A 72,089-nucleotide genomic window follows, 5' to 3' on the forward strand; every position below is an offset into this window, starting at 1 on the left:
ATTAGCTACTATTTACATAAAAAGAAAAAGAAAACATACTCAAACCCTTAAGAAGGTTGTCATGTCATCCATCATCAGGAAGAGCCACCCTGTTCACACAAACTCCACCTTTGGAAAGAACCGTGACATTAAGAAAACCAAAGGTTTATTTATCACAAAAACTTGTAAAATAAGAAGCTAACCGAAAAAGAAGCTACTAAATAAAATAAGAAGCTATGTTGTTAAGGAAAATTGCAAAAGAAGTTATGAAGTAAAATGCGAAAAATAAGACCACCCCCTCAAATGAAAGCTAGCAATGTCAGCAATGCTAAATAACCAAAAATAAGATCAAAAAGGGGTTTGAGAGTAAAGAAAACTCCCATGGGTCCTCTGTCTGCATGGGGTCCTGTGGTTGTGTCCCTGGATCACTTGGCTCGGGGTCCTATGGCTGGCCTGAGGCACCCCCTCAGGATCCTCCAGCTCAATCTCCATATCATCAACCTGGGGCATCATTATCCTCCTCTTGGGGTCTCCCTCAGTCTACCGCTCTGGTATCTGCTCTGTCTGAGTTGTTGGAATCTGGTCCTGTAATAAGAGCACCAATGGTAAGTCGCCAGCTGACTTCATCTTCTCCACCTCTCCCCTTAATTGCTTCACCGACTACTTTGAGGCCCGAGTCTTTTTCAGCTTCTTTGTCTGCTTGCTCAACTCCTTAATTATTTTTATTGAACTGCAAGGGCATCCATGATAAGCTTTTGGTTGTCCAGGAGCTTCTTCTGGTTGTCCAGAAGCTTCTTGAGAGACTCCTTCACTAAAGCTGGCACCTAGGGCTGTGCGGTAACTAACAGGGCTGCCACTGAACTAGATAGTATATACAGCTTAAAAGTTAATGCCTGCATCCAGTTGTTGATGCTGGAGATTATTTGGTTCAACCTATGAGCAGTCAATGGATATGCTGATGAGGAAGGCATGGAAGTAGATGGTCCGGGGGCAGGATCCGATATGGTAGTGGGAGGCTGTGAAGTAGTGACTACCACTGCTGGCTCTTCAGACTGGCTAGTAGAAGTAGTAGCTTTGCCCTTGGATTTGGGGTTACGGGGACCCTGAAGGCTGTACCATGAGAAGGGCTTCTTGGGCTTCACCTTGATATCATAATCCCCTTTCTCTACCTCCTGATCTTCCAAGTACATGGTGAGGAAGTTCGGAAAGGGGTAAGATCTATCACCCTCATTGACCACTCTAGTGATCACCCTAGACATGATATTCCTGATATTGATTGGGAATCCCGCCATGATAGCCGCCACTACAATCGCCCGGGAAAGCGGCATGTCACTATCGTGAGTAGTGGGGTCTGGTTTGCTACACACAAATGTCTCCCAACCTTTTGCCTCGAAGTTCAGGGTATTCCTGTAGATAGGAATCCCCGTTGCCAACCAAGCTGGAGTAGTATCCGGGAGAGCTAGTAGTGATGCCAACCACGGGCGGGCTGCCTCATTCATAGCCACTTTCTCTAAGTACAATGACTCATCTTCGTCATTGAATCTAAGATAATCATTCATAGTCTGCCCATCAAACTTGACCTTCAGGTTCCGCACCTTAGTCACAAATGTGGCATTTTAGATTTGGAGGTATTAGCATAGAATTCCTTAAATAGGTGCTCATTAGCATCCGACACCTTGCTAGTGAAGTATTCCCACCCCACTCTTTCATTGAAGTGTTGCTGCACATTGGGGTTGTGGGGCAGAAGATCCCGCTCTATGAACTGACGCTCATGTATGAGTGACTTTTGAGGCCACGACTTCCTGAATTTGTGATATGCCAGCTCACAGACAAACCTCTATTGCCACACCTCCGGGTTTCTTGTCCTTTCCATACGTCTGGTCTAGGTATCACCCTCTCTCCTGTCATCCGGTACCTCAGCATCTACATCTATGGGATAATATCCAGGTGACGAAGCTGTAGGTGAGGCAGAAGTTGAGGAGTCAATACTCTCCGCTGAGCCATCAGATGGCTCAGAAGAAACATGAGCAATAGGAAATGCTGGGGGGTAGGGACGTCTGTCAATCTAAATCTCCCCGAAAAGTCTGGTACATGTGTGGGCACCGAGTCACCCTCCGAGGCCTCCCGGGAGGGGACATAGTCACTTCCCTCTAAGTGGGATGCAGCTATATTTGCAGCTCTAATGTTTTTCCTCATTTTCCCAATTGATTTTTGTATTGATGGGGTTAACTTAATTTTTCCTCGTCCCCTACCCTGGGAGGACTCTGCTTTCCTCTTTTGTTTCTCACCGCCACCTCTTGATTTAACCATTGTCTTCAAACATAATCAGTAAAAAATTGTTAGTAATAGTGCTAGAAGAAGCAGTGAAGAAAAGCATAAGAATAGTTGACAGTGCTTGAAAAAGTTGTAGACCGATGACAGCGGATAAAGAAGCGCGGCCGCGGAATAAGTACCGCTGACCGCAGAAAATGTTGCGCGGCTGCGGAGGTATGGGGATCAGACTACCCACCCTTTAATTCTATGGTACAGCTAAGCGCGAAAAACTGCGCGCGGCCACGGAGGTTGCACCATTGATCGCATAAAAACAACCATGATCACGGACCCATCTTATTTACTTCTCTAAACTTGCGCACCGCTGACCGCGAGAAATGCAGCGGGGCCATTGAGGTTGGGCCGCTGTCAGTGGAAGCTGTCACCGATGACCGCGGTCATCAATACTTCCAAACCCAGTTTTATCTCATGAACGTTGACCGCGGAAAATACCACCGCGACTGCAGAATTAAAAAATCAACTGAGCAATTCCTAGGGTTTCTATTTTTCTTGCCATTAGCGGATATCATCTACGCTCTTAACCCCCCAAGCTTTTAATTAATCAACCCTAACTATTTAAGCCTAATTTAATCAACATTAAAGAACCCTAAGTTTATATTAAAAAGAAAAGAAGAAGATGAAGTAAAAACTAACAAATAAAGAGAAACAAGTACAAAATTAAAGAATAATGAAGGAGTGAAATTACTAGATGTATAATTAGTGATGAAAAATGGACCTTAATTGTGTGTTTGTGCAGATTATAGGGCTTAGATGAACAGTGCAATTATAGCTTGAGAGTGAAAAGATCGAAAAGTGTAAAAGGCTTCATGATCTCATATTTATAGAAAACACCTCGGGACCCACAATATTTACTTGGCGCGGCCTTGGAAAAAAACGCGGTCCGCGCTTTTGACATTAAAGGTATCAAATATTAATGGATCATTATATTTTTTATGTTTGAATTTCTGGGGGAACATAATACCTTATCTCAGTAGTAAAAGAGAGCTAACAGAAAGCAGTTGTCGGAAATCCACTATGGGTTTTACACCAAAAATTGAAAAGGGTATGCAACAGATTGAGTGTATGGTCGAGGCAAACTTTTGGAGATATCTATGAAGAACCCAAACAATTGGGGAAACAAATATTAGGGTTTGAATAAGTCTTGGTGTTGGATTGTTCACCAGAAAAGAAAATAGAATTGAATAAAGTTAAAACGAAGTATTTTCAATATTTAGTTATAAGATTATCCGATCAGGCAGAAATCTAAGTCAAATTGGTGAGGGGAGGGGATAAAAATACAGCATATTCCCAAAATATCATAATGTGAAGGAGGAAAAGATTAAAAATCCAAAGAATACAAGATGGAAATAAAATTTGGAGAAAAGAAAGCCATGGCATTTGCAGATGTAGCAATTCAGTACTTTTATAAGATGAGTTAACCATAGGAAGGTATAAGAAGATTAATCACTATTGGACTGTTTAAGCACTAAAGTAACATATGTGAACAGTAAAATGCTCATATCATTTCCCGCAATGGAAGACGTAAAGAATAGTATCTTTTCAATTAATCCAGAAAGTACACCGGGCTCGGATGGGTTAAATAATGCCTTTTATAAATAAAAAAAAGTACTAGTCAATAATTATCAAAATGTATATAAAGTTGTAGTAGATTTCTTTAAAGAAGTAAATATCCCTATGTTTTACTTACACACATGTCTAGTTATGATTATTGATCGGCTCCAACCCAATACCACTATAGAATGGCAAGAGTGGTTGATGCAGCTTTTACCCGAAAGGTCTGGATCGAATTCACAGAGAGCTAATATTGGTTTGGAATTGGGTTTCTATCTAATCTAGCTATGTGCGGTGTTCTTAATTACACTTCTAATCATGCTTTGTTTTGGTTACTATTCTACTTTTAATCACTAATGAAGAATGAAAATAAGCTAAGTGTGATATTTTTGTAAAGTTTTCTCAATTGGTATAAAGGCACTAGGGAAGTGACTTAAACCTAGGTGGGTATCTAACATGATCTAAAACTTAGGGCAAACTTGTTATGATTGGGATCATGATATAACCATTGCACATAGTTACTCACTCTATACCTCTCGGTAGTTTGAGTGACTTTGCCCTAGTTGTCTTTCTCAAGCCCAATTGGGTGTTTACACAATGCAAGCAAAATTGGCTCAAGTCGGGTATTATTATCTCTAGGTTTAACCCTTTAATTGAGGCTACCAATCTATTGAATGCACCCCAATTCCTTGTTAGCCTGAATTTCCTAGACTTAGTCTCTCTTTCTCAATAAGAGACTAAGTCACAAAGGCACAAATCAGTATTTGCAACCACTAATTCAACAATTAAAGCATAAGTCAAGCAAAATATCACTAACCCATAAACATTTAAGCCCTAAAATTAAAGATCCATTAAATACCCACACTAGGGTTGGGTCACAACCCTAGATAATGAGTTTAGCTACTCATAATCAAAGAAGAAATCAAAGATCGAGATGAAATATAAGCCATAGAAAGTAATTACAAGATTAAAATCTAAGATTAATTGCTAAAGAAGTTCTAAAATTACTCAAAAAGGCTAAAAACGGTTGTTCGCGTGCTCTACAAATAACAGATGACCTAAAAATTTGAAAAAGAACTATTTATGCACAGCTAAATTTTTCGAACAAATTGCCCCTACGGAGGTTCCGCTGGCAGCAAGAAATGGGCTACTCAGCGCTTGAACTACCATGGCCTAGCAAAAGCAAGCGCGGACCGCGGTTCTTCTCTTCTGAGTTGGTTCTGAACTTGAGTCTGCTGGGAGCGGAAAAACAACCGCCTCGGCGCTCCTTCAACCGCGGCCGCAGGATATGATCGTGGACCGGGCCTCTCAATTTAAGCTCCCAACTAATGGTCTTTGATTCTTTATTCCGCTGAGGGCGACAACTTGATCGCGGCCGCGTCAGAGACACCTCTGCCGCGCAATTTCACTCCGGGCACCGGTAACTTGTTAAGCCCAAAATACAACTCTCTGAACCTTGCCACCGCTTAGAGCGTAATCAAGACCGCCTCAGCGGTTGACCCTCCGCGTCGACATATGTTTCTTCGTTGTCAGTGCCCTTTTGACTCAGCTTTGAACTTCTGTAGGTTTCACTCTTTTATGTGCTGGTTTTGACTTTCTTGTCTCGTTTTGACCAAACACAGCAAACAAGCACAATAAGTTAGCTTTTGGGAATACTTGTACGCACTTTTAATCCAAAACCTAAGCAAATAAGAGCATAAAATAGGTTAGAATCCCTAGTTATCAACTCCCCCAAACTTAAGCTTTTGCTTGTCCTCAAGCAAACAAAGTAATTCCCACCTCCTCAAGATAAAGGAAAATTTCAGTTGTCCTAAAGCAACCCCATCAAGAATCAATTAGGACTAATAATTACCCTCAACTCAAATGCATTATTAACAATACACAACCTTTTTAGCACCATAGCTTTAGTTCGACACAAAAACATCAAGAGTTGACTCAACTCATTAGGGAAACTCTTTCTATTACATTGGTCATTGTGGAACCCAAACTCATACTCTTCAACTCTCCATAAGTAAACCTCACTTTTAGATTGTATCACTCAGAACGAGGATTGTGTAAAACACACTCATCTCTCTCAAAAGAAGGTTACAAGTCCGGCTCTAGGTACCATAAGCTTACCCCTTATGTGAGTCACCACTAATGTAAGCTGACTCAACTCAAGATCATATAGGGCTTTTGTGGGAATGTAATGAAGGATTTTGGTTCAGGGTAGGATATATAGGTCTATGAAGGTTTCAATCTTTCCTTAAGCACTTCATTTTGGCTCACATTTCCTTGACTCTTTGAGTCATTTACTTCTTCCTTAGGGGCTAGAGAGACACACTGTCACTCTTTCTTGTTCATTTCAATCCTTTTTATCCTTTATAATATTTCCAAGCCTTTCATCTTTGCTTTTATTGAATCCCTTCATTTCCTCTACATTGTTCATTTTCTTTTTGACTTTTTGGCTTTTCTTTCTTTTTCTTTTTACATTCACTTTTCTTCATTTTGTACCTTTTATCACTTTTGTATTCCTCATCTCTCCCCCCAAACTTATGGTTTTGCCTTGTGCTAAGGAACGATCGGGTGCCAAGAGAGGATCATTTCAAAACAGATAAAGGTTTGCATCATGGTTATTGAAAGAATAAGGATTATGGCTCAATAGGGATAACTAGGGATATCATTCTTTGTGGGCTATGGATGTTTTCAAGTCTCAATTTGGATCAAGGAGAGCCTATAATCGCTTCTCAAGTCGAGCTACACTTAAGATTTCGCCTAGACAAACATTTAGGGCAAGTTCTAGACCTATTGGTACGGGAATTGGACTTGCAAATCAATACCTCACCACTCAAGCGATAGGATTGCTAAAGAGACAGATTCGAGGGCCCACAATAACCTTGGATAAGATTTAAGCAACACAAATGGTTCCGAGAAACCAATCGATGATTATTTAGTCAACACAAGAGTCTCAAGGTCACAACTATCACTATCCTATACACACCAATTTGTTTTTAACCATAAGGTCAAAGGTAAATGTGTTAGGCCCAAGTGAAGCTTTGCCTGAGGTACTATTGTTCATTAGCTACTATTTACATATAAACAAAAAGAAAACAGACTCAAACCCTTAAGAAGGTTGTCATGCCATCCATCATTAGGAAGAGCCACCCTGTTCACACAAACTCCACCTTTGGAAAGAACCATGGCATTAAGAAAACCAAAGGCTTATTTATCACAAAAACATGGGTCCTCTGTCTGCATGGGGTCCTGTGGTTGTGTCCCTGGATCACCTGGCTCGGGGTCCTATGGCTGGCCTAAGGCACCCCCCTCAGTATCCTCCAGCTCAATCTCCATATCATCAACCTGAGGCATCATTATCCTCCTCCTGGGGTCAACCTCAGTCTCCCGCTCTGGTATCTGCTCTGTCTGAGTTGTTGGAATCTGGTCCTGTAATAAGAGCTCCAATTGTAAGTCGCCAGCTGACTTCATCTTCTCCACCTCTCCCCTTAATTGCTTCACCGACTACTTTGAGGCCCGAGTCTTTTTCAGTTTCTTTGTCTGCTTTCTCAACTCCTTAATTGTTTTTATTGAACTGCAAGGGCATCCATGATAAGCTTTTGGTTGTCCAGGAGCTTATTCTGGTTGTCCAAAAGCTCCTTGAGAGACTCCTCCACTAAAGCTGGCACCTAGGGCTGTGCGGTAACTAATAGGGTTGCCACTGAACTAGATAGTATATACAGCTTAGAAGTTAATGCATGCATCCAGTTGTTGATGCTGGAGATTATTTGGTTCAACCTATGAGTAGTCAACGGATATGCTGATGAGGAAGGCATGGAAGTAGATGGTCCGGGGGCAGGATCCGATATGGTAGTGGGAGGCTGTGAAGTAGTGACTACCACTGCTGGCTCTTCAGACTGGCCAGTAGAAGTAGTAGCTTTGCCCTTGGATTCGGGGTTACGGGGACCCTGAAGGCTGTACCATGATAAGGGCTTCTTGGGCTTCACCTTGATATCATAATCCCCTTTCTCTACCTCCTGATCTTCCAAGTACATGGTGAGGAAGTTCGGAAAGGGGTAAGATCTATCACCCTCATTGACCACTCTAGTGATCACCCTAGACATGATATTCCTGATATTGATTGGGAATCCCGCCATGATAGCCGCCACTACAATCGCCCGGGAAAGCGGCATGTCACTATCGTGAGTAGTGGGGTCTGGTTTGCTACACACAAATGTCTCCCAACCTTTTGCCTCGAAGTTCAGGGTGTTCCTGTAGATAGGAATCCCCGTTGCCAACCAAGCTGGAGTAGTATCCGGGAGAGCTAGTAGTGATGCCAACCACGGGCGGGCTGCCTCATTCATAGCCACTTTCTCTAAGTACAATGACTCATCTTCGTCATTGAATCTAAGATAATCATTCAGAGTCTTCCCATCAAACTTGACCTTCAGGTTCCGCACCTTAGTCACAAATATGCCATTTTAGATGTGGAGGTATTGGCATAGAATTCCTTAACTAGGTGCTCATTAGCATCCGACACCTTGCTAGTAAAGTATTCCCACCCCACTCTTTCATTGAAGTGTTGCTGCACATTGGGGTTGTGGGGCAGAAGATCCCACTCTATGAACTGACGCTCATGTATGAGTGACTTTTGAGGCCATCACTTCCTGAATTTGTGATATGCCAGCTCATAGACAAACCTCTGTTGCCACACCTCCGGGTTTCTTGTCCTTTCCATACCTCTGGTCTAGATATCACCCCCTCTCCTGTCATCCGGTACCTCAGCATCTACATCTATGGGATAATGTCCAGGTGACGAAGCTGTAGGTGAGGCAGAAGTTGAGGAGTCAATACTCTCCGCTGAGCCATCAGATGGCTCAGAAGAAACATGAGCAGTAGGAAATGTTGGGGGTAGGGACGTCTATCAATCTAAATCTCCCCGGAAAGTCTGGTACATGTGTGGGCACCGAGTCACCCTCCGAGGCCTCCCGAGAGGGGACATAGTCATTTCCCTCTGAGTGGGATACAGCTCTTTTGCAGCTCTTATGTTTTTCCTCATTTCCCCAATTGATTTTTGTATTGATGGGGTTAACTTAATTTGTCCTCGTCCCCTACCCCGGGAGGACTCTGCTTTCCTCTTTTGTTTCTCACCGCCACCTCTAGATTTAACCATTGTCTGCAAACATAATCAGTAAAAAATTGTTAGTAATAGTGCTAGAAGAAGCAGTGAAGAAAAGCATAAGAATAGTTGACAGTGCTTGAAAAAGTTGTAGACCGATGACAGCGGATAAAGAAGCGCGGCCGCAGAATAAGTACCGCTGACCGCAGAAAATGTTGCGCGGTTGCGGAGGTATGGGGTCAGACTACCCATCCTCTGATTCTATGGTACCGCTAAGCGCGAAAAACTGGGCGCAGCCACGGAGGTTGCACCACTGATCACAGAAAAACAACCACGATCACGGACCCATCTTATTTATTCTCTGAACTTGCGCACTGCTGACCGCGAGAAATGCAGCGGGGCCACTAAGGTTGGGCCGCTGTCAATGGAAGTTGTCATCGCTGACCGCGGTCATCAATACTTCCAAACCCAGTTTTATCTCATGAACGCTGACCGCGGAAAATACCACCGCGACTGCAGAATTAAAAAATCAACTGAGCAGTTCCTAGGGTTTCTATTTTTCTTGCCATTAGCGAATATCATCAACGCTCTTAACCCCAACTAGCTATTAATTAATCAACCCTAACTATTTAAGCCTAATTTAATCAACATTAAAGAACCCTAAGTTTAAATTAAAAAGAAAAGAAGAAGATGAAGTAAAAACTAACAAATAAAGATAAACAAGTACAAAATTAAAGAATAATGAAGGAGTGAAATTACTAGATGTATAATGAGTGTTGAAAAATGGACCTTAATTGTGTGTTTGTGCAGATTAGGGCTTAGATGAACAGTGCAGTTATAGCTTGAGAGTGAAAAGATCGAAAAGAGTAAAAGGCTTCATGATCTCATATTTATAGAAAACACCTCGGGACCCACAATATTTACTTGGCGCGGCCGCGGAAAAGAACCGCGGTCCGCGCTTTTGACGAACAAAAGGGCTGCCTTATTGAGACTACCACTGAGAACGGAAAATGGTACGTAGCCACGGAAAGGAATCGCTCACCGCGAAAAATGCACCGGGGAAGCGAATGAAACTTCAGAGAAGTCTCATTTTGGACTTTTCAATCCCGCGTCCACCGCCAATTTCCGCCTCCATGATATGGACACCACTGACCGCAGAAAAATGGAGCACTGTCAGTGGTCTAACTACAGACTGTGTCAAATTTTTCCAGCTTTTTCCTGCACTGCATCAAACATTGCCACACACATCTCGCAACTAGTTAGTCAAAAACAAATCCTACACTAAGAAGAAAAACACATGGGTTGCCTCCCAAGAAGCGTCTGATTTAACGTTGCAGCACGACGCAGGTTACCATCAATCATTTGAGATGGATCATTACCACCACGTGGCTGTCATCAAACTTGCCAATATAGTGATTCACTTTGTGCCCATTAACTCTGAAGATTTCACCATTTTTGTTTTTCATATCAAGAGCACCAAACAGAGTTACAAGCACCAACTCAAAAGGTCTACTCCATTTTGACTTGAGCTTTCCCGGGAACAGTCGTAATCGGGAGTTGAATAAGAGAACCAAGTCACCTTCCTTGAATTCCTTACTACGGGCATACTTGTCATGTAAGTACTTTATCTTGTCCTTATATAAGGACGAGCTGTAATATGCATGAAACCAGAACTCATCAAGCTTATTGAATTGCTCTACCCGGAGATTTGCTGCAACACCCATTCAAGATTTAACTTTCTCAAAGCCTATATGGCCTTGCGCTCTAACTCAAATGGTATATGGCAAGCCTTCCCAAACACCAACCAGTATAGAGACATACCAATCAGAGTCTTGTAAGCAGTTCTGTTAGCCCACAAAGCATCATCCAGTTTCTTTGACCAATCAATCCTATTTGCATTGACAGACTTTGACAATATGCTCTTAATCTCCCTGTTGGAGACCTCAACTTACCCACTAGCCTGAGGATGGTAAGGGGTTGAAACCTTGTGATTGATACCATACTTTGCAAGCAAAGTGTCAAATGTCTTATTGCAGAAATGAGAGCCCCCATCACTGATGGTTGCTCTAGGAGTGCCACACCGAGTAAAGATATTCTTCTTTAGAAAAGCCACCACACTTCGGGCCTCGTTGTTGAGTTAAGCCACAGCCTCAACCCATTTGGAAACATAATCAACGACTACTAGAATGTATGTGTTGCCACATGAACTCACAAAAGGTTCCATGAATTCAATGCCCCACACGTCAAATATGTCAACCTCAAGAATAGTGGTGAGAGGCATTTCATCCTTCTTTGAAATTCCACCTGCTCTCTGACACTCATCACATCTCTTCACAAGCTCACCCGCATCCTTGTACAATATAGGCAAATAAAAGCTACAGGTAAGCACCATTGAAGTTGTCCTCTCCTCACCATGATGACCACCGTAGGAAGAGGAATGACATGCATCCAGAATACTCATTTGCTCCTCTTCCGGAACACATCTCTGGATCACACCATCATTACAGATTTTGAACAAGTAAGGCTCATCCCAATAGAAGTCCAAGCTATCCTGTTTAAGCTTCTTCCTTTGGTTAGAAGAGAGCTCACACGGAACAATACCGGTCACAAGAAAGTTGGCAATATCCGTGAACCAAGGCATGCTATTCACAGATATAGAGAGGAGTTTCTCATCTAGGAATGAATCATTAATTTCGAGGCCATCACGGGGCCACCCCTCCTCCTCCAAGCGAGACAAGTGGTCCGCCACTTGGTTTTCACTCCCTTTTCGATCAACAATCTCAAGGTCAAACTCTTGAAGCAACAGAACCCATCTTATTAGCCAAGCCTTAGAATCCATCTTTGTCATCAAGTAGTGGAGTGCTGCTTGGTTAGTATGAACTAACACCTTGGCACCCATGAGATAAGGCCTAAACTTCTCCATTGCAAACACAATTGCTAGCAACTCTTTTTCTGTCACCGTATAATTCACTTGAGCATCATTCATTGTTTTGCTTGCATAATACACTGGGTGAAACATCTTATTTACTCTTTGACCCAAGATCGCTTCTACTACAATATCACTTGCATCACACATGAGCTCAAAAGGTAAGCTCTAATTGGGTGCGGTAATAATGGGAGTGGTTGTCAATTTGTACTTGAGAAGTTAAAAAGTTTTCATGCCTTCCTCATTAAACACAAACTTAGCATCCTTTTCCAATAATTTGCACAAAGGATTCACTACCTTATAGAAGTCTTTGATGAATCTTCAGTAGAACCTCGCATGCCCAAGAAAACTCCTAACCCCCTTGACTGAAGTAGGAGGAGGAAGATTTGAAATCACTTCAATTTTCTCCTTGTCCACCTCTATTCTGTTCTTTGAGATCTTATGGCCAAGGACAATGCCCTCCTCGACCATAAAGTGGCATTTTTCCCAGTTAAACACAAGATTTGTCTCTTCACACCGGGCTAGAACTTTGTCAAGATTCTTCAAACCCTCATCAAAGGAGTCACCCACAACACTAAAATCATCCATGAACACTTCCAAGAATTCCTTCACCATGTCGGTAAATATAGTCATCATACACCGCAAAAAGGTAGCCGGTGCATTACACAAACCAAATGGCATCCTAGAAAATTCAAAGGTGCCACACAAACCAAATGGCATCCTATAAAAGGTAGTCGGTGGTTTTCAAAGGTGCCAAAAAATAGTAGAAGGCACGCCCAGCAAGTCTATCTAGCATCTGGTCAAGAAAGGGCAAAGGAAAGTGATCTTTGCGGGTCACTTTATTCAGCTTACGGTAGTCCATGCATACCCTCCATCTGGTGACAGTCCTGGTGGGAATCAACTCATTTTGCTCATTGGTAACCACAGTCATATCACCCTTCTTCGGCACATATTGCACCGGCGAAGTCCAAGAACTATCTGATATGGGGTACACAACCCCTGCATTAAGCCACTTGATCACCTTCTTTTTGACAAACTCCTGCATAGCCTCGTTCAACCTCCTTTGATGTCCCACGGAAATCATCTTCAAGTATAATCGTGTTCATGCAAAAGGCGGGGGCTTATTCCTCGAATATTAGTTAAAGTCCATCCAATTACCTTCTTCCTCCTTTGGAGCACCTCCAGTGTTGCATCTACCTACACGTTAGTAAGACAAGACAAAAGAATAACAGGTAAAGTTGAACTAGAGCCCAAGAATTCATACCTGAGGTGTGAGGGCAAAGGCTTCAATTCCAAAACTGGAGGTTTCTCAATTGAGGGCTTTATTGACAGAGTTTTTCTATTCTCAAGATCCAAAGAAAGCTTACGGGGCTCATAAGAATAAGAACCCATTTCATGCAAAGCGTTGACACACTCCACCCTACCTTCATCCTCATTCACATCAAGGTTCAACAATACCGCTTCTAAAGGATCCTCCACATTGACCATGGCACTAGTATCATCAACTATCACCTCCGTGACAAGATCCACAAAAGAGCAAACTTTAGTACTATTCAGATGTCTCATTGATTTGCACACATGAAAGACAAAATTTTTCTCACCCACTCGGAAGGTGAGCTCCCCTGATTCCACATCAACCAATGCCTTCCCAGTTGTTAGGAAATGCCTTCCCAATATTATCGGCACCTCATAGTCGACTTCACAGTTCAGAATCACAAAGTCATCAGGCAGGATAAACTTTTCCACCCGGACAAGAACATCATTAATAATACCAAGCGGCCTCTTCATTGTTCTATCTGCAATTTGCAATCTCATTGAAGTAGCTCTTGATTGACCAATACCCAAAGTTTTGAACACGGAGTAAGGCATCAAGTTTATGTTTGCTCCCAAATCACACAATGCCTTTGCAAGAACCTGCACTCCCAATGGTATATGGAATGGTGAAAGCGTCGGGATCTTCGAGCTTTGGTCGAGTGCACAATTGCACTTACTTGATGAGTCATTTTGATGGTCACAATCCATAGATCTCTTTTTTGTCACCAACTTTTTCATAAACTTGGTGTAACCCGACATTTGCTCAAGAGCTTCCACCAAAGGAACATTGATCGACAATCTTTTTATCATCTCAATAAACTTCTTAAATTGGTTTACATTCTTTTGCTTCGCAAGTCTTTGAGTGTAAGGTGGAGGAGGCCTTGGCAAGATAGCCTTAGCCTTGGGCACTACCATTTTCGGTATGTCTATTACGTATTCCCTAGACGGGTTCATGTCATCTTGAGTCTCCACCTCATTATCATGAATATCAATTCTCACTTCTGCATTGTGTACGGTAAATCCGGGGGGCCAGATTCCCCGACATAGGGCTATCTCGCGGTCATGACCTTCTAAGTTTGTAGATAAGGTCAAGACTCACCCTCAGGGTTCGCTTCAAACTGATCTGGAAAGTGTTGCATTTCGACTAATATAACAGGCTGTAACAAGCAAGGGGGAAGTTCCCGCATCACACGACTCGACCTGACAAAGGCCGGCCTATCCAGAGCCTGTGCTGAGGCATCACATCAAGCCATCCCATCTCCATACTTTACGTTTTGTCTCCACACGTTTATGATCGAGTCTCTCCTCCTATATAAAGGGGGCTCGCCCTACCTTGTAAAGCAGGTTGCTCCATTTCTCCACAAGTGCAATAATATCTTTCTCTCTCTCTTTTCCTCTAAGTCATTTGTTCTTATTGGCCTGAGCCCACCTCGCATCTATTGTTTTCTTATGTGTTCTGCCCATCTAGCTATACATTGGCCATAAAGAGCCTTACTTAATCCTATTTCTGCTTGTTATACCTTCCCCCACTGTCCTCGATAGCTCGATCTCGGCTCAAGCCTCGGCCCCGAGGCCTCTATCGATTTGCTCCGCGCTTGGGCAACAGGCCCCTTCGGTTTGCTTACTGCTTCGTCTTAACTCGTATCTTATCTTTACACTTAGAATTTCTGGCATCGACTGCCCTAAAACCTAGCTCGGGAATAGATCACATATTTTTAGAATCCCATTTACAAATTTAATTGTTGTTACCATTTTCAAGGTAAACAATTTGGCGCCCACCGTGGTGCTAAAAATAATAGTGATTATTTTCTTGCTAGTTTCATCACCCAAACGCACGTTATCTCTCACGCTTCTTCTTGCCCGAGATCTTCGCTTTCAGGGCAGAACGCCCGGCCCAGCTGGTAAAGATGGAAAATTGAGACCTCAAAAGCCACAGGGAAATGGACACGATCAATCCAAAGTTCGAGGCAACCTCGGGTTCAATTCAAGCGAAATGGAGGGGCCCCCAACATAGCGTCCACATGATTATCGGAGGAACTAGCGACCTCCAAGGACCCTGTGTCCAAACGAACAAAAATATCCGCTACAGAAGAGGGATCAGCCCGAAAATGCTTATCCAAAGAAACCCTCATATTCGTCGAGGAAGACCTCGAGGCCATGGGGGAACCACACAATGACGCGCTGGTGATCTTATTTCTCTTAAACAATACAAGGATAAAGCGCGTGCTTGTGGACCCGGGCAGTTCGGCTAACATAATTAGGTCAAAAGTAGTAGAACAGCTGGGGCTACTCAAGCAAGTCATCCCCATCCCCTAAGTCCTCCACGGTTTCAACATGGTCGGGGAAGAAACGAAAGGAGAAATCCTCCCAATCAACATGTCTGGCATGACCCAGAGCACCGAGTTTTAGGTCATCGATGGCAACATGAGGTACAACGCATTACTTGGCAGACCTTTGATACACAACATAAAGGTAGATCCCTCGACCTTGCACCAAGTAATAAGGTTCCCCACAAGAGATGGCATCACAACATTACACGAAAATCAACGGCCAGCAAGGGAGATGTTCGCGGTCCACCATGAGACGCCGACCCCCACGCACTCGGTCTCAAACGAGGAAAGCAGCGCGCAGACTCTAGGACACGATGAGGAAGATTTCTTCGCCCCCGAACTTTCGTCACCCCTGAAGAATCAGATGTGACCAAGTCGACGATCGAGGAGCTAGAGCAGACTGTTCTGACCAAGAACATCCCATATCGCAAGGTATACCTGGGAACGGGGCTGACCCCCCAAACTCAGGACAAGGTTTATTCAATTTCTTAGTAATAACATCGACTGTTTTGCCTGGTCCCACCTAGACATGACAGGTATCCCTCCAAAAACACCTCTCATCGGCTGAGCGTCGACCCCAAATTCAAACCCGTAAAATAGAAGAGGAGACCACAGTCCGAGGTAAAGCACGCCTTCATCAAAGAGGAGGTAGCAAAACTTCTTAAAATTGGATCCATCAGGTAGGTAAAGTATCCTGAGTGGCTAGCTAACGTAGTAGTAGTACCAAAAGAGGGGAATAAGCTAAGAGTGTGCGTAGATTATAAAGATTTAGATAAAGCATGCCCCAAAGATTCCTTCTCGTTGCCTAATATCGATCGTCCGATCGATTCCACAGCCTGCCACGAGACCCTCACCTTTCTTGATGCCTGCTCGGGGTATAATCAGATCCAGATGAACCTCGAGGATAGGAAAAAAACCTTGTTCATCATGAAATATGGTACATACTGCTATAATGTAATGCCTTTCGGGCTAAAAAACGCATGAGCGACGTACCAATTCCTAGTTAATAAAATGTTTGAGCATCAAATAGGTAAGTCAATGGAAGTATACATTGATGATATGCTAGTTAAAACCCTATGCGCAGAGGACCATCTGACCCATTTGCAGGAAACTTTCAACATCCTCAGAATCTACAACATGAAGCTAAATTCGAAAAGTGCACCTTCGGCGTAGGCTCGGGCAAATTCCTGGGTTTCATGGTCTCAAATAGTGGGATCGAGATCAACCCTGACAAAATAAAGGCCATCAAAGAAATCACAGTAGTAAACAACGTAAAAGGCGTCCAATGACTGACTGGGTGGATCGCGGCCCTGGGCAGATTCATATCAAGGTCGTCAGACAAAAGTCATCACTTCTTTGCCCTATTCAAAAGAAAGAGCAACTTTGAATGAACTCCGGAATGCCAACGCACCCTGAAAGAACTGAAACGGTACCTGTCTAGCCCGTCTTTGCTGCACACGCCCAAGGAGAATGAAATGTTGTATTTGTACCTAGCCGTGTCCGAAATAGCGGTGAGCGATGTATTAGTCTGAGAAGAGCAAGGTACTCAATTTCATGTGTATTATGTAAGTCGAACCTTGAGGGACGCCGAAACCCGGTACCCCCATCTAGAAAAATTGGCACCCGCACTAATAAGCTCTTCGCTCAAGCTAAAGCCTTACTTTCAGTGCCACCGCATTTTCGTCCTATCAACCTATCCCCTCCGGAGCGTACTACACAAACTTGAGTTGTCAGGTCGACTGGCCAAATAGGCCATTGAGCTCGTAGTGTATGATATCAAGTATCAACCTCGGACGGCCATTAAATCCTAGATCCTAGCGAATTTTGTGGCCGATTTTTTGCCATCGCTTGTCCCCGAGGTAGAGAAGGAACTTTTACCAAAGTCAGGCACATCCTTTGAGTTGTGGACCCTGTTCACAAACGGTGCCACGAACATCAGAGGATCCGGACTTGGTATAGTCCTAAAATCGCCCATCGGCGGCATCATGCGACAATCTATAAAAATTGCAATGCTAATTAACAACGAAGTCGAGTATGAGGCTATGATTGCAGGTTTGGAGTTGGCCAAGGGCTTGGGGGCTGAGGTCATCGAGGCAAAATGCGATTCGCTTCTCGTGGTAAGTCAGGTAAACGGGAGCTACGAAGCCCGGGAAGACAGAATGCAGAGGTACCTGGATAAGATCCAAGTCACCTTGCGCCGCTTCAAGGAATGGACCTTAATCCATGTACCCCGAGAGCAGAACAGCGAGGTCGATGCCCTGGCGAACTTGGGATCGTCCGCCGAGGAGGAAGACCTACTCCCCAGGGCTATGGTCCAGTTAATCAAGTCTGTGGTTGAGGAAGGTCACGCGGAAATCAACTTCACCATCCTGATATGGGATTGGAGAAACAGATACACCGCTTATCTGAAGGACGAGAAACTACCCGCTGACCCAAAAGAATCAAGAGCCTTACGAACCAGAGCTGCCTGGTTCTCGCTCGACGAAAATGGGGCCCTGTACAAGAGAATGTTCGATGGCCCCCTAGCAGTATGTCTAGGACCAGGTGACACGGATTATGTGCTTTGAGAGATCCACGAAGGCACCTATGGAAACCACTTCGGGGCAGACTCCCTAGTCAGAAAGGTAATCAGAGCAGGTTACTACTAGGATAGTATGGAGAGGGACGCGAAGGAGTTCGTCCAGAGATGAGACAAGTGTCAAAGATTCGCCCCCATGATTCACAAACCCGGTGAACAACTACATTTCGTCCTATTCCATGGCCATTTATGAAATAGGGAATGGACATCGTTGGCCCTTTGCCAACGGCACCAGGTAAAGCTAGATTCATTCTGTTTATGACTGATTACTTTTCAAAATGGGTAGAAGTGCAGGCCTTCGAAAAAATAAGAGAGAAGGAAGTCATCAACTTTATATGGAAACACATCATATGCCGGTTCAGAACCCCGTCCGAAATAACATACAACAACGGGAGATAATTCATTGGGAGTAAGGTAACACAGTTCCTTGAGGACAACAAAATCAAAAGGATCGTTTCAACGCCATACCATCCGTGCGCGAACGGCCAGACCGAATCCACAAATAAAACCATCATTCAAAACCTGAAGAAGAAATTAGAAAGCACCAAGGGAAAATGGCGAGAAACTCTACCCGAGATACTGTGGGCATATCAGACGACTTCAAAATCAAGCACAGGGGAAACACCTTTCTCTCTAGTATACGACACTGAAGCATTAATACTAGTAGAGGTCGGGGAACCGAGCGCTGGATTTCGGCACGCCAGCGAAGGGTCAAATCACGAGGCCATGGCAACAGCCCTCGAACTGCTCGACGAGAGATAGGAGGCCTCGCTGGTTCGGATGGCCGCCCAGAAGCAGAAAATCGAAAGATACTACAACAGGAGAACGAACCTCCGATACTTTGGCATCGGAGACTTGTTCCTAAGGAAGGTTACTCCCGACACCCGAAATCCCAATAAAGGGAAACTAGGCCAGAATTGGGAAGGGCCGTGTCGTGTCCTCGGGATAGTTGGCAAAGGCTCCTATAAGCTTGGCACCATGGAAGGCGAGCAGCTCCCGAGCAACTGGAACGTGTCGATGCTCAAGCGATATTACTATTGTAAGCACGTGATTTTTACCCTATATGAGAATTACTCCCAAAAAATTCAAAAATAAAATAATTTTCCTTGGTGTGCAATTTTGTGATATTTTGAATAATTATTTGTATTTGTCTGTGCATGTTTATTTGCTAAATTATTAAAAAGTACAAAAATATGTCGCATTTTGCATATAGGATTTGATTCTACAATTTGTTAGTAATTAAGTTTGTTTACAAAAAATAAAAATTTACAAAAATAGGCATCGTTTGCATTTTTAGCATTTAATGTCCAAATATACAATTTTATGCTTAATTATTACTTAATTGTGCGTTTATTGTTATTTGGAATTAAATTGCGCTTTTATAACTTAATTTAGTTCTTAATAATAAGTTAAGTATTTTTATAATTTAGTTTTAGAGAAATAAAAGAAGAAAAGAGAGCGAAAATATAAAGAAAGTCGGAATTGGGCCTCTTCTTCGATTTCAAGCCACAGGCCCAAAAAATGGCCCAATCTTCCCAAACGACCCAGTCCATTTTGAACTGGGTCGACCCAGTCCATAACCCAAAAGACCCAAACCCCCTTTGTCTTTCATTTTTTACAAAACAAAAACAAAACAAAAACAAAAAAGAAGAAGAAAACCCTAAAACTATACTAACCAATCCGCCACCCCTCCTATCTTCTTCTTCTTCCTCAAGCTTCCTCAAGCACACAACCATGGATGCCCTCGACCCCACTCCCTCACGTCCAAACGCCATTAACAAACAGCTCGTCACACTCACACACACATACACAACAAAACACACACGCACACACGCAGCAACCCGTCCATGGATGCTGCTTCTCCTTCTTCCTCGACCTCACCATCGTGAACGTCCACCATTGACGCAGCCAACAACTGCTCCAGCTCCTCCATGCTGCTGTTGTTTCCTCGTCACAGCTGCTGCCCATAAATCGACCTTCGAACGGACCCAACTGCTGCTGCGTCAAGCTCGCGTTGTTGCTCCATTGTTTCTCATAGCTGCTGAACGCAGCAGCAAGTAGACGACCACTGCTTCTTTTACTCCATTGATGCTGCGTCGACCAGCTGTTTCTTCTTCGCTACATCTAGTTGTCGATGACGAACAGCCCGTCATATGGGTCTGAACTGTCCGTCATATGGGTCTGTACTTCCCCGTCGTCGTGTTGCTGCTCGAGCAGCGTTTCTGCCGCGTCAACTACTGTTGCTGCTTCGGCGCGGCTTCATTTGTTCATGTTCGTCATCGTTTGGTCGAGCTTTGGTCCAGGTTTGTCGAAACAGTCCGTACATATTTCGTTCATTCCGGTTAGTAGATATTTGATTTTTTGGTTTTGTTCATGTATTTTGATTGAATTAATTTTCAGATTTCAAATGGAAAGTTAATTAGTGGTTTTTCATGTTTATTTCATGTTTGTTTTATTGTTTAGGTAAAAATTTGTTAGTTTAATGTTTGTTAGAGTCAAATTGAAAATTAATTAATTATTTTTTCAATTTGTTTCATGTTGTTATGTATTTTCCAGAAAATTATTAATGTTGTTTGAGTCATTTAACCTGTCACGTTTGTTGTGTTAAAATAGATTTAATTCATGTTCATACTTTGTTTGGTTGATCTTGAATCCGAAATTTGTATAGTTTGATTTCTTGTTTATCACCTATGATTATTTCTTGAATTTGTCTCATAATCTTATTTAAAGTTTAATATAGGAATTGTTTGTTGTAATGTTGTTAGAGTTGATTTTAAGTTCAATATTATTGAATTTAGAAATCTAAATATACTTGTTTGATTGTTGTTGTTGAATCTGAAAATAGATTTGTTTGTTGCTAAAAATATTGTTCAATCAAATTTTAGTTGTTCTTTGTTGTTCAATTTGTGTTCATGTGATTTGTTGTTGAAATGTTGAAGAAATCATGTTCATGAGATTTGTTGTTTGAATTTATGTAGAAATTGGTCATATTGGCTATATTTTGGTTGAGTGTGATTAATTGATTTGTTATAATTGATGAGGTATTTTGGTAATTTGTAGTACGTTCAGGGGTAAAATGGTAATTGCAATAAGGTCGGAGGGGTAGTTTGGTAATTGTACATTTTGTAATTTTTTATGTGAAACATGGGGGACAAAATGTAATGGGGTGGGTTTTTGATATAATTGTTTAATTTAATGTGGGACAAGACAAATTTTAGTGTGGGGGAATCTTGTATTTGTTTATGTTAGGCATGGGGGACAAAATATAATGGGGTGGTGTGATATATTTATTTAATGTAATGGGGATGAGTGGGAAGATAATGGGTTTGGTAGAGAAAATTGGTTGATTTTAATTGATTAAAAGATTTATGGGATGTGATATATAGAGGTCTTGAATCTGATTTATGGGACACACACAGATAGAGAGAAGAAGAGAATAACAGAGAGGAACGAATCTGAAGAAAAAAAGAACAGATAGACAGAACAGAATAACACAAACAGAGAAAAAAAAGAGCTGAATATTTAAGAGAGAGAAGAATTCCGAAAAATATTCAAACCTTCAAATAAAAAAAACAAAAAAAAATATTCTGCTTTCTTTCATTGTTTGAAATCAGCATTAATTGTTGTTGTTTCATAAAAGTTGGAAGCATTTGTTTTGGGATTACTACTCCACCGGTCTGTTACTGGGTTGTTACTGTTGCTGGGCTGTTGTTGCTGTGTTGTACTGTTATTACTGCTGCTGATTCTCATCTTCATTTTCTTTTGCTTCCAATATCAGGTACACAACTGAAAAGCTGGTTATTGTAATCCGAATATGAAGCATGAATACGAAAAATGAAGAGTTGAAATTCTGAATTAGCTTTAATTATATTCTGAATTTTATTTGTATGTATAAATTATTTAGCTTGCAAAAAATCAGAATCATGTAGCTATTTAATACATATAGTAGAACATCTGACGATAGCTTAACGATTGAACTATCTATATATTGCCAAAAAATAAATAAATGGCGTAGTAACTCCGTCAAGTAAAAATCAAACGAATAGGCCATCTAGTAGGAACTTGGTAGAAATATTGTTTAGTTAAATAATATTGGTTAATTTCAGCATGTAAATGGTCTAGGATTAAAATTAGATTGCTAGTTTTTTTTTTTAATTTGACAAACTGATAGCATGCCTAGTATAATGTAATTAGGTAATAACATGTGAATAAGACGGCCCAGGTTTAGTTTTATGTCATACACGTTGGGTCTGGGCCTGCAGTGACAACGGACTGTCATGTTTGCATCATTTTCAGATTTTATGAATCATATTCAAAATTCATCTATAACAACTCAAGCGTGTAAATAAATTAAGATATTTTTTCTTTTATTTTGTAGAGACAGATTTCAATAGAAAAATGTAGGTATTTTAGGACAGTCCTTTTAAAAATAAAATGAGACGAGCCTCGCTTAATAAAATGTATAGATTGCGGGGCCCTCATAAAATGTTTAATTAAAATTAATTAGACTTTGGGATGAACCGTTTAGCAAAATTCCACGGCCTTACCCAGAAATAATAACACGCTAATTGCTTTAGGCGCGCATTTTAATAAGCTTACTTTCTTAAATTCGGGTGTGCATTTTATGCGACCCAAATCCAAATCCCAAAACATTGAATAAAAATACGTTCCGGATCGCGGGTGCATTTTATGTGACGCAATCCAAAGACATATTTTAAAATGATGTTCCCATTATTATTTTTTTTAAAAATATAATGATAAAAGCGGTAAAAAGATAAAATTTGCACATGAGCTCATAATTGTATAAAACTCAGATATTTAAGCCAAATATGACAGTTGAGCGACCGTGCTAGAACTACGGAACTCGGGAATGCCTAACACCTTCTCCCGGGTTAACAGAATTCCTTATCCGGATTTCTGGTGCGCAGACTGTAATACAGAGTCATTCTTTTCCTCGATTCGGGATTAAAATTGGTGACTTGGGACACCTTAAATCTCCCAAGTGGCGACTCTGAAATAAATAAACAAATCCCGTTTCGACTGTCCTTTAATTGCAAAAACTCATGTACCCCCGCGGGGGCGGAAGAAGGAGGTGTGACAACTATTAGGGCCTCCGATCATGAAACCCCCACGGGCGCCCCGAGCAAGCATCGCCCTCTCTTCCCTACGAACAGACTTTTATCCCGAAATGGGTTTCTTGCTGATAGGACTTTTCTAACAAGACAACACACCATGCCAAGCAGTCTAAGGAGCCATGCCCATGCAGGCCGAGCTCATTGCAACGAGACAACATGTATTTACAGCATGTATCTATGCCAAGCAATAAAGAATATTTTTTCGGCATTTCGCACTTCGAGAAAGACTATTCCGATGCATTCGCGGCAAAAGCATCTCCATCAAATGGGTCCCGAAATACTCGGAGACTTAATTCGGCAACTTGCATGGCCCCAGGGTCGGAACTCCGGGCTCATCGAGCCCCTAGAAGGCAATTTCGAGCTCACGAGAAGCTGTCTTCAAGCTTAAACAAACTCGATGACTTAGAGGCTGCTATCAATCGCCATACAACAGGCATGACAAAATTGTAGGACCTCAACAAACATGACAAAACTGTAAGACCTCAACGGGCATGGCAAAACTGTAAGACCTCCACAGGCATGACAAAAACTGTAAGACCTCAACATGCATGAAAATCCCGATATTTAGGCTATACATCGCATTTGTAAGAATCCCTAAAGGGCATACCTTATATGTAGACGCCTAAACTATTACTAGGGATCGAAAATGGCTACGGCCAAATGCATACGATCCGGTCGAAACGGCTGATACAACCTAGATAACGCGACTCGGGGATGCCCGACTGTTGCTAAAAAATCGTAGGCCATTACTCCGATATACTTCAGAAAGAACCGGTTAAAACAGGCTTCCCTCCACAAGCAAAAACGAGCTTCGACAAAGTCGGCTCCAAAATGCAAGGGCGTCGATCTACTCGACTTACGAGCTATGAACCTTACAAGGTGCTCGAAACACCGCCGAAAATGACTTGAAATCGAGGTTCCTTTGGAACCGACGACCGATCAGTAAAAAATACTACAAAAGACCTTAATGAGCGGATACAAAGCCCACATGCAAAAAAACAGCATAAGAGCCATTGTCGCCAGCTAAGCAAGCCTACGGGCTACATATTGAAAGGTCTCTACGACCAAACAGCATAAGAGCCATCGTTGCCAGCTAAAGAATATTGACAACTTGAGGATTAAATAAGCTCGAATCGTAACCCGATTCGGAGACCGGATCCAAAATAGTTAACTATGCAAGCCTACGGGCCACAAATTAAAAGGTCTCTATGACCAAACGACATAAGTACCACCGTCGCCAGAAACTCAATAGGGTCGATTACAGCTCGAATCGCAATGCGACTCGGAGACTGGACCCAGAAAATGCAGCATGCCAAAGGGCACGACGTAAGTACCATTATCGCCGCCTGAAGACTGGGCCCAAAAATTGCCAAACGCCCAAGGGCGGGAAATGATAAGACACTATCGCCAACCAAAAATTTAAGGTAATTTGAGGGTCAATTACAGCTTGGATCGCAACGCGACCCGGAGACTGGGCCCGAAAATTGCCAAACGCCCAAGGGCGAGAAATGAGAAGACACTATTGCCAACCAGAAATTTAAGGTAATTCGAGGACCAATTACAGCTTAGATCGCAACGCGACCCGAAGACTAGGCCCGAAAATTATAATATGCCTAAGGGCACGGCATAAATGCCACTATCACCGACCAGGGAATCAAGAAAACTCAAGGGTCGATTATAGCTCGAATCGCGATGCGACTCGAAGACTGGACCCGAAAATCATTGAGCTACAAAAAGCCTAAGGGCACAGCATAAATGCCATATCGACTGGCCTAAGCAGGCCGCAAAATAACACAACGAGTCTAATATTCACTCGCCAAAAAGGGGGGATAAAGCCACAAGGTTCTTCCCTATACATATGCCAAAATAAAAGTGTTGTATACAGATAGGGAGATCAACAGGAAAAAACAACATAGTCTAAATCGATCACCAGATCGGCAGCCTCAAAGGTTGCATCCAGGCGGTCACAGATCCTCTATCGGTCCCTTATCGACAACATCCCCTCTCTCAGGGGACTCACCCCTATTTTTAACACCACTCGAGCTACCTTCCAACGTGCCCTCGATGGTCAACCTTCGAAGGTTCGGCCGAACACGGTCCGCGGCTCGGGGAAAACTGGGTCTGCCCCCTCAAGGGTCCTCTCAACACAAGAATCTTCAGCGACCGCTCCCTCTCCGTTTAAAGATATAAGCACCTCGGCCTCGGCTATAATCCGAAGTAGTACAGCCACCAGCCCGGAACAAAGACTCATGTACTTGCAACTATCCTCCATTGCATCCTGAAGCTGAAGTTCAATCGAGGTGACTCTCCTCCTATGGCTATCCCTTTCCGGGACCACCCCGTCTACACGACGACCGAGCTCAAAGATTTCAGCATCCTTTGCATGAAGCTCCCCCCTCAGTAAAAGCTTCTCCTTCTCAAACTGCAGGAATCAGGGCCCAAGGGGTTAGAAACAATAAAATCCCGCAGAAACTCAAATAGTAATCAAAATGGAGGATGAATAACCTATTCGGTTAAGAAGGCTTTCTCATGTTCTCGGTAGCTCACCTCATCCTGATACTGGGCAAAGGCTTGATTATAAAGTGCTTCGGCCTATAATCACGTGAAAAGGTCAAGAGAATGAAGATCGGAACGGCCCAGAACAACAAATAAAGACAAGTGAAGTTACAGGAGAAGTTACCCGCTCACAAAGCCTTCCCATGTAGCCAAAATAAAGGAGGCGGTGACACCTGAGCTACCTTCTACAACAGTCGTTGGTCTCCCGTGGGCGTCTTCGCCTTCGATCAGTGCTCCCTCCTCGGAAAGACCCCGACGAGGCTCATCTTGCAATTCGGGGGATGGAAGCACTTCCCCCTCTAAAGAATCAACAATAACCCCCGGGCTTGTAGGGTCAGGCAGAATTTCCACCCCTCGCTCATCCCGGTTCTCCAATCGAGGCTCCTCCATATCGCCTGCATAGGGCGTCCCAGCTCAAGAAAGATTCTGGCCACCCGCCGAGTCAAGGCCAGTACCTGATAGCCCATCCATTACCTTGCCACCATAAGGACGGGTCGCGTTAGCATCAAACTCCTATCCAGAAGCATTTGTCCCTTCGGCCCAAGGGGCAACCAATCTCGAAAGACCTTCGAGGGGTACCGAGAAGCTGCTTTCCCCCTCACCTTCATCACAGGAATTTTTTATCGCCTCAGAGGACGGGACTGGTGAATCCACTTTGGACTTCTCCACTTTGGACCTTTTGATCTTCGGTGACTCGGCTGACATGCCCCTTTGCCTTTTCTTCTCCTTTCCAGGCACCAGGACGTCCCCTCCAATGGGCGGCACCTCCCTTGTCAGTAAAATTCCTCCCAGGCCTGCATAGATGTGGAGGTCAAATGCTCAGAAAGGACAGAGCCACTGGAAGCAAGCTACACTAAAAAATGCGGATGCATCAAAGCTCGGAACTCACCATGGTCTTTTACTTCCCACCGGGCCCGAGATAAATCCTGCCATGTGCTATCATTGTACGGGCAGACTGAGTACAAATGGCCAACCCAACTCTGAAGATCCGGCACCTCTCCAGGATAGATCGCTATGGCTGAAAAAACAGAGGGAAAGAAATAATGGAATGAGGGACATAAAGAGAAAACATCAAAGGGAAACAAAGGTGCGGCGTTCCACTTCTCAGGGAACGACATCCCTTCCACCGGGATCAAATCAGACATCCTCACCTGGACGAATCGATTCAACCATTCATCATCCTCAAATTCCTCAGTACATGGAAAAAGGGATCTCGGGGCTCGACAGCGAAGCCTGATTAATCCCCCGCGAAGGAGACGAGGACTATACATCTGGATCAAATGATTTAGAGTGAAGTGCATTCCCTCTACCATGCCCGAGTAATGCCTAATCATATATACCACGCGCCAAAACGAAGGATGAATCTGACCCAAAGTCACCTGGTAACTCCGACAAAATTCAAGAATCACCGGGTTAATCGAGGGCAAAGACGGTCCCGCCGGCCCCAAAGTGAATGGATAGGTGTACATGCTCAAAAAACCAACCCTGTGAGCAGTGATGTCTTCATCCTGAGCAAGAATATCCACAAGCACGGCATCCCACCAGCAACAATCAGCCCTCAGTCTCTCGACATCCGTTATTGAGCAGACATATCGAGTTACCGGCTCGCGGCTCACTGACTTCAAGGAGGGTCTCTCAACCCTAAAATCTGATGTCATGGCAAAAGGCCCTAGGACATATTCCAAGACGTGAGGCGGAGCAGTCACTTCACCTTGGGAGAGGAATGAAGAAGACGAGCTCGCGATCTCCTGAGAAACAATAGTTGAAGTATTCGCCATCCTTGAGAAAGTCCAAGAGAAGAAGAAAGGGAGGGGAGTCATGCTCCTAAAAAGAGAAGCGAAAGGCAAGGGAAAATAAACTTCACTAAAGGGTTCTGGATGCAAGATAAGACTCGAAAGGGGAGAGGCAAATATTTATAAGAACATCGTGGGTACATTAAAGGAGGCCAACCGCCGCGGTCAACGCTGAAATCTGCAATAATGACACGTATTGCACGCCCTGGTGGCCCATAGCCGCTCGCAAAGATGTCGAAGGAAGAAAGAGTTCAGAACCGTTTCTTATCGCTTTGCGTCGCCCTTACTCTAAAAACGCGGTGACTATCTGTGTACGGTAAATTTGGGGGGCCGGATTCCCCGACATAGGGCTATCTCGCGGTCATGACCTTCTAGGCTCGAATATAAGGTCAAGACTCACCCTCGGGGTTCGCCTCAAACTGATCCAGAAAGTGTTGCATTTCGACTAATATAACAGGCTATAACAAGCAAGGGGGAAATTCCTGAATCACAGGACTCGACCTGACAAAGGCCGGCCTATCCAGAGCCTGTGCTGAGGCATCACATCAAGCCATCCCATCTCCGTACTTTATGTTTGGTCTTCACACGTTTATGATCGAGTCTCGCCTCCTATATAAAAGGGGCTCTCCCTACCTTATAAAGCAGGTTGCTCCATTTCTCCACAAGTGCAATAATATATTTCTCTCTCTTTTCTTCTAAGTCATTTGTTCTTATTTCCCGAGGCCACCTCGCATCTATTGTTTTCTTATTTGTTCTGCCCATCTAGCTATACATTGTCCATAAAGAGCCTTACTTAATCATATTTCTGCTTGTTATCCCTTCCCGGACTGTCCTCGATAGCTTGATCTCGGCTCAAGCCTCGACCTCGAGGCCTCCATCGATCTACTCTGCGCTCGGGCAACAGGCCCCTTCGGTTTGCTTACTGCTTCGTCTTAGCTCATATCTTATCTTTACACTTAGAATTTCTAGCATCGACTGCCCTAAAAACTAGCTCAGGAATAGATCACGTATTTTTAGAATCCCATTTATAAATTTAATTGTTGTTACCATTTTCATGGTAAACATGCATTCAAATTCTCTTCACTCACTTGCTCATCAACTATAGGAACATCATCATTTTGCACTTCAACCTCACCACTCATAACTTCATTTTGCTTGGAGGTATTCACATCACCACCTCGACTGCTTCTAGTGATCACCGCCATTGCATGCCTGGTATTGTTCCCACCCTTCGGGTTTACTACCTTATCACTAGGTAGAGCCCCCTTAGGGCGAGTGTTCAAAGATTGCGAAATCTGGCCAAGTTGAACCTCCAAGTTTCGGATTGAAGTATTATGGGATGCCAACTGGGCATCAGAGTCGACATTCTTTTTTATCATTTGTTCAAACATCATATCGATCCTTCCCATCTTATTGTTTGACGAGCTAGGACCTTGGGACAGAAATGGAGGCGGGTTATTTGGTTGTTGATATATCGGAGGTCTTGAAAGCCTTGCCCCCGATTACCTTGATTGCTATTATTCCAACCCCCTTGGTTGTTGTTACCTCCCCAATTGTTGTTGTTGCCTCCAGTTGCCCTGGTTGTTCTGGTTGCCCCAATTCTGATTGTTGTTCTCCCAATTGCTATTTCCCTGTTGGTTTTGATTCCCTTAGTTTCCTTGGGATCTCCACTGTTGTTGTTGGTTAGGAGCATTGCCCCTTTGTCCTTGGTAATTGTTCCCATATTGGACTTCCTCACTTTGTTCATCATACCTATCATCTTGGTTGAAACCACCATTACCCTACTCATATTGATCCGGACTACCTTGACCTTGTTGATCTCTTTGTCGCCTCTTGTTGACCAACATGTTGACACCTTCCAAAGCATTTACTTGTCTCGGTGCTTGAACTTGTTACAATTGAGCTTTTGCCAATTGGTTCATTATTGTAGTTAACTCTACTATTGCCTGGCCATGGTCGTGGAGCTCTTTGTGCAGGTGAACGACAGTGGGATCACCCTGTGGCATATTAGCTCGACTTTGCCAAGCTGAGGAAGTATCTGCCATCTCATCCAAGATCTCACACGCCTTAGTATAAGGTTTGTTTATAAAATTTCCCCCTGCTAGCTGGTTTACTACACACTGATTGGTCGTGTTAATGCCACGGTAGAATGATTGTTGGATCATTGTTTCGGTCATGTCATTGTTCGGACATTCTTTCACCATTGTCTGATATCTCTCCTAGATCTCATGAAGTGGTTCATTAGGTTCCTGTTTGAAGGCCAAAATCTCATCCCTCAATATCGACATATGTCCTGGTGAGAAAAATTTAGCTATAAACTTGTCCGCCAACTCATCCCACGTAGTGATGGAATGGTTGGGAAGCCTTTCGAGCCAGTCCAAAGCTTCCCCTCTAAGTGAAAAAGGGAACAATCTCAATCTCAATGCATCCTCCAATACATTTGTCTGTTTGCTTTCCCAGCAGGTATCCACAAAGCCTTTAAGATGTTTATATGCATTCCGATGGGGAGCGCATGTGAAGTACCCTCGCTGCTCCAATAAAGTCAACATCACATTTGTAATTTGGAAATTGCCTTCCTGGATCCAGGGTGGAACAATTGTACTTGTGTATCCTTCATTTGGAAGCACCCGAGGAGCGACTCTTGGAGGAGCTGGGGGAGGGTCTGGAATGTTTTCATTGTCCTGGCGTCCTTTTCTTTGTCCTTGAGGTACTAGAGGCACCTCATCTTCACCATTATCATCTACCTCCTCCACCGGGAGAACATTTCCAAGAATAACATTGTTAGCCATGTTGTACCTGAATCAATTGGCTCATACAAATTAGTAAAACAGAAGGAAAGAAAAACAAGACACAAAACTAGTCAGATAGATAGCTAAAACAGTTTAGCTCCCCGACAATGGTGCCAAAAAGTGATCGACTCCAACCCTATACCACTATAGAATGACAAGAGTGGTCGATGCAGCTTTTATCCAAAAGATCGGGATCGAATCCACAGAGAGCTAATATTGGTTTGGAATTGGGTTTCTATCTAATCTAGCTATGTGCGATGTTCTTAATTACACTTCTAATCATGCTTTGTTTTGATTATTATTCTACTTTTAATCACTAATGAAGAATGAAAATAAGCTAAATATGATATTTTTGTAAAGTTTTCTCAATTGGTATAAAGGCACTAGGGAAGTGACTTACACCTAGTGGGTATCTAACGGGGTCTAAAACTTAGGGCAAACTTGTTATGATTGAGATCATGATATAACCATTGCACATAGTTACTCACTCTATACCTCTCGGTAGTTTGAGTGACTTTGCCCTAATTGGCTTTCTCAAGCCCAAATGGGTGTTTACACAATGCAAGCAAAATTGGCTCAAGTCGGGTATTACTATCTCTAGGTTTAACCCTTTAATTGGGGCTATCAATCTCTTGAATGCACCCCAATTCCTTGTTAGCCTGAATTTCCTAGACTTAGTCTCTCTTTATCAACAAGAGACTAAGTCACAAAGGCACAAATCAGTATTTGCAACCACCAATTTAACAATTAAAGCATAAATCAAGCTAAATATCATTAACCCATAAACATTTAAGCCCTAAAATTGAAGACCCATTAAATACCCACACTAGGGTTGGGTCACAATCCTAGCTAGTGGGTTTAGCTACTCATAATCAAAGAAGAAATCAAAGATAGAGATGAAATATAAGCCATAGAAAGTAATTACAAGATTAAAATCTAAGATTAATTGCTAAAGAAGTTCTAAAATTACTCAAAAATGCTAAAAACGGCTGTTCATGTGCTCTATTAAATAACAGGTGACCTAAAAATCTGAAAAAGAACTATTTATACATAGCTAAATTTTCCGGATAAAATTGCCCCTACGGAGGTTCCGCTGACGGCGAAAAATGAGCCGCCTCAGCGCTTGGACTACCGCGGCCGCGCAAAAGCAAGCGCGGACTGCAATTCTTCTCTTCTGAGTTGGTTCTAAACTTGAGTCCGCTGGGAGCGGAAAAACAACTACCTCAGCACTCCTTCAACCGCGGCCGTGAGATATGGTTGCGGAACGCGCCTTTCAATTTAAGCTCCCAACTAATGGTCTCTGATTCTTCATTCCGCTGAGGGCGACAACTTGACCGCGACCGCGTCAGATACACCGCTGCCGCGCAATTTCACCACGGGCAGTGGTAACTTGTTAAGCCCAAAATACAACTCTCTGAACCCTGCCACCGCTGAGAGCATAATCAAGACCGCCTCAGCGGTGGACCCTCCGCGTCTATTTCTTTGCTGTCAGCACCCTTTTGACTCAACTTTGAACTTGTGCAGGTTTCACTCCTTTATGAGCTGGTTTTGACTTTCTTGTCTCTTTTTGACCAAACAATGCAAACAAGCATAATAAGTTAGCTTTCGGGAATACTTGTACGCACTTTTAATCCAAAACCTAAGCAAAAGGGAGCATAAAATAAGTTAGAATCCCTAGTTATCAATTATAAAAGTGGATTTCCCACATCAACTAAATAATCTTCGGCTAGTCAGTGTGTGTAATGTCCTAAATAAATTTTTTTAAAAGATCTTTAATGAAAGGTCGACTCGAAATCTTCCTAAAGACATATCCCACAATAAATCAAGGTTCAATAAGAAAGGTTGATCTCCAAAAGAATATTACTAGCACAGAAAATTATTAAAGACAAAGAACCCACAGAAAATCGGCAATGTTGTAATGAAACTTGGTATAACAAAGGCGTATAATAGGATGACATGGCCATACCTGTGTAAGAAATGAGAAGATTGTTAGAAGATTGATCTAATCTAACATTCATACATATCTCAAATAACTGGTATTCATTAATTGTGAATGGGCAAAGCATGGTTTTGTCAAGTCGCAAAATAGTTTGCGACAAAGAGACCGATTATCTCTTCCTTATATGGTTTCAATAATGATGAATGAGATCCGGCAAAGGAGAAGATATGTTGGCTTTCACATGAATAGACATGGACCGCATGTCAACCGCATAGCATTTACAGATGACATATTTCTTTACATCAGTGGAAATTGGAGAACTTTGAAGATGAAAGTGAGAACACTGGCCAAGTATGAGAGAATCTCAGGGCAAAAAGTGAACAAAACCAAGAGTTATGTGATTTTAGTTCTATAAGTGTCTATTAATTTAATTGACAAGGTCACGAAATACACTGGCATGCAACCGAAAAAGTTTCCAGTTAAATATCTAGATTGTCCACTATTGTTGTAAGACGAAAAATAGCTTACTTGTTGGAGCTAATTAACAAGTGCCAATCAAGATTAGAGGATGGAAGACAATCTTCTTGTCACTAGGGGCAAAATAATTCTGATAAAGTATGTATTGTAGGGCGTCCCCACTCATATGATGTCAACAATGCATTCTTCTATAGGAGTATCAAAATCATATAGAGAAGATCTTGATCAGTTTCTTTTGGAGGGAAACAAATGAAAATGTGAGATATTGTTAGACCTTATGGGAGTTCCTATGTTACCCATACCAAGAAGGTGGAGCCCCAATTTAGAAGATACATGACACATATAAGGCTTTCACAATTAAATCTTGGTGGAATATCTGAAAGTGTTACTCATATAGAGGGACTTCATGATAGCAAAGTATGGTAGACGAGCACACCTCCCAGTTACTTAATGGCACACAAGGTAATTACATCACTTAAAAATATTTTACAAGATTAAGTTAGAGGCAGAAAATGAGAATAGTATGAATACCTATAGATGAGACTCTATCTTTTTGGTATGACAACCGGGCAGGAAAGGGTGCTTTAATAAGACACCTAGGGGAAGATCAATACCAAAAGATGTGTCTCTAACTAATTTCTATAAAAGTGAATATTGAAAAATGGAGTCCTTGGACATAGATATACCAAACTCTGTTAAAGATGAGGTCTTGCAGCAAAGTATTCAACTCATGCCACGAGTATCAGATAAAGTGATCCAGACATCAAATGATAGTGGCTCTTTCGGGATAGAAGAAAGAATAGTCCTTAGTGCACTCTAAAATTTGACATAAACAAATACCATTCAAGATGATATTTATAACTTGGAGGGCGATTCACAATATAATACCGACAAATAAGAAAATGTGTCAAATTTGTTTATAACCTGGTGGTTAGATGTCATTGTTGCTCTCCTCCTACTTCTGAACTGTTGATTAGATGTCATTGTTGCTCTCCTCCTACTTCTGAACTGTTGATAATCTATTTGGCTCTAGTAGCTTTGACCAAGCCATTTAAACAAGATTGCTGGTTTGTTTGGTATCAAATCTGGATAGATATTAGGGGCGAATACTACTGCAATAGTGGAGCCACAAAAAGTTAACACAATATCCTCCTATATAGTCAAGATACCTTTCATTATCACATGAGAATTATGGAGGTCAAAATGTGTGGTAAGGTATGGCTCTAAGCCTCTATCATTACACAAATCAATGATACTGATATCCTAAACACTCTTTTGATTAGTAGAGCAAATATTTGGCAAACTATATTTGTAATACTCATAAAAACATATGCAATACCTAGTAGAGCTTCCAATGAATCACAGGTCCTATAAGATAATGAGATGGACCAAGCCACATTCATACTATTATAAGTTGAACACGTATGAGAGCTGTCAAGGGGGACAATTGTGGAGACAAAGGAATAACAAGGGATGTCAATGGCGAATTTCATTCTGCTTTACTCCTTATTTCTTAGACCATGGGCTAGCAACTAGGCTGAGAGTAAGTCCATGCTCTTCGGATTGCGACAATGTGAAATATATGGCAGGAGCAACATTATTGAAGAGGCAAATTCAATAATTCTTGCAACTAGTGCTAATGGATGGGTTATTACTTCATATAGGATGATACAAATTGTGGAGGAAATTAAACAGATTATAGAAAGGAAGAGTCCTAAAAATGTTTCAACGACAAGTAGATGTAAATCACCTGGTTTATTTTTCAGCTTGGCCAGATAAGTTGGACACTGCTTCTTATGATGCCCGGGCTGCTTGTAGTGATAACACTTGCCCTTAGCCTTTTTCACACCAGCAGTCGCGCCACCAACAGAGGGTTTTTGAGCCTTTTTCTTTTTTTTTGCCCGCCTCTCGGCTTAGAAGAAGAACCTGCCTCAAAATTCAATACCACGGGAGGAGCTTGAGACTTGATAATAGTCTCTGCCGACTGCAGCTCATTCAACAATTTCGCAAGGGACAAATCCATTTTGTTCATGTTATAATTCAGGCGAAATTGCTGAAAACTGTCAGGCAAAGTCTGCAGGATCATTTCAACCTACGTGTCCTTATCAATGTTAGCTCCAAGGACCTCCAGTTCATTCAGAAGACTCATCATCTTCAGAACATGGTCCCTGACCGATGAACCTTCAACCATTTTGGTATTCAGAAGGGCTTTCATGGCAGTCTGCTTAGCCGCACGAATCTGATCTCCGAACATTTCTTTGAGATTTTCCAGAATGTCATAAGCAGACTCCATCGACTGATGCTGATGTTGCAGAACATTCGACATGGATGCCAAAATGTAACACCGCGCCATCTCATCAACATGTTGCGCCATCTCAGGTCATCCGAATGGTAGATCAACACATGTTGGGTATACTGATTCGGATTTCCAATCAGACAGAGATTCTAGAAAGTCTACCTCAGGTAATGTGTTTACTCTTGGAGGTGGAGCCATAAGTTGGAGGAGTATCAAGCAAACTTGTGTTGCTGATTCCACCATGGAAGCCGAATATGTGGCAGCCTCTGAGGCAGCCAAAGAGGCAGTTTGGCTCGGTAACTTCCTGAGAGAGTTGGGTGTGGTTCCTTCGATTCAAGCGCCAATTACGCTTTACTGTGATAATAGTGGTGCGGTTGCAAATTCAAAGGAGCCACGAAGCCATAAGAGGGCAAAGCACATTGAGCGTAAATATCATTTAATTCGTGATATAGTGCAGAGAGGGGATGTAGTGGTCACCAAGATTGCGTCAGAGAACAACTTGGCAGATCCGTTTACTAAGAGCTTACCACAGAAGACTTTTGATAAGCATGTAGAAGGAATGAGTGTCAAAATTGTAGACGCATGGTTATTAGTCTAAGTGGGAGATTGTTAGAATATACTATAAGCCATGCATATTGTTATAGTATACTTTATGAACAATTATTTATTTACTTGTTTAAATTCAATAAAGTTTCATTTTAAATAGATCATGTGTTGGTTTGTGCGTCCATTGCTTACATAGTAGATGATTTAGTGTATAGAGTTTAGCTTATACACGGAAGATTAAATCATCGGTTCTTGTAAGACATAAAAGTTAATGTTCACAATCTAATGATGGAATTGGACAAATCATCGGAATGATTGTAGCACAAGATTAAATATAATTTATCTTGATTATGGGAATGGTTTAATTCCAACTTCTTGTGCTAGTACATTTTGTATGTATTGAACGGATCAAGTAGAGATGAGTATTTTATACTGACTTTATAAAATAATTTCTCTAGTCCATTTAATGTACTTATACTCTTAATCCTGATATAATTATTATTAGCTGTGTATGTCACTTGTTGTTTTGATTTATTAAAAGGTGAGATTCTTTCGCGAGTCAATAAGCCTGGTAAATTGGATAACAATGATATACATTGGCGAAGTAATAATTAGTTGATGGAATCTATGTCTCGATTTTGGGATTGATGATACTCCTTTATGAAAGCTTATAAGTTTTCATGTGTAAACCCGGCCGGTGGATTTTGTATCCGACACATGAAATAAGTTAAGTGTAAGTCTAAAGGAAGTAATCAATAAATTAAATAGTCAGTAATTTAATTTGATTGATTAGTATCTGAATCTTAACATGAGGAGTTAAATAAGGTTTTATGGAAGAATTTTGAAATTGAACTAAGGAGTGCAATTACGAATTTTTAGTGGAATAATTCGTAATTTATTATGATGGAAATTAGTTTCAGAATTTCGAAATTAATATCATAATAGGAAGCCTTGTTAATTAAATTCTGTGGTCCCTACTGTGCCTAAATAATAGAAAATAGTGGAAACTGTTACTTAGTGGGAAAGAAAACGTGGAAACCGTCCCTTAGTGGGAGAAGGAAACCTAACAGGTTTTGAAAACGGTTTTGACCTAAAAACGCAGCTATATATATGGATATAAGGGCTGGACGTTTTTTGACATGATTCTGACTGCGGTTTCTACTAGAATTTTGCCCACCCAAAATTCTCTATTTTCGGTTATTGTTTGGGTAACACAGTAGAAGACTGTGGAAATCTGCTGGTGTGTTTTCAACCGAGGAACTGGAGAACGACATAGATTTGTTGTGTTTACGCTTCAAGAGGTAATCCTAAAATCTCCATACATACTAGTTGTTTAGATTACACGTGAATAAGATTCTGTTATTGCTTCTACTGTGGTATATATTCCTACAACTCTGACAGTCCAACATTGCTAAAGCGAGGAAAAAAAGCAGAAGATAGACTAGCGTCACTCAGTCACACTCGTCAACAATAGCTTCTTGTTACCAACTTTGACTAGCTGCCAAGATTGGTTATAGGCTTAATCCAACTAGACAAATGAGAAGTGCTTCTATCAGAATAAGACAACTGTAGGCATCAAAATTTTGCTTTGATCCATGTTGACTGTATAGATTGAATTATTCTTTGTTCAGCAACAAGTAGCATAGACAAAATAATTTAGACGATGATATGCCATGCTTCTCTAACAGTAAGAGGGAGTACGCTACCTCAATATATATTTATTTTCATACCAGTAACAAAAAAAAGTTGAATGCCAAAACATTTATGCAATTTAAAAACTACTTCCAAATAAAATAGCTTCAGAAAGATATGAAATTAGTTGGAAAAATGAAGAAGAAAGGAGAAAAAACTTTCTTCGCCAACTTCACAAGTTACAAGAGCCCAACTAATAAATACAATTTCTCAATTGATTTGATATTAGTGCTTGATCAAAAGTGGAAGACTATTGTGATGATTGACGCTCGAAGGAGGGAGAAGATTCGGAAGAAAAAGGCACCACCTTTGAATAAGAAGATAGCCAAGCTTAAAGATATTTTAGTCCAAAATTCTTTTATTACACTTAAAAAAAAAATCTGTTAAATGTCGAAAGTAAGGACAAAATTTAAATACAAGCACAAAAATATCCTATTTGTGTAAATCACCCGCCTAGAGGTGACTCCCTTTTTGGTCCAAAAGAGAATTTGAGAAGGCCCAAATAAGATATAAATTGAAATTTAACTGAACTGGAATTAGAAAAAATATAATTGTAAATGAATTTTTGAGCAGCAATTAATGCTCGACCAAGCTTTTAAAAAATATTTTTAAGTATTTTTCTCGAAAATACTTTTCAAAAAGTATTTTTAAAGAAAATTTATTTTTTTATTCTTAAAAACTGCATTTGTTTCTATTCAAAACTTTTTTTCTTCCTCTAAAAGTTGGCTCAAATACCTTGTAAAATGGCAGATTGCCTTGTAATAATCGGGTGTGGGCCTTAAGATTTCAGATGGATTCCACAAATTAGTCCAATATCAAGTTTATTTCAAAATGAGCCCAGAAAAAGTGTTCTTCCCTCTTCATCACCAAACCTATCCAGCTGCTGCTCCGCTACTCCTTCTGGTCTCAAGTAACTGAGTTTTTTTTCTCTCTTTCCAAAATCCAAAAATTTGAGCGAAACAAAACGAAAAGAACGTCCCTTTTCAAACGTATGTTTCCTCCAAGGATTGAGAAAATTAGGGTTTTAACTTTGAAAGGAAGCTTTTGATTTTAGTTGCCGCTAATTCCTCCCGCCAGTCACCGTACCACTCACCGACGGGCCTTCTCTGCCGGAGTTCCAAGTTCGTTGTTGCTGGTTTATTCTCGTTCCTGTAAACTGGTACACTAGCTCCTTCAGTCGTTATCCTTCAGTCAAACTATGTTCTAAGAATTTACATTGGCATAATATTTCTAAGAATTTCAGTCTCTCATTATTATATGATTTGATACCAGCGCTGCTTTCCTTAATTTATTTTGGTTGAAAGTTGATATTCAAAAATATAAATTTAGAATGTAAGCTCCTCAATTGGATGTGGAGTGTAAGCTCTCTATGGGGTATTTTTCATAGGAGGAATGGCCTGAGCCATTCAGCGCGTTAAGAAGAAAAGTTAGACACTGGTCTTTTCTATTAAGAAACTTGAATAACGAGCTTGTTGCGTTTTGTGTGTACCTAATAATGCGATCATTGATTGTTTTCAAACAGGAGAAGTCATTGAGGCCAAATGTAATGGTGATGTTTATATATATGTTTTTGTGTTTAGCTGATTGTTAACTTTTGAAATTTGAAATATGTATTGAATGTTGATACCTGTTGCTCAGTCTGGTTATTATTGTGTATTAACTTGAGGTCACTGTTCTAGAACTCTGAATCGTGAACCCATTAAGTCTAAATCTTGGATCCACCTCTGTCCTCAACTATGATGACGAGTGGTGATCCTCATCAACATCAGCATCAGCAGCACCAGCCGATGCCACCGCAACAATTCCAGCACCAACACCAGCAACAACATCCTCCACATTTTGGAGAGTTTCCAAGGGGTCCTCAACCTCCACCAGGTCCACCTCCCATGATGCGGCAGCCATCTGCATCCTCCACTACTCTTAATGCTCAGCCACCTGGACCTACTCCTCATCCTTCTTATGATGGTATGTCTTGTTTACCAATGTTTCATCTGCTCTTTTACTTCTCATATTTGAATTGACATGTTTTTTAGCATAGCGTACGACTGGCAGGACGTATTTGGAATCTAGTTGTTATGAACTTAATTTACCGTTGGAAAAAAGAACTACAACAAGTTTTCTTTTTTCTTTTATTTATTTGACCAGTTACCAAAATGCCATTGTGTAATTGATTAATCTGAAAATAAAAATCTTTAAGGGGTAGAAACAGAAATTTGTAAATTGGAAGTAATTTGAAAGGGACAAAGGGAGAGACTAATGTTTAGTGTTCTTTGGGAACAACCTCTTTAGTTGTTATTTGATATAGTTTCTATCTAGTTGGAGAAGAAAGAAAATTTTCAACTCACAGATCACGTTGAACCATTATACCAATTATCATTTTCACTTTGTAAGAGAAGCAAGATAAAGGCAGAATGTTGGAAGCAGTAAGAAGGTTAATAGGCAATTTCCTCATCACTTCTCTGTTTCTTGTTATCTGATTCAGCAGCAAATTTTGATGTCCTTTTCAAATCTTACCCACAAAACGACTGATAACAACTATGAGGCTATGATTGTCTCATATGATCAAATCCACATAGGACCTGCCATTTCTTATTGTTTGGGTAAGTGTAGGTCGAATCCTCTTTTTGATAATAGTTGAAGAGAGGATGAATGTTACCTTGGTTCTTAGGGACTTACTTTTGCTTTGATGAGACATTACTGGACTGAATTCTGATGGGTACTAATTTTTTATTCTTTTCCTTATATTTGCAGCTCATGCTGACAGTTTTGCTGCAAAGAGAATGAGAAAAATTGGTCAAAGAAGAGCAGTTGATTACACTAGTACAGTTTTAAGATATATGCAGGTAATAACTGTTGAATGTGGTCTTTTATCCAGAGACCTTCTTATGGAATGTGGTGCAGTAAATGTTCTTCTATATAGTACTACTATATAAATTAGCGCGGGGTTAGATTCATTAGCTGTTGTCCTGTAACAATACGGAATTACGGCAAGTGCAGGCTCATTTCCTCTTTTCTTTCTTTCAAGGGGATAGAACCACGAGCTGTTGTCCAGTCACAATTACGAAAAGTTAGCAAGATTCTTTGTAATCAATTTTAGTCTTGTTGCTATTGACTATATGGATGATTTGCTTCCATTATGTTATGTGCTTAGTTAATTTCATATTGATTCCAAGAGATTATGATTTTAGGTCTACCTCGTTCTATTTTAACAAGTTCAATCATCGTAGGTGTTGCACCTATGGGTTGATGCACTTGATGCGACCTTCTCTTATTTTATTCCTGTTTTTTTGAGATGGAGCTTTCCTTCTCTTATTTTATTCCTATTTGCACTTTCCTTTGAATGTGATCATCTTGAATCCTGTCCATTTCTTGTATGATCACATATCTATCTTAACATCCTCTATGACGCTCAACTCAGGGATATGTTGGGCCTTAAAGACACAACAATCATCCCATATCACATTGTTGGTATCACATTGATTCTATGGCATGAGTTTCTATGTGTTAGGTTCTATGGAACTCCGGCGATATGATTGTATAAATTTTGAAAGGAAGATACGTAGTACTACAATACTTATCATACATTGCTCTTCCAATGGTTAGAGTAGAAAGAGGATGGGATGTATAGTGTTTCGTTAGTACTAGTTCTCAAGTAGCAGTAAATATAGCATGTAGAGTGGTTTATTTGTCTAGTACTAGTATTAATCATACACTCAGGGACATTATAGAGCTTTGCGCTAATTATCTTTCCAGAAGCTGAAATGCCACATATTTTTTGAAGGACTCCAACCTCTTTCCTAGTTCCAGCTCCACAAGAACCAATTACATGGTTCTAATTTGCAGTAGCTAGCACCTGTATGAGCTTTATGTTCTGATATATTATAAGTTGCTGCACTCTTTGGTTGCAATAGCTCTAGGTAATTAGATCTTGTATCTTAAAAATAGGAAAAGAAGTGAGAGCAGGAATTAAAAAGAAGAGAAATTCTTCTAAAAAAAATTTTCTCTCAAAAAGAGGTAGAAAAATGAGAATGAGAAACCAAACTCGTCTTGATTATTTTGTCCATTAATAACTCCAGTTTTGGTCTTTTCTGTGGGCTCGACAACTTGGCAATGGTACTCATAATATTCTTCAACTTCTAAGGTTATCTGGTCCAAAGTTAAGAACCATTGCTTTCCTGCAGATCCGCATGTGGCAGCGCGACTCGAGGGATAGGACAGTGTTACAACCTAGTCCAGCAGCAGCAGTTGATGTCAGTTTGCTCCACTTACAATTTGGTCTTTGATTCTGCATAATTTACTTTAGTTTGTATGATTATATGTTGTGATCTTCCATTACTGATGATATCTATGATAAACTTTTCCTGGGTGAGAAGTAAAAAGAGAAAACCACCCCAACTATATAGTCCTTCAGTTCTTGGTTTGTGCAAAATTCTACCCCAAAGCTATAGTGAACTGCCATTAAAGTAGCAGGAGCCAAAGAAATTGGCTAAAGTTTTGTAGGTTTCAATATGCTTATGTTAAATTATTCAAACTTGTTATTCTGTATTCACAAACATTGTTTTTGAAATAAAAAGAGCATGTGCCATGAGAATAGCATGTCTTTGGAGAACATTTCCCTTATCTGAGGAAAGTTTGAAGAATTGTAATCAGGCAATCTTGAGGAAAGTTAACCATAACATACTTGTAGTCTAGGAAGGTGATCATAGTTCAGTTTTACCTGCATATAATGCTAGTTATAGACTCCAAGAACTCAAGAAGATTCTAGTACCACCTAGTGGACAAAGTTAATTGTTAAGTTTGCAACTTAGATTTCCAAAAAAGTACCAAACTAACCCTTAAAGATAATTTGTGTATTCCACATATAATTAGAAGTTTGAAGTCTCCTACCGCTGAACATACTATTACAGCTATTCTCCTGAAACCAGCAAAATAAATGCTAATGGTTCCACAGAAATTCCTGAAAATGTGTTTCTGGTTGCACAAATATAAAAAAAATAAGCAAGATTACATGTTCTTCTAATTTATTTCTTTTAATTATGATTTTTTGTTTGTTCATGGGTGCAGGTATTGCCAGCAGTTGCCTATTTGGATAATCCCTCCACAAGTTTTGCTGCTAAATTTGTTCATACATCTCTAAATAAAAACCGTTGTTCAATCAATTGTGTTGCGGTGAGTTGAAGGATTCTTTTTGGCCCTCTATCATTCGTTTGTACTTTTGTTGTGTATATCTTTGGTTCCGTGTTGGCAATTGAATTACTATATCCAGCAGCACGCATGCACCTATCTACATATGCCCATGAGCTACTTGATACTCCTCCCGTCCCTATTAATGTGACACTTTCTCCTTTTTACGACGTCCAAAATGTTTGACACTGTTCCATTTCTATACAACTCTCAAAACTGTTCAGAATTCAAACTTGTTAAATTTATCAAAGTTTAAATTTTGATGTTAATATCTTTCTATCAAACTGGCTTTTCCAACATTACTTGTAAATACTCTGTTCCTCCTTCGCTAATATATAAGTCAAATAAACATATTAAACTGCATGTCGAATCAAACACCGCCATAGTAAAATGGAATGGAGGGAGTAATATTTATTAGTAAAATCGTTCAATCATGGTTTTTTCTTCAAAGCATCAAGTGTCTGAAATATTCACGTAGTTCCAAGGCCTTGATTAATTGCATGAATCGGGATCCTTGAAACATGATTTGTGCTATCCAACTCTTTTTGGGATGATTTTGTTTTTCACTGGGAAGTACTAGTTTCTTATCTTGGTAGAGCTCTTTGTATTTGGTTTATTCTGACAAGCAACTCTCTGGGAAGTAAATGGATAAAAAAACATGGAAGGATTTATCTTGTCACATGTTGTAGTTTGAATTCTAATAGCCTCTTGGGGCCGCTTTTATGCCATTATCACTCTAAAGCAACTGTTAATAGAATTAAAGCAGATCCAGCTAGCATTATGACACAAGATGTAGAACTAAAGTTTTCCGAGTCTCTCTCTCTCTCTCTCTCTCTCTCGGTTGTGTCACACCCTCTGTGCATTTCTTCTTCTAAATTTTTATTCTCTTATTCAAACATTTTCTCTTGAATCACATAAAGTGGACTCCTAGTGGGCGGCGCCTCATTACTGGATCTCATAGTGGTGAATTCACACTCTGGAATGGGCAGTCGTTTAACTTTGAAATGATACTTCAGGTATGAATCTGGGGTTGTGAATTTCAGATCTTAGTACGTGACAACCGAATTGGATGGACAATGTAACATGTTTCATGTGCAGGCTCATGATCAAGCAGTTAGGTCAATGATATGGAGCCACAATGATAACTGGATGGTCACTGGTGATGATGGGGGCACAATAAAGTAAATAAATGCTTGGAACAATCTGCATTTCACACTGTCAGTATCTATGTTGTGTTTTTCTTTCCCTTCTGTGAATTTGCGTCTGTATCATGTGGCAGGTATTGGCAAACCAATATGAATAATGTCAAAGCCAATAAGAATGCACATAAAGAATCAGTACGGGGATTAAGGTAATTATTCTAAATGATGTGACTTGGTTTTAAAAGATTTTATGTATAACTTGGGGTTTAATTACTTTTTAGTTTTCTCTATCAACACATTTGCATCAGTAAATGTATTTTTAGGGTATATATGATGTTAGGTGGCTTGCTAAGTCTTATCTTTTTTGAACAGCTTCTGTAGTACAGATTTAAAATTCTGCTCCTGTTCTGATGACACAACTGTTAAAGTATGGGACTTTGCAAGGTGCCAAGAAGAGCGCTCATTATCTGGTAATGTCCCTCAAGCTGTTTATTAAAAAGATTGTAGATTCAAGCTGAAAGTGATGGTTGACTGCGTATCAGTGATACTATGCTAAAGCGACATTTTTGGTTTTCTAAATAATAATAACATGCATACTGCTGTAATGCTTTTACCTGTCAGATGGCGCTCTGCCTTCCATTACTTCTTGCTTCTGTAATCACTGTTATGACATGTTTAAACATGTGTTCTGGTAAAAGTTTACTATTAATGGGAAATTTTGTTCCAAAGAATGCACTAGCAATAACTCTTCAATTTTGCCATCAACACTTACTTATGTACCAGTTAACTTAAGCGTGAGTGGCCTAAGAATAGTTCCTCATGTCACTTGAACTCAGGCAGGCCATGGTTGGGATGTGAAGAGTGTTGATTGGCACCCTACAAAGTCTCTATTAGTCTCAGGTATATGCATTTTACTTCTCTTCTTTTCTTTGGAACTGTTCTGAGCAGTTACTGACTTACAGTCGCTCTATGATTCATTGTTTTGTCCTGCTTGCAGGTGGAAAAGATAATCTTGTTAAACTTTGGGATGCCAAGTCAGGGAAGGAGCTTTCGTCATTGTCAGTCAAAAACTGCTCTCCTTAAATCTGCAATGTTACTATTTCTATCCACTTGGGACTTCATAAAAAAGAAGAGCTATAATTTTTTAGCAATAACATGGATGCTGTGTTCTGTTTGCAGTCACGGGCATAAGAATACTGTTCTGTGTGTAAAGTGGAATCAAAACGGTAACTGGGTCCTTACTGCTTCCAAAGATCAAATTATCAAGGTAGGTTGTTCCATTTCTTCCTTTCCCAGGAGGTGCTAATGCAGTTAAAGCAATTACGATGAGATATTTTAATGGCTGGTTTGTGAATGATATAGATCTTTTTTTCTGATTTGCACGCAATGATGTGTGGTATAAATTGGTTGCTCATGAGCATATATCTCAAACTTTGTTTCACAAATTCATTATTCTGAAATTGCATGGCAATTGACAAAAGTATTAAGCATATACTTGTTCCATAAATAGATTTGTATGTATAGCTACTTCAGTCTCACATTTGAATTTCTCTTACATTCTACGTTCCCGAAATGGATCCTGTCAAATATTTCACATTTTCTATGATTATCTCTATTTCAGGTATTTGGGGAATCCTCCTTAATAGACTAAATATTCCTATTATGTCAATGCCAATAATCAATGTTATTATCTATGAATTTGAGCTTTTTGGTATTTTCTGTTTCTTCGGATGATATGATGGGTCAACCATTGAGGGTCTCCTATCCCTCTCATTCCAGATTGTCCCTGAAAAAAAAAAAGACTTTGCAGCACTATATTTGAGTCGTAGTTGATCTCGAAAAGTTTTACTCTTTGTTTCTCATTTTAAGATTACAAATCAAATCTCATTTTCTCCCCCCTAAATCTTGATTTTGTTAGGTTTCACTTACTGGTAAGAGTCTTGCCACAAGAATAAGCATCAACCTGAAGTTGCTGATTTCAGTTGAAATGTTTATTTTGTTTTTTTTTCCTTCTATTGAGTTGTGCTCTGAGGTATTTGAAGTTTTAGGGTCGTGTGGTTTTTAGCAGTGTTCAGTCAGTTTCTTTAAATCTGTAACTTTGGGATTTGAGAAGGCTTGCTAAAATTTCTTTTTAGAGTGTCGGCAGCAACCAACTAGCATTTCTAGCTTAGTTTTTAGCTGCAACTACTTCTTCACAGCAAGTGTATTGCTACTTATTACTTCTCTGGTTCTGGCCGCAGTAGTCATTTTCTTATTTGGTTAGGAAGGAAGAACAAAGCTGACATTCATATGAATGTTAATCACGTGCTAACGAGAAAACCTGCAAATGGTGTAGATTATTATCATGTCAATGTGTGCAAGGGATTGTATTTTGTCGTCGTAACATTCTGTTTCATTTCAGCTTTATGACATAAGGGCTATGAAGGAGCTTGAATCATTCCGGGGACATCAGAAGGATGTGACATGTAAGAATTACCTTTTTGTTTATGTGTATATATCTTATGCCATGCTTACAGCACGAGCATGTCAAGTAGCGACCAGGTTATGGACTCGGATGAAAAATTTGTAGTTAGTATGCTGGTATTATTCAGTAAATTTCACCAAGGTATTATTAGAAAAAGAAATTTTAGATCACGTCGACTAAAAGCAAATAATATAATTGGGGATAGTTGCTGAATTGTTTTTTCTGGATAAAAATCTGGGTTGTTAATCGCGTTTAGTTTTTCCTACTATCTATGTCATGCAGAAATCTTAATGCTTTATTTTGTCCCTTCAGATAATAATCACTCTTATTGTTCCACTTATTGTCTTGTTCCTCCACCATGCTTCCATGGTCGACTTTCAACTGTTTGTGATACTTGCTAATTGCCTGTTTATTTTCATGTAACTGTGACAGCATTGGCCTGGCATCCGTTTCATGAAGAGTATTTCGTTAGCGGAAGCTTTGATGGTTCAATATTTCATTGGCTTGTGGGGTAAGTTCCTTGAAAATTCTTTCACTATCATCTATAAATTAGTTGTGCTGGCTCCTTTAGTTTTTGGGCATCTCTTGTGCGTTCAAAATATCGTTATATGACCTGGTTTAGAACATTAATCTTGATATTTTTTACTTCTGTCAACTGTGCGCCATTGGAATGACAGTTTTTATTTGATGAAGTGACAGGATAGCTATAGATCAGAGGAAGTGTTACTAATTGCTGTGCCATAACATTAACCTTTTCTTTGTGCACTTTTGGCACCATTTAATAAAACTGAAGTTTGGTACTCCTCGCACTTTTTGGCTGGATTTCAAGTTGGGAAGAATGACAAATGACGATTCAGAATGAATGTTATTGCTAATAGCCTAGACTAGTCAAGGAAACTTATGAGATGAAAAATTCTCTGTTATTCTTGGCAAAAAGAAGTGGACATCGGAGATAAGATAGGGAACCTAGTTTTCTCTTTCAATTGCTCCTCTTAGCATGTGTATCTTTACTTCATCGAGCTGTCATAACTTATAAAAACCAAAAAATCGACATGCATGGTTGTTCTATGTGAAGTTGGTAGAATGGTTATTCTCTTGTTTTCCTTTCTCCTCGGAAAGTGTCAGATCTGTGTCCCGAACTTGTGCGCTCTGGGAAGAATCATCTCCCTTCACTCAAATCCTTTTTATTTGCTATTCCCATAAGAGATGGACTTGCATATTTTTTGTCATATGAATGTTGCTCGATTTTTATTGAATAAACAGGCTTCTTTCGCTTCAAATCAAAAAATTCTTTCTACCCAGTATTGAGTCAGTGCAGGATCATCCTGCAGTTTCTGTAAAATGTGGGGAATAAATGAGCCATCTGGGCTACTTAGTCTGTCAACCTCAACCAAACATGTGATGAGATAGTTTGGAATGTGATTTCTCACTTATAATATGAACCCATGAAGACAATTAACTTTTATTATTCTGATCCCACCATTTCCCCCTATTATCAGTGATTCAGATAGCTTCTAATAATTTTGTCTCTCTTGGCTTTTTGATGCTCTACCCACAGGCATGAAGCTCCTCAAGTTGAAATTACAAATGCACATGAAACTGGTGTTTGGGATCTTGCATGGCACCCCATTGGCTATCTCCTTTGCAGGTTATACTGCATTTTCTTAAACGGCAGCTCTGTTGTTAAGTGCCGTTTATTACGTTTGTACTTGTCTCCACTTGAACAAAACAATTTTCTAAAATGCTAATTGTTAGAATTCTTCTCATAAACTGGTGTGCTTTTCTTCTATGCCTTGCATATTTAGACATCTGGTCGATCCATTGTGGTTGTTACTGGATATTGTTTTGAAGTTTTTTGTGTTAGTGTTGCTTGGACCTATGGTGCTGAATCTGCTTCTTACTATGACAAAAATAAGCTGAAGCTGATTTCGAGAACATGTTATATTTTACCCTGCAATTCTATGCTCCTGTAAAAAACGGAAGCATTCCCGAAATTTTGCTCTTTTTTCGTTTTCTTATAGAAGAGGTTCTTTAAATTCTGTTTTATTTTCTCTTTTCATCTCTGATAAGCTACTTGTAATCTTATACTATGCTTGTTCTTTCCACCTAATGTCTATTAGTTTTGAATTGTCCTTTTACTGTGGATAGACCACGTGTTTGTGAGTAATTATAGTTGTACATCTGACTTTGTCTTTTATCCGCACTAAGAAGTTTATCGGTCAGAGGCTGTGGGGATGACGGCTTCTGCTGTTGTAGTTCTTAAGTATTTGTGCGGGCTCTCAACTTTCTTTCTCCATTAATTTCATGTTTCCAACAAGGTGACTCTGATGCAGATATAAGTCTGAAGTTATATTGGTTGTGTGTATGTAATTTAGTTGTGTGTTCGACTATGGCCTTCGCTTATGTAGTAACTTCCTTTTGCTCTCGTGTATCTTGGCTTTAACTCCCATCTAGGGAACTTATCAAGCATATGTACAATTAGGAATAGCTTATATTAGGCAAAATGGTTTAATGGCCCCTAAACTTGCACCGTATTTTAAAGCCGGCATATCAACTCCTGATTCTTCCATTTGACACCTCAAGCCAATCGATTGCATATAAATAAACGCCTCTTACTGTTGAATATGCTTATGTGGCATTGGTCCAGATGGTGTGGCTAAAGTGCGTGCAATTCAGAATTAAAAGGAGCGTGAGTGTGATATTTTTTATTTTAAAAAGGTTAAAATTAGGGGAAAAAATTATACATAGCAAGAAAAGATAAGAAAATAAAAAGAAAAGAAAAAACTTGCCCTCTCCCCTACCCCTCACCTGTTTATGTTTCTTTTCCCTTCCCCATTCTCATCCGCCCCCAACCTCACCCAATTTTTTCTCTCTCCAACTCCTATCTTCCCCCCACCCCTTTTCTTCTCGTTCCATCACCAATGATATTAACGCCACTCACTACTACCGCTAACAAAACTCCTCTATAAAACCCAGGCAACAAAGAAAAATAACGAGGTTTGTCCGGAAATTTCTCTGTCAATTCTCTCTCACATCAAGTCCCCTCTCTCATTTCTGTATCCATCTCAGACCGGAAAATTGTCGAGTTTTGGCTGGAAAATTCCTATGTTTCAGTCCTTCCTCTTCTTAATTTATTTTGGGTATTCTCGCTTTCTCTTTCTCTTGAACATTAATGGATCCAAGTTCTTGAATTCCCTCTGCTTGAATCACTGCAAGTTGGATGCTTTTGTTGTTTTAAGGAACAGTACTTTGATAGCAAATCTCAATGGGTTTATAGTGGTTGTATTCTCTCTATTTTATTAACTACTATTAGTACTAAAAGGTTGGATTTTCCTATTTGTAGCTGAGATTAGTCTTGTGGTGGCTGAGATTTTTTATTTCGCGATGCTGGCTGAGAATTGAGATTAGAGGTGAAAGGTCGTTTCCAGTGGTGGCATGGTTTACTGTGTATAGGTGAAAGGGGTAGAAGAAATAGTGAAGGAAATTAACAAAGAAGAAATTAAAATTTTGATAACTTAATTTTTGCAAAACAGGACTCACAAATGACAAATGTCAAGTATAATGGTCTAAGCATATGACCTGTACTTCATGTCTGGCAATTGAGCTACACGCTCTGAAGAAGGGGTTTATTATGTGTAGTTTTATTGAGCTGAGGTGTTAAAATGGGAAAGTCGAGAGTTGATAAACCGGCCTTTTAAAATTGGTGCAAGTTTAAGGGGCAATTAGGCCATTCTGCCCTTTTATTATAGTGTGTCAAATTTGAGGCACTTATAGTTACGCTGAAAATAGTTTTGTTGGAAGATGTTAGAAAAGGTGGTAAGATATGTATATTGGTTTATCTAATGTCATTTTATTGAGTAAAATTTATCATATATCCAAAGTAGCAATTATTTCATACGGTAAAGGTCTTCTTTCCAGAGCAGCCCCCCCCCATGTCACCCTGTTTCTGCCTCAGTCTCAAAGAAAAATATAAACTAAAAGAGTAGGGAAAGGTTATCTTAAGTGCAACATGAATTGAGAATAACTGAACGTTTTCTTTTTCTTGTTAAAGGGTGAAGTCGTGGTTTGTATTGTACACCATTTTTCTAGTACAGAATCGATGTTGAATTCTGATATGAAAGTGCATTATTGACTATTGATATCACATTTGTTGAAAAAATATTTCATTATTATCGTAGAGGTTAATAGATTCTCCTAAGTGAACTATCTCATTTAGATTTTGTATCAACCTTTCTTGGGCAGGTAGCTTTATGTGTGCTTACTTGTATTTAGCTTTTTAGGCCTGATCATGTTTATATTTATTTAAATCTTGCAGAACCTCCATCCAGTGGAGTTATATTTTCTCCCTTCCTCTATCTACGTGTATGCGGAATTGCATGTCACTGTCTTTCAGTGGCTGTTTCAAGCTTTTCTTGCTGTGTTCTTTCCTTTATCATTCTCGTTAGAACTAAGGAGGTCCTTAAGCTTCTCCATTATATAGTATTCTGCATCTCCACCAACAATAAAACATCTTACTGAAGTAGCCTAAGCAGCTAATCGGTCTTGTTGCTGATGCAGTGGCAGCAATGATCAGACAACAAAGTTCTGGTGCAGAAATAGGCCTGGGGATCCAGCTCGTGATAAATTCAATTTGGGACAACAAGGTTTTTACTAGTTCCTGTCCGTGTTAATGTTATCTTTAATTTTTTTATGCTACTGTTTTATTGTGCTTCAGATTGTGTACCAGTTTGTTGTACATATATCGAGATTCGAGAGCATAGGGCTTTGTAGTAGTGGGGTAAAATCAGCTTGATTTTAAAGAAATTCTTGAAATATTATAATCTTTCTTTTTCTGTAGTCATAGTTAATATTCTTAGTTTGACTATCAATTTCAACTACCAAAGTATACTTCTTAAATAGCCTCAGCACAGGTTTTGTGGTTGATTTCAGGTTTGGGTGATCAAAACAATGTTCTTGGTCGCATGCCTGGTAATTTTCCAGGTCCTGAGCCCCCATCAACTCCTGGAGCATTTGCCTCTGGCTTGTTACGAACTGAGGGTACAATACCTGGAGTTGGAGCTGCATTGCCACTATCGCTTGATTCATCTCAAGGAGAACATAAGTCTTCCATGCCAGTTTCAATGCCTATAGGAGCTCCCCCTCTTCCTCCTGGTCCACATCCATCTCTTCTTGCGGGTAATCAGCAGCAAGCATATCAACAAAACATGCAGCAAGCTCAGCACCAGCAGTCACTACCTCAACAAATGACTTCTCATCCTTTGCAACCATCCAATTTGCCACAGCTACAGCCTCCACATATGCCTCTAATGCCACATCCTCATTTGCCTCGGCCACCACACCAACTACAACAAGTAAACATGCCTGGCCTTCCGTCTTCAATGCCAGGTTCTGGACCCATCCAAGCAATGCCTATCCCTGGTCCAATGGTATGTATCATATTTCTGTGCGTCTTTGTGTCTATTTGCAGATGCATCTTCTTCCCCTTTTTTCCTGTAGATGTGCCGTGCATATCTTGATTCATCACCTCCTTGGTGCATCTTTAAGTGTAATGCTCTTTCTAATCAAATGGAAATAAATAAGCGTTTAGTGTATTTTTCGTGTAACATGCATTCTGATTGGTATCTCTGTATTTATGTTTGCTTATCTTGATAGATTCTGAATTCATCTTCATTCGAACTCCCCCCTTTTAGTGAGAAGCCTCTTCTTCTCTGTATATTTTCCAGATTCAAAGGGCAGCCTGGTGCACAAAGCATCCGGCATTCACGCAGGGTCGGGAAAGGGCCGCACCCCCAGGGGTGTGATGTAGACAGCCTACCCTAATGCAAGCGTTAGTGGCTAATTCCACGGCGCGAACTAGTGATTGGTCACACAGAAACTAAAAAGAATTCGATATTTTGTGTAGATTTTCCAGATTCATTTTGTGCGAAGTGCTTATAAAAATTTGATATTATAAAATTAGTGTTATGAAACAGAGATTATCTTTTATAGGATTCCAGCTTTATTTTACTGATATTCTAGGTTAAGGCCATAATAATTTCCGAGCCATTAGTCATGCATTTGTATTGAGATGGGAGTTGTAGCCAAATGGGTACAATTTTTCTTTGCACCTGTTGCAGATATAAAATAAATTAGTAAAAGTGTCCCCTATCTGAGAGTTTAAACTTTTAAATTAGACAGTTCACACAGTTCAATGTGGTATTAGAAAAGGCAGAGGGTCCTCAAGTCTTGCCGCCATCGATCTACAAATATTTTCATGTGCTTGGCTCGAGGGGAAAAAATCAGGGTTGCATGTGAGAGGGCAAGGTTTAGTGACATAAGATACATTAATACATGTGTCATTTTTCTAACTACTAAAGTTTTACACGAGACGGTTCACACTTTTCAATTTGCAGGGATCAAATTTCACTAGCATCTTCGTCTCTTCTTGAATAGAGCGGAATTGGTAGCAACTCCGACTACTTTGGAATTGTGGCATATATTTGATTGATTGATACGAAGTGCATTTGCTTGAAGGAAATACATCGAGAGGATCAAGAGGTTATTTCAGCATCACTGATTGGCTGTCTTCTTATTTTCAGGGGATACAAGGTAACATGAATCAGATGGTTCCTCCAATGCCTCAAGGTCATTTTGTGGGCATGCCTTCTGGATCTGGACCACAGGGAAATGTTCCTCCAGGTGGAATGCCAAATGGACTGCCAAACATGCAAGGCCCTCAAAACCCAGGAGGTAATCAGATGTTTCCACCAGGACGAAGCTTCAACAGGCAACAAGCTGGAAAAATGCCGCTCATGCCTGGACATAATCCTTATCAGGTGAGTGGCATGTAAATTGCTTTAACAGACCTAAGAGTGCAGATGTATCAAACCTTTTAGTTAATCATTAGCTATTTATTACCTAGGTTTCCTATTTATTGTTGATTTAAGTTGGGTAGTCGATAGCTGGATTCAAGAGATATTTACAGTCTAAAACTTGTTAGCAATTGTTGTCAGTACTTTCCTAAGCTATTCTCAAAACAAGAAGTCTAGACTGCAACTTCAACTTATGCTAGGGAACTGCAGTTTATATCCATTTCTATAAAAGGACTAAAGGTGGCCGCTGGGTGTGAAGACAAGTAACCCCAGTGAGAATAAGACAAGTAACCCTAGTGAGAGTAAGTCAATGATGTCGTGTTTGGAGATGATTTAGTGCTGGTACTTGTAATACTACTATGATGCCCAGCATATCAAATGCGGGAGGAGTTCTGGGTGATATGAAATATTCTTTGCCGTAAAAAAGTTAGGTATCTATACCTGTCAGCATGGTCGGATCTAGGCGGGCGGAAGGGGGTTGGAACGAACCCCCTTTGCCGGAAAATTATACTGTATATATAGTGTTAAATTTGTTTTCATGGCTATGTATTATATGTTGCATGACTTGCATCTGCTGGCACAAGCCAAAATCTTAGCTCAGTGGTCAAGGGGGTTCAAGTTTTCTATAAGGTTGCATGTTTGATTCCCACAGTGCAGGAATTTTTCTTTCTACTATTTTGCACGGGGTTTTTGTTGGTGTCTGCCTACAGTCAACTTAAGCACACAGTAACTCGTGTAGGTTTTAACCTGGCTATTGTAAAAAAATTAAAGGTCAAAAATAATTTTTTTATGTGTATATATTATATGTTGAATTCCCTTGACACAACCCAATAGTAACCCATATATTTTTCTTTTTGTGTGTGTATTAGTAATAGGAAAAAATAGTTGGTGCTTTGTTATGTTTTGGTTGAAAATTTGTATCTGAACATCTTCCACATCAAGTATACTGTTTTAATACTTTTAGTTAGGATTATTTATTTATTAGTTATTTCTGCAATCATCTTTAATTCATTTTTTGTTTATTATATTATGACCTTTTTTTTTTGCTTTTTATTCCTAAAAATGCATTTTACTTTTTTCTTTTGAAAAAGATTACTTCAAAACAACATACTTCCGCATTAGTTTTGATCCAACATATTTTTAGTTACATTTTTAACGGTAGTGTAGTTTAGGTGTGGATTTAAATTTTTTTGATGAACTCATTTGACGAAATATTCTACTGTTCACTTCTTTAAAATGTTGAACCCCTTGCTCAGAATCATGGATCCGCCACTGCCTGTGGGCTTGCGCAAGCGGCACATAATGGAGTAATAAGAATGGGTCTGACTGAATTTGCTGAAGATAACATCTTCTCATAGTTATTTTGCTCTTCTTGTAGTTGTGATCGATTGCTGGGAATGTTAAAATGTATTTTTTAAGAAGGTGCTGCGAATTATTCAATTTTGTGCCAAAACTGGGATAGTTATGCATAAGAGGGAGAAGCTTTGGTGTTTAAAATGCACATATTTAAGTAACTGTATATTTTTTTAAGGGCATTTTTATACTTCTGGTGAGATAGTTGGGTGGATGAATAATGAATTAGCTCATCTTCGACCTTATGGACTGTATGGCTACTGATGTAATCATGCTTCTTGCACCATCTTTTGTACTTTTCACCACCTCTGTGGTACTCTTCTTATTGAAATTATTTTACCTTTTAAAAAGTTCTTTCAAGGTCATTTTCTGAGCATGAATGCGGATTGCCCTACTTTTCTACGATTTTTACTCAATTAATTTAATCTGGTAGACAGAGTTTTGATTTGTTTTTTCTATTTTTAGGGGGGGTGGACCGGGGCAGTGGAGAGGGCTTGGGGGTAGGCGATGTTATATTCTTTTTGGTGGGGAGACTTCAACTATCATTTGGAGTGGCTGTCTGGTTTAAGACCTTCAGACCAGATGTGTAAAACCATTGTGGCTTTCGCATGACCATCTCTGTCAACTAAAACTGGGAGAGAGAAGGTTATTTTAGTGAGGTGCCTATTCAAACTGCCCACAGTGCTTTGGGCTAGTAGTAAGAGTGCAGCGCGTGCTGTATGATTAGACTCACGAGTTCGAATTATGCCACGAATAAAAGCCTGATAATTAAGTGGAGAAGGGTAGAGGGGAGGGTCCACTGTGCACCAAGTTTCGGCCTTGCCCCAGCTGGCCCTTTGGGATTTCTAGATTATGAATAAATATATATAGCCTGCTCAAACTATCCTGTAAAGTGAAAAGACTTTACTGTAGAATGTATTTACCGGGGAAGCCCAGCAGTTAACGACACTTCTTTAAATAATTTCGCTCTTCCTGCTAGAACTCAATTCATAAGATTGTCCATACTGAGACCTGAAACTCGAGGTCTACCCATTTTTCTCTTCAAACCAGCTGTTTCTTTGCTTGTTTTTCTCACCCTATCTCCCGATACACTGCTCAAAAGCCAACAAAGATAATGATATGAAGGAATGTATCCTATTGTGCATGTGAAATGTTGAAACCTGAGGAGGATTAATGTGTACTTTGATGAGCTTCTATCCTGCATAAATTCTCTCTTTTTTCTTGGTACTACTTGTTAGTACTTAACCTGTGGGATAATTTATTTTCTGTCTCTTAGCTGCGTATATGTTTTAACCGACTCTAATGTGAAATATTTGTTGACTTTTGAAACTTGAAAATTTGCTTTTTGGGCTGTTTGATTTGATGAATTGTCCAGTTACATGTCATTTCCTTTATTTTTCTTTTTTCTCTTTCCAGCAATCCGGAAATCCAAATACACCTGGAATGCACATGCAGTCAAACTTCGGTCTTCAATCTGGAATGCCTCCGCCATTGCCACCGGGGCCGCCTCCACATAATCAAGGACATCAATAGGCCATTGTTTATAGGCTCTTTCGAGTGTAACGAGCTTTGTTCAAGTTGTCTGTTGAAAATATCTTCTCTGCACTAGTTTGAATTTCATTTGAGACTATTAGACTGCATCTCTGTATTTTCTTAGATGTATTTTTAGATAATTTACTGAATTTTTAATTCGGTGAAATATTTTGAGCACTTTAACTTTACAAATTCTTTGTGATGCTTGGGTTAACATTTTCACACTTTAGTATTCTCTGTTAATCATTACCTGCCCAAAAAAAAATAAAATTCCGTCAACATATATAAATATATGATAAATATACATGTACAAAGGTACTGCCAAGCAATCTTTTGAAGCACGATACAGTGTTGTTAAAAGTGTGGGAAAGATACTCCGAGAGCTTCTTTCAGTCTATAAAGAACTTTGACATGACATACATTATACATAGCGTCTTTCAATATTTCATTCAGCTGCCCAGACATTCTTTTCAGGTTATGTTGAGCATACTCGTTGAGTCGTTATTAAGTTGTATAAAATAATTCAAATCAAACTGCCTTTTCACAAATATGGTATTAGTAATTATCAAAACTCATATACTTCTTTAAAGTCTTCTTACTCAGAAAATTTCAAGGCTTTCAACTGATCTGAAATTGCAAATAGTATCTTCTGAATAGCTTGTATGCTTAAAACGAGTTATAAATAGAGTAGTTTGTGGCTATTCAGGACTGGAACTTTTGAATTTTTGTATGTGGTAGCGGATGGTGAGACGAGAGATTTAAATCCCATCTTGAATGCATACACCACTGCAAGGAGGGCGGGACTAAACCAAGAGTTAGACTAAGATAATAGAAGACAATAATGAAATTTCTCCTAAAAGGAATTGCTTGGTATTCATCCATAATGCTATGCACGAGTCAATTAGGCGCAAAGCCTTCAATAACAAAAAAGAATTTTTCTAATTGAAGTGTTTAGTTTCTGTATTGACAGAGATATTATTGTAAAAGTCATGTCAATATATAGCTTGAGCCAAGCAGCTTGACATTCCTTACACCTTGTCCAGAAGGTGAAATAATCCTCATATTCCTCAGCATTCTGATTTTCCTCATTCTCATCCTCATGTTCCGCATACTCTTCCTCAAAGTCCTAATACTAATTCAAACCCCTTAGGCAATTGGGGACAAATAGACTAGAGCCCTTTCTTTCAGCAAGCACACTTCCTCCTCCATTGGTACATGGTAAAGTTGTGCATAATTCAACTTAAACTTTTACATCTTGTCCACACCGTCCACACAAGTGGCATCTCCTCCACCATGAGCTTCACAGATAGGGTACTGCATATCAGAGGAGAACGCGTTACGTTAATGATCAGAGGGTTGTCCAAGGGCGATGAGACCAGACTAGTAAACTCGACTTTTCCGAATATGAAATGTCTTCTTAGATCAGATTCCCTTAGAACTATGTTCCCTCTGTGGCGATCTAATGTAACAACGTAACTTGGAAATAGCTTCCTTGATAACGAAATATAAGACGCCCCTTTCGTGACTCAGCATGGCGTTCATGGGGAATTCACGACAAAGTGAATCACAACCTCAAAACAAGGTGTTGGAGCACAAGATTCTCTAGAGGGGCTCAATAAAATTAGTATCTAAAGTCAAATTTTAAAAGATGTCTAATTTACAGCCTGGAGACGAAATATAAGATATTCCTCACGTGGCTCAGCATGGCGGCATTAATTCTGCCTTTTAAGGGTATGTTGATCAATTGGATGCTGAATAACTGTTTTACTATCTCGAAGCTCGACCAAATGAACTAATAACTCCCCTTTTTCTAATTTTTCTTATAGGAGAATTTTTGAACTCCATCACAAACACGAATAAAATCCTTATCTGTTATCAATCTTTCGTGCATGTCACGGCCCATTTCCCATCATAGGCCGTGATGACGCCAAATGCAGCCGTTAAGCAAGCCAGCAATTAAATCAACACGCCGATAGTTAGTTCATTTCGCATCTTGAAACAAACAATGAAATAAATAAGCGAAGTTTTTACGTTTTTGTAGAATTTGTTTTGATATTATAGTAAATATTCAAACGTGGTCACAACATAAGCCCGAATATCATAACACAATACAACAAGAACAAGAATCTAAATCCCCAAAACTCAGTGTTGCAAGTGCATGAACATCTACTCTAATATACAATACTAGCACCACAACTGTCTGGAATAGAAAATAGACAAAATACAATAAATGAATAGGAAGGGGGACCCCGTGTGCTGTGGATCGTAATGTGGAATGCAGCTCACCACAAAGTCTCCTCAGCAGATGTGTCTACGCATCTGTGTAACCACTAAATGTACATGCCTCCGTACCTGCACAATTAGTACAGAAGTATAGTATGTGTACGTAAATCAACGCTTACCCAGTAAGTATCTAGCCTAACCTCGAAGAAGTATTGACGAGGGGTCGACATCGACACTTACTGGTGGTTCAATAATCAAGTACAATTAAAGTAGACATGTATGAGGCATAGAAAGTAAAAGCAACGAGAACAGGTATAAGCGTATAACACGATCCTCAACAGAAGGGTACATACGAGATCCTCAAATCCCAGATACTTACTTGAATGGAATACATACATGATCATTAACAAATAAAATGCCAAATCTCAAGTCAGGAAGACTCAAATATATACTTTGACTCCCGATCGAATATAACGACGAGTCTGCCGAGGCGAACAACCCGATCCAATAAGAGTAATGATATACTATCCTGCCATGGCGTACATGCCGATAACATAAGAGTAGTGTATGCTACCGAGGTCGTATGATCCAATCTATAGATGCATCTCATAATACTGCCGAGCGAACGACCCCATCCCATAAGAATATGTTACATGATATTGTCGAGGCGAACGACCTGATAAGAGTAGTGAAGCTTGAAGGGTCGTAAAAGGAAGTATAATTTTCACGAATAATCAAGTAGCACGTCAAGTATCTAAAATAGCAAAGTTCGATTCTCTATGCAAGTCCAGTCTCAGGCAAAAATAATAATTAAGGCATTTAAACAGGCAAAAATAACTCAAATAGTACAATTAGCATATGGTGTGAGTCTAAGTCTATCTGGACATAATCAAGAATCTAGCATATGCATGGACACTTGTCACCGCATACGTGCATACCTCCCCTAACACGTAGCACATAACAAAAAATAGCACCTACAGGGTACATTCCCTCTTACAAGGTTAGACAAGAGATTTACCTCGCTCCAAAATTTGATAACCGACTCCAACGCCTCTCTAACTCCTCAAACTCATGCCAAACAATCCGAAACTAGTCAAAGAATGTGTAAATCAATCAAATATACTCAAAGATTCGTAATTTAACAATAAGAAGCAATTCTCAACTCCCCACGAAAAGTCAACCCCCGGGCCGCCCAGGTTCCAAAAATTTTCGAAGATAAATATTACTCATAGCATCACGAACTCAAATATATAATTTATTTTATATTTTATGTCTAATTTCATGGTCAAAACTCAAAAATATCATTTCTAGGTTTTCTTTAATTTTTTTCACAATTTCTACCAATTCCCATGTTTAAATTCATACATAATCCATGCATTGAGCTCACAATGAGTATGAATCACTTACTTAGTGATGGATGATAAAAATTCCAGTAATGACATGACCGGCCATTTTGCCTTCTAGATCCCTGTTTCCCTAATTAACACTCCATATGTGCTTTTACAATTTTATGACTTGCATGGATGGTTAGTTGGGGTTTGGAACGGTTCGGGTTGAAATCAGAATACTTAGTTCCTTAATAGTGGCTTAAAATGGTTAACTTTGACTTGATTTAATATTTTGAGTAAACAATCTCGGAACTGGAATTTGACGGTCCCAATAGGATTGTATGATAATTTTAGACTTGCGCGTATGTTCGAATCGAGTTTCGGATGACCTGTGAGCGTTTAGGCGCTTAATATTTAAAGTTGGCGCATTGAAGGTTTTCAAGTTCTTTAAGTTTGGTTTGGAGTAGGTTTTGATGTTACCGCGTTTGGAATTTCGAGCCTGGAAATAGTTCTGTATGGTGATTTAAGACTTACACGCAAAATTTGGTGTCATTCCGAGTAGTCTAAGTATGTTTCGGCGCATTCAGAGCTAGTTGAGAAGTTTGAAGTTCACAGGTTGATTCAATTTAATTTTGGGGTGCGATTCTTAGTTTCGTTATTGTTTTATGTGTTCCGAAAGTTCGAGCAGGTCCATACTATATTTATGGACTTGTGCGTGTATTGAGACCGGGTCCTTAGTGGCTCGAGTGTGTTTCAGACCGCCTGGAGCTAAGTTGGAAACACCAAAATTATTGTTCTGATTTCCTTCTTCGCGAATGCGGTGCCGTAATCACGTTCGTGATGAAGGAATGAGCTTGGGTGGGATATTTCCCTATGCATTCTTGAGAAGGAGACTGCATTTGCAGGGCTCTGGGCCACTGACCTTCGCGTTCGCGCTCAGGTCTTCGCGTTCGCGAAGTGAGAGGCCAACTGGTGAAGGGGTCAATTGATGGCCTTCGCGTTCATGATGGGCAGGCCAGCTAAGCCTTTGCGTTCGCATGGTGGTTTCGCGTTCACGAAGGGCATTTTTCTGGGCTTGGATTTTTGGCCTTCGCGATCGCAAATGCCCTATCGCGATCGCAAATAAGGGACCACTGGGCAGAAAACATTTTAAAAACGGGACTTAGACCTATTTTCCCCATTTCTCACTTATGTAGTCCAAATTTGGATCTTCTTGGAGAGGGGTTTTCATCAAGCATTGTAAGGTGAGTAAGTTCAACCTAATATGATTTCAATACATAGATTATGGGTAGATTTTAACGGGTAAAATGTGAAATTTTTGGGAGTTTATTTAAAAACCTAGGTTTTGATAAATATGGGATTTAACCACGAAAATGATTATGAAACTGGGTAGAAATTATATATTTGAGTTCGTGAGGTTATGGATAACATTTATCTTCGAAAATTTCCGGAATCTGGCCACGTGGGTCTGGGGGTGAATTTCAAGAATCTTCCAATTTGGGTTGGGTAATTACTCTAATATCTAAATTATGAACTTTTGAGTGTATATTGATTAATTTATATAATATTTAGCTAGCTTCGGATTGTCCCGCACCATGTTGAGGCTTTAGAGTGAATTTGTGCGCCGAAAAGTGAGCTTTGAGACGAGGCAAGTCTCTTGCCTAACCTTGTAAGAGAGAATTTACCCCATAGGTGTTTTAAATTACTATTTGCTTCTAATTGTGGGGGTTATGTACGCATGAGGTAACGAGAGTCCGTGCGTAGCTACAAATCATGCTTAAGTTCGGGTAGTTTTAGGACACAATCATGAAATACTTGTATTGTTTGGAGTCTACTTGTTAATTTAAGAGCTTAAGTTATATTGAAACTTGATAAATGATTCATAAAGGCCGAATTTAACTTACTTTGAGTTTTGGCGGGTTACTTGACCGTTAATAGAAATTGTGCTTCCTTGTGTATTAGTCTTGTGATATCTTTTAAATCGGATGTTCGTAGAGTATCCTCTCTTCTTGTGGAGTGGGCTGAATGCCTCGGCAGTATAATAAATGCATCTATGATTCGTACCCCTTGACCCTCGGCAGTGTACACATTATTCTGGATCAGGCCGTACGACCTTGGCATGAATCATACGTGATAATGTTCGAAGCCCGATTACACTTGATATTATTTTTATGACATGAGAGGTTATAATTTATTTATTGGCCCAAAATTATTGGAGTTCGTATGTGTTAGTTGGAGATTTTTAAATTGACTATCAGTTAAAGAATCATTTATTCACTGCTTGCTATTGTGTTATTATTATTATTATTATTATTATTATTATTATTATTATTATTATTATTATTATTATTATTATTATTATTATTATTATTATTATTATTATTATTATTATTATTATTATTATTATTATTATTATTATTATTATTATTATTATTCACATATCTCATGCCTATTTAGCATTTCTGTATTTTATTGCTAGCCCATAATAAGTGTCAAAGTCAACCCATCGTCACTACTTCTTCGAGGTTAGACTAGATACTTACTGGGTACATGTTGTTTATGTACTCACGCTACACTCCTGCACTAATTGTGCAGGATCTGAGGCAGGTGCATCTGGCGGTCCTACCGACGCGCATCCCAGATATCCCGAGGCCTAGTGGTGAGCTGCTTCCTGAGTCGTTCCGCAGCACCTAGAATCTCACCTTTGCATTTATTTCTGTCTATTTTCATTTCATATTTTAGACAGTAGTATATGTGCTTTGTATATTCTACTAATTTCTGATACACTTGTGACACCAGTCTTGGGAACATGCTACTAGACACTTTATGGTTTTGAGTATTTATTTCACTGTATTTGCTCTTTCATTGGTTTACGCTTTAGTTTACTATAATTTTCCACTTCTCATTTACTTGATAAATAAAAGTCAACTACGTTGAAATTATTAAAAAGAATAAATACATGTCTAGTTCACCATTGGCTTGCCTAGCAGCAACATTGGGTGCCATCATGACCTATAGGGAAAATTGGGTCATGCCAACATGGTATCAGAGCACTAGGTTCAGGTAGCTCTCACAAGTCATGATCAAGCCTAATAGAGTCTTTTGGATTGGTGCAGAGACGTGCGTACTTATCTTCGAGAGGCTATAGGGTGTTAGGAAACTACTCTTTCTTTATCTCATATCGTACAGTTGATGTTGTGTGAAGTATCTTTCTTTTATTCTCTCACAAATGGTGAGAACACGCGCGACAGATGTACCCGGCCATGGAGGAGCTGCTCCCCCTTGTTTCTAGAGGTCGAGGGAGAGGCCGAGGGAGGGCTACAGCTCGTGGTAGAGGACGAGGGCGTTCTAGAGTTGCTTCAGTTGTGCCACTAGTGGATCTAGTGGAGGATCCTGTTAATGAGGAGTATGGTTAGGTGCCCGCAGCGGAGTCATCCCTAGTGGATTTCATGTTCGCACCAGGATTCCAGGGGTTTAGGGGCTGTATGCTGCAGTTCATGGATTCTATGATGCATGCTAGTTTATTTCCAGCTGAGCCAACCACATCTCAAGTAGGAGGGGAAGCACAAACCCCTACCGCTTAGGATCCAGAGCATGCAATTGCCGTATATCAAACCCTGGGCGCACTACCCGTGGGTGGAGCTCAGCCAGTTGCAGCGTCTATACCAAAGCCTAGACCAGTTGCAGCCGACGAGCTGCAGAAGCTACATGGACTAGGCTACATCCTCTTGCCTTTGGAGGTGAGCGACCTGAGGACCCCCATGACTTTATTGATTGTTTCAGGGCAGAATGCACAACATGAAGATATTGGAGTCCCACGGGGTGGACTTTACCACCTTTCAGCTAGAGGGCAGGGCCTGTAGATGGTGACAGTCCTATCTTCTCGGTAGACTAGCAGGTTCTCCTCCCTTGATTTGGTACCAATTCACACATTTCTTTCTGGAGAGATATATTCCACCCTCTCAAAGGGAAGAGTTGCGGGGTCAATTTGAGCAACTTCAGCAGGGTGACCGATTATGAGGCGAGATTCTCTGATTTGTCTCGCTATGCACTTATGATATCCCTACCGATGCAGAGAGAGTATAGAGGTTTGTTGCGGGTTTACACTCTGGTATCTAGGCCAATATGGCCCGAGAGGTTGAGATGGGGACTCCTCACCAGGAGGTTGTAGAGATATCTCAGAGGATCGAGGGTGTTCGTTAGTGGGTCTGAGAGCAGATGCCGAGGGACACAGTTTCGATATTCTGGAGGGTTTAGTGTTGCTCCGTCTGGGGGCAAAGGTCAGTTTGTAAGGGGTCAGTCCAGCATGCCCACATATTCAGCACCGCCACCTCCTAGGGTGCTCTAGTGCGGCCCTATTTTAGCTCCATCCCAGAGAGCTCTTACCGTGTACCGACCATTCAAGGTTACTCTACTGGGAGTTCAGGTCCCTAAAGTAAGACTTAGGGTTAGTCATTTTTTGCACGGAGAGGTTGTTTTGAGTGCGGGGATCTTGGTCATGTGAGGAGATTCTGCCGCAGGCTTCGGGGCAAGGCAGTACAGCAAGGTCATCAACCTATGATTATAGCACTAACTACCGCACTAGCCGTCCGGCCACCCAGAGGCAGATGGCAGGTGGGTAGGGGCCGTCCTAGAGGTGGAGGCCAGTCAGGCGGTGCTCCAGCTAGGTTCTATGCCTTTCTAGCCAGACCAGATGCAGTAGCCTCAGATGCCGTGATCACAGGTATTATTTCTGTCCTGCGGTAGGATGCTTCGGTACTATTTGATCCAGGGTCTACATATTCATATGTTTCATATCTATTTGCTCATTTTCTGGGTGTTCCTCGTGAGTCCTTGGGTACTCCTGTATATGTGTCCATGCTAGTGGGTGGTTTTGTTGTTATAGATTGGATCTACCGATCCTGTATCGTGACTTTCTGTGGTTATGGGACTAGAGCGGATCTTCTGTTGCTCAATATGACTGACTTTGAGGTCATCCTGGGCACGAACTGGTTGTCTCCATATCATGGTGTCCTTGATTACCATGTCAAAACTATTACCTTGGTGATGCCAGAGTTGCCTAGACTGGAGTGGAAGGGTTCATTTGTCAGTGCATCTAGTCGGGTTATCTCTTTCCTGAAGGCTCAACACATGGTTTAAAAGGGATATTTCGCTTATCTAGCTTATGATCGAGATACAATTGTAGAGACTCCGGTGGTTGATTCAGTGCCCGTGGTTCGGGAGTTCTCCGGTGCGTTTCCTTCTAATCTACCAGGTATGCCACCGGATCGTGATATCAATTTCTTTATTGATTTGTCTCCAGGTACCCAGCCTATCTCTATTACACCGTACCATATGGCTCTAAAGGAGTTTGAAGGAGTTGAAAGAACAAATTAAGGAATTTCTAGCAAAGGGGTTTGTCAGACCGAGTGTGTCACCTTGGGGTGCACCTGTGTTGTTCGCGAAGAAGAAGGATGGGACTATGCGGATGTTCATTGATTACAGCCATTTGAACAAAGTTACCACTAAGAAAAGATATTCGATGCCGCGTATTGATGATTTGTTTGACCAGTTGCAGGGTTCCACGATGTTCTCTAAGATCAACTTGAGATCAGGGTATCATCAGTTGAAGATTCGTGATTTGGATATTCCGAAAACATTCTGGACTAGATATGACCACTATGAGTTTCTAATGATGTTCTTCGGCTTGACCAATGCCCCATTGGTGTTTATGGATTTGATGAACCGGGTGTTCAGGCCATATATTGACTCGTTTGTCATTGTCTTCATTAATGACATATTGATCTACTCGCGTAGCATGGATGAGCACGAGCAACATTTGAGTGTGGTACTTCAGACCTTGCGGGAAAAGAAACTATATGCTAAGTTCTCCAAGTGCGAGTTCTTGTTAGATTTTGTGGCATTCTTGGGGCATTTAGAATCAGGTGAGGGTATTAAAGTATATCCCAGGAAGTTCGAGGCAATACAGAGTTGGACTCGTCCTACTACAATGACCGAGATCAAGAGCTTCTTGGGGTTAGTAGGTTATTATCTTCGGTTTGTGGAGGGTTTCTCATCCATTGCAGCACCTTTGGCTAGATTGACCCGGAAGGGTTCTCCATTCCGATAGTCCAATGATTGCGAGGTGAGCTTCCAGAAGCTCAAGACCGCATTGACTACAACACCAATGTTAGTGTTGCCTTCCAGTTAAGGGATGTATACTGTGTATTATGACGCTTCACGCGTTGGCCTGGGTTGTGTATTGATGTAGGAGGGGCGAGATTATTGCATATTCTTCATGTCAGCTGAAGCCCCGTGAGAAGAATTACCTAGTACACGATTTAGAGTTGGCTGCGATAGTTTATGCTCTCAAGATGTGGAGGCATTATCTTTATGAGGTGTCTTATGAGGTTTACACCGATCATCATAGCTTGCAACATTTGTTCAAGCAGAGGGATCTCAATTTGAGGTAGTGCAGGTGGTTTGACCTACTAAAGGACTATGATATTACCATCCTTTATCATATGGAAAAAGTGAATGTGGTTGTGGATGCCTTGACTAGAAAGGCTGCGTCGTCACTCAGTCTTCATTATTCGAACATACGAATATTCATCACTTCAAAGATCCGCACTTGCTGGTTCTTAGGGAGACAGTACTACAAGGTGGTGCCAAAGAGGTTACTATGTGTGAGGATGGTGTTCTGGACTTCAGGGCCGTCTATGTGTTCCTAATGTTGATGGATTAAGGGAGAAGATTCTAGAAGAGGCACACAGTTCTCGATATTTTATTCATCCAGGTGCTACAAAGATATATCGCGACCTGAGGCAACATTATTTGTAGCGACGGATGAAGAAGGTCATAGTTGAGTATGTAGCGAGGTGCCTAAATTGTCAGCAGGTTAAGTATGAGCATGAGAGGCCAGGTGGCCTACTCCGGTAGATGGTTATACCTGAGTGGAAATGGGAGCGCATCATTATGGAATTCCTAGTTGGGTTGCTGCGGACCTTGAGGAAGTTTGATGCAGTTTGGGTCATTATCGACAGGTTGACCATTATTCCGGTTGTGACTACGTATTCTTCAGAGATATTGGCCCAGATTTACATTCAGAAGATTGTTCAGTTGCATGGTGTGCCTGTTTCCATCATTTCATATAGAGGCCCTCTGTTCACTTTGCACTTCCGGAGAGCAGTTTAGAGAGAGTTGGATACCCAGGTAGAGCTCAACACAACTTTTCATCCGCAGACCGACGGACAGTCGGAGCGGATGGTTCAGATCTTGGAGGATATGCTCAGAGTATGTGTGATTGACTTCGGAGGGTAGTAGGATTGATTCTTGCCTTTCGCTGAGTTTTCTTATAACAACAGTTATTAGTCCAGCATTGAGATGACTCCATTTGAGGCTTTGTATGGTCAGCGATATCGTTCGCCCATCGGATGGTTCGAGCCCAGCAAAGCTAGGTTATATGGTACTGATTTAATGAAGGATGCCTTGGAGAAGGTGAAGTTGATTCAGCAGTGACTTCGCACAGCACAGTCCATACAGAAGAGTTATGCAGATCGGAAGGTGCGTGATTTATCATTTATGGCAGGCGAGAAAGTTCTCCTGAAAGTCTCACCGATGGGAATCATGAGGTTCGGGAAGAAAGGCAAGTTGAGCCCAAGGTTTATAGGCCCATTTGAGGTGATGAGGCGAGTTGGGTAGGTTGCTTATGAGCTTGCTTTGCCTCTAGTCTATCGGGAGTTCATCCAGTTTTTCACGTGTCTATGCTCCAGAGGTATCATGCTGACAAGTCACATGTGTTAGACTACAACACGGTTCAGATAGATGAGAGTCTGGGTTAAAAGGAGGAAAAGTTGCCATTGTTGATAGGCAGGTTCGCCAGTTGAGGTCCAAGAAGATTTATGCGGTAAAGGCTCAGAGGAGGGGTCAACCAGTCGAGGAGGCAACTTGAGAGATTGAGGAGGACATGCAGAGCAGATACCCACACCTATTTAGCACTCCAGGTATGATTCTAGATCCATTCGAGGACGAACAATTGTTTAAGATGTGGAGAATGTAACGATCCGACTGATCATTTGCCTTCTAGATCTGCGTTCCCCTAATTAAGACTCTCTGTATGTGCTTTTATAGTTTTATGACTTGCAGGGATGGTTAGTTTGGGTTTGGAAGAGTTCAGGTTGAAATCAGAACACGTAGTTCCTTAACGGTGGCTTAAAATGGTTAAGTTTGACTTGAGTAAATGTTTTGAGTAAACAACCTCAGAATCGGGATTTGACGGTCCCAGTAGGGTTGTATGATGATTTTTGACTTGGTCGTATGTTCAGATCAGGTTTCGGATGAACCAGGAGCGTTTCAGCGCTTAATATTGAAAGTTGGCGCATTGAAGGTTTTCAAGTTCTTTAAGTTTGGTTTGGAGTAGGTTTTGGTGTTACCGAGTTCCGTTTGAAATTTCGAGTATGGGAATAGTTCCGTATGTTGATTTAAGACTTGCACGCAAAATTTGGTGTCATTTCGAGTGGTCTAAGTATGTTTCGGCGCGCTCGGAGCTAGTTGAGAAGTTTGAAGTTCATAAGTTGACTCAATTTTGAGTGGCTAGGGTGTGTTTCGGACCGCCCGAAGCTAAGTTAGAAACACCAAAAATTACTGTTTTGGTTTCCTTCTTTGCGAACGCGGAGCATTAATCACGTTCGTGATGAAGGAATGAGCATGGGTGGGATTTTTCCCTACGTATTCGTGAGAAGGAGACTGCGTTCGCGGGGCTCTAGGCCACTGGCCTTCGCGTCCGTGCTCAGGCCTTCGCATTCGCAAAGTCAGAGGCCAACTAGGGAGGGGGTCAACTGATGGCCTTCGCGTTGAGGCCATAACGTTCGCGATGGGCAGGCCAGCTAAGCCTTCGCTTTCTCATGGCTTGTATCGCGTTCGCGAAGGGCATTTTTCTAGTCTTGGATTTTTGGCCTTTGCGATCGTGGATTCCCTATCGCGATTGCAAATAAGGGACCACTGGGCAGAAAACATTTTAAAAACAGGAGTTAGACCTATTTTCCCCATTTCTCGCTTGTGTAGTCCTAATTTGGAGCTTCTTGGATAAGGGTTTTTATCAAGCATTGTAAGGTGAGTAAGTCCAACCTAATATTAGTTAAATACATAGATTATGGGTAGATTTTAACGGGTAAAATGTTGAAATTTTGGGAGCTTATTTAAAAACCTAAGCTTTGATAAAAATGGGATTTAACTACGAAAATGATTATGGAATTGGGTGAAAATTATATATTTGAGTTCGTGAGGTAATGAGTAACATTTATCTTCGAAAATTTTCAGAATCCGGGCACATGGGTCCGGGGTGAATTTTAAGAATCTTCCCATTTGGGTTGGGTAATTACTCTAATAGCTAATTTATGAACTTGTGAGTTGTATTGATTAATTTATACAATATTTGGCTAGCTTCGGATCGTTCGGCACAAAGTTGAGGTTTAGAGTGAATTTGTGGGCCGGAAATGAGCTTTGAGACGAGGTAACTCTCTTGCCTAACCTTGTAAGAGGGAATTTACCCCTTTGGTGTTTTAAATTACTATTTGCTTCTAATTGTGGGGGCTATGTACGCATGAGGTGATGATAGGACACAATCATGAAATACTGTATTGTTTGCACTCTACTTGTTAATTTAAGAGCTTAAATTATATTGAAACTTGATAAATGATTCGTAAACTCCGAATATTACTTACTTTGAGTTTTGGCGGGTTACTTGACCATTAATAGAAGTTGTGCTTCCTTGTGTATTAGTCTTGTGATAGCTTTTAAATGGGATGTTCATAGAGTATCCTCTCTTCTTGTGTAGTGGGTCGAACGCCTCGACAATATAATAGATGCATCTATGGTTCGTGCCGCTCTACCCTTGGTAGTGTACGCATTATTCTGGATCAGGCCGTACGACCTCAGTATAAATCGTGCGTTATAATGCTCGGTGCCCGATTACACTTGATATTATTTTTTTGACTTGAGAGGTTATAATTCATTTATTGGCCCGAAATTGTTGGAGTTAGTATGTGTCAGTTGGAGATTTTTAAATTGACTATCAGTTAAAGAATCATTTATTCACTACTTGCTATTGTGTTATTATTATTATTATTATTATTATTATTATTATTATTATTATTATTATTATTATTATTATTATTATTCACATATTCCGTACTTATTTATAATTTCTGTATTTTATTTGTTGGCCCATAGTAAGTGTCGATGTCGACCCCTCGTCACTACTTCTTCGAGGTTAGACTGGATACTTACTGGGTACATGTTGTTTATGTACTCACACTACACTTCTGCACTAATCGTGCAAGATCTGAGGCAGGTGCTTCTGGCGTTCATTCAGGCGCCACCCCCGTTATCCTGAGGCATAGTAGTGAGCTGCTCTCTAAGTCCGTTCTACAACACCCGCAGTCTCTCTTTTGTATTTACTTTCTGTTTATCCTATTTCAGACAATAGCATAAGTGTTTTGTATATTCTATTAGTTTCTCATACACTTGTGATATCGGGTCTTGGGAACTTGCTAGTATACACTTTATGGTTTTGAGTATTTATTTCACTGTATTTGCTCTTTCATTAGTTTACGCTTTACTTTACTATAATTTTCCACTTCTCATTTACTTAATAAATAAAAATCAACTACTTTGAAATTATTAAAAAGAATAAATATATGACTAGTTAACCGTTGGCTTGCCTAGCAGCGATGTTGGGCCCCAAAACGGCCTATATGGAAAATTTGGTCGTGACATTGCCCCTACAAAATAGCCCCAAATCAAATCCAATGAGAGAAATGAGATGAAAATGAGGTCAGTCCCGATTTTGCATCTTATACACTGACCATACACACCTCTTCCCGATTGTGAATGCCCAACCAGCCTCACCCATAAATCCCTCTTCACGAACATGAGGTCCCTCATGCGATCATGAAGCTCATCTGCCAAGCCTACGCGAATGCGAGCCCTGCTCTGTAAACACGAAGGCCAAAACCTTCAAGCCTCAGAAAATTCCCTCCGCGATCGCGAACTCCTTCACGCGATAGCGATGATCAACCCTCCTAGTTAGGCCACCCACTAACACATTGCATTCGTGGACCCTCGCACGCGAACACGTAGAACAACCAGACCACCATAACGCGATCGCGAAGAACAAATTCTCCTCCAGCATCACACAAACCCTTCACAATCTCTATACCTCCTACGCGATCGCGATGCATACCCCTGACACCAGAAACCAACAACTTCAAATCAAAGAGAATTGGTCCAAAACCACCTTGAAACACACCCGAGGCCCCCTTGATCCCATCTAATCATATCAACAAGTCCCCATACCTTATCCAAAGGCTCAAAATGCCACGAATAACATCTAAACTAAGAATCAACGATCAAAATCTTTCTCTTAACTTTCAAACCTTCATACGTCACTGAAATCGTCTAAATCACACTTAGACATTATGGATCATGATAAAACTTCACACACAAGTTCCAATCAACTAAGTGGACCTATCCAAGGTCCCGGAACACCCCTTGAAGTCTGATAATATCACACCCCACTCTAAATCAAACTTAGCAAATTCAAAATCTTAAAAATGCAAACTTTTGATAATAAGCGTTGAATCACTCCTAGACCACCCGATACTCAACTCGGACATCTTCTCAAGACAGAAATCAACTTGTGAACCTATAGGAACCTTAAAATCTCGATTCCGAGATTGTTTACTCAAAAGTTAGACCTTGGACAACTCTTCCAACTCAAAGCTTCCGAATTGAGAATTATTCTTCCAAATCAACTCCGAGCTTTTTGAAAATCAAAACTGACTACACGTGCAAGTCTGTCATGACCCAATCCCATAATAGGTCGTAATGGCGCCCAATAATGCTGTTAGGTAAGCCAACAAGTGTACCTCTAACTTAATTATCCTTTTTAGCATTTAAAAATAAAAAAAAAGTCATTAAACAAATAGAATTAAATATAGAACTCATGGAAACATACGTACTTCTGTATTAAAATACCACGTACGAATAATACAATAAAACAAAGTGATAGTAATAATAAGTACAACTGCGAACATCTACTAAAAACCTCCAATACCCAATGTCCCAAGTGCATGAGCATTCTAGGGAATATACAAAATCACTACAGCTACAGTCTGAAACAAAATATATAGAAACAATAAATATGATAAGAGGGAGACTCCGGACGTTGTAGATCGAAGCATGGAATGCATCTCACCACTAAGTCTCCGTATAATGCGTCTATGTACCCCTATGACCATCGGAAGTACCTGTCTCAGTACCTGCAAAATCAATGCAGAAGTGTTGTATGAGTATGTAAATCAGTGCATATCCAGTAAGTATCTAGTCTAATCTCGAAGAAATAGTGACGGGGAAACGACTTGACACTTGCTAGTGGTCAAAAATAATAAAGTAATAAAGTAGACATGTATGAAATTCAATAAGTAGCAATGATACAGGTAAATAACAATAATAAAACTCTCAGACAAGAACTATTACGAAATCACCAAATACCACAACTTGCCTTGAAGGCACAAGGTCAATATACCAATACCGGATCAAATCTCAAGTAATACACACGAGTCTGCCGAGGTGAGCGACCCGATCTCATAGGAATAGTGTTACACAATACTGCATAGGCGAACAACCCGATCTTATAAAAATAACTCT

General features: G+C 40.5%; 2 protein-coding genes across 2 annotated transcripts; both read left to right on the top strand.

The window, feature by feature from the left end:
- Positions 1-17,508: 17,508 nt before the first annotated feature.
- LOC142162823 (uncharacterized) lies at positions 17,509-18,090 on the top strand. Its single transcript, XM_075219758.1, has one exon. It carries the CDS (start codon positions 17,509-17,511, stop codon positions 18,088-18,090), a length of 582 nt encoding a protein of 193 aa, XP_075075859.1.
- Positions 18,091-38,155: 20,065 nt separating this feature from the next.
- On the top strand, positions 38,156-56,043 carry LOC107813173 (flowering time control protein FY). The gene is made up of 19 exons (XM_016638401.2): positions 38,156-38,483; positions 39,004-39,289; positions 40,076-40,167; positions 41,506-41,574; positions 42,389-42,493; positions 43,429-43,524; positions 43,607-43,689; positions 43,788-43,859; positions 44,023-44,120; positions 44,491-44,550; positions 44,648-44,708; positions 44,830-44,917; positions 46,052-46,115; positions 46,547-46,625; positions 47,673-47,762; positions 50,672-50,757; positions 51,044-51,540; positions 52,693-52,929; positions 55,735-56,043. The coding sequence occupies exons 2-19, from the start codon at positions 39,061-39,063 to the stop codon at positions 55,849-55,851; spliced, it is 2,223 nt and encodes a 740-aa protein (XP_016493887.2). The 5' UTR covers positions 38,156-38,483; positions 39,004-39,060; the 3' UTR covers positions 55,852-56,043.
- The last annotated feature ends 16,046 nt before the right edge of the window (positions 56,044-72,089 follow it).

Source organism: Nicotiana tabacum, chromosome 1 (assembly GCF_000715075.1).
Source record: "Nicotiana tabacum cultivar K326 chromosome 1, ASM71507v2, whole genome shotgun sequence".
NCBI classification, from domain to species: domain Eukaryota; kingdom Viridiplantae; phylum Streptophyta; class Magnoliopsida; order Solanales; family Solanaceae; genus Nicotiana; species Nicotiana tabacum.

Excerpts from the sequence above, each read along its gene's own strand:
- LOC107813173 (XM_016638401.2), top strand. The coding sequence starts at position 39,061 with ATGATGACGAGTGGTGATCCTCATCAACATCAGCATCAGCAGCACCAG. Across the intron at positions 46,626-47,672 it reads ATATTTCATTGGCTTGTGGG|GCATGAAGCTCCTCAAGTTG; the intron begins GTAAGTTCCTTG and ends CTCTACCCACAG. Across the intron at positions 50,758-51,043 it reads ATTCAATTTGGGACAACAAG|GTTTGGGTGATCAAAACAAT; the intron begins GTTTTTACTAGT and ends GGTTGATTTCAG.
- LOC142162823 (XM_075219758.1), top strand. The coding sequence starts at position 17,509 with ATGCGACAATCTATAAAAATTGCAATGCTAATTAACAACGAAGTCGAG.